The 54,400-nt window shown below is 44.9% G+C and overlaps 3 protein-coding genes across 3 annotated transcripts; 1 reads left to right on the forward strand and 2 right to left on the reverse strand.

Annotated features, from left to right (window-relative positions):
• Positions 1–3,853: 3,853 nt before the first annotated feature.
• On the reverse strand, positions 3,854–17,062 carry STYXL2 (serine/threonine/tyrosine interacting like 2). The gene is made up of 6 exons (XM_084279545.1): positions 16,924–17,062; positions 16,039–16,171; positions 13,748–13,842; positions 11,209–11,440; positions 10,240–10,457; positions 3,854–7,682 (listed from the first exon to the last, which is right to left on the reverse strand). The coding sequence occupies exons 2-6, from the start codon at positions 16,149–16,151 to the stop codon at positions 4,843–4,845; spliced, it is 3,498 nt and encodes a 1,165-aa protein (XP_084135671.1). The 5' UTR covers positions 16,152–16,171; positions 16,924–17,062; the 3' UTR covers positions 3,854–4,842.
• Positions 17,063–22,733: 5,671 nt separating this feature from the next.
• On the forward strand, positions 22,734–33,445 carry GPA33 (glycoprotein A33; the record flags this gene model as incomplete). The annotated part of the gene is made up of 7 exons (XM_084278748.1): positions 22,734–22,773; positions 27,134–27,285; positions 28,262–28,472; positions 29,019–29,177; positions 31,451–31,564; positions 32,094–32,217; positions 33,361–33,445. The coding sequence occupies 7 exons, from the start codon at positions 22,734–22,736 to the stop codon at positions 33,443–33,445; spliced, it is 885 nt and encodes a 294-aa protein (XP_084134874.1).
• A 9,448-nt stretch (positions 33,446–42,893) lies between these two features.
• Positions 42,894–54,367, reverse strand: MAEL (maelstrom spermatogenic transposon silencer; the record flags this gene model as incomplete). Its single annotated transcript, XM_084278869.1, has 12 exons — positions 42,894–43,009; positions 43,809–43,887; positions 44,127–44,259; positions 45,130–45,192; positions 46,354–46,495; positions 46,992–47,046; positions 47,905–48,032; positions 48,913–48,954; positions 49,473–49,628; positions 51,545–51,647; positions 53,444–53,524; positions 54,236–54,367. The coding sequence occupies 12 exons, from the start codon at positions 54,365–54,367 to the stop codon at positions 42,894–42,896; spliced, it is 1,230 nt and encodes a 409-aa protein (XP_084134995.1).
• Between the last annotated feature and the right edge of the window lie 33 nt (positions 54,368–54,400).

Below are 54,400 nucleotides of genomic sequence, written 5' to 3' on the forward strand. Positions count from 1 at the left end.
CATTACTGCTTCCTTCCAAACTTCCTTCTTCCACACAGAATTCAGAGTCTGGCACAGATGTCATTTTAACATCCATGTCCCACGGATGTCTCTCGCCCCTTCCATTTCTCACAGCCCTCTTCACACTTCTCATGAACCTGTGATTTCCGTAAATCCCACCATCTCCTCCCCTCCCACGGAGGTGGCCCCATCACCTTTCCCCAGAATTCTATACACTTATGCAAATTAATATTCTGCATTACCCTCTTCAGTTTACATAGGTATCTTACTGCCTCCACCCAGTCTAGGTCCCCTTCTTAATTTGTCTACTGTCCCCAGAGGTATTTTTGAACACTTCCTACCTCCTAGCTGTCCAGCTTTCATCACTTTCCTACTTCTTACTTGGGTCGGATCAACATGGGATGGGTTTCTCTCTCCTGTATCCCTCATTACCTTCTTTGCTTCCCACATACCCTGAGCTTCTGCATTGTTCAAAGGACATTAAGGAAACAGAGTAATAGAAAGGAGTGAAAAAATGCAGAACTTAATGAGACTAAGGTGGCAGATGAAACTCAAGGCTACTAAATGTCAGGCATTGCAGGCATTGTAAGAAAACAGTGTATAAAATGATGACCATTGCCACCCAGCAACAAGACTTTGTGGATGTAATAAACAGCTCTGTGAAAACGTCACCTTAGTGCTCAGCAACAGCCAAAAAAGCATGCGAAGTGTTCGGAGGAAGGACGTCAGAACAGAAAAAAAGAGGTTCCCGTGCCACAGGGTGAATCCCTGCCACACCTGCCCCCTGACTGTCCAGTGAGGATTTGGTCCTTCATCTCAAATGTGACAAAGTAGAACTGGGAAGGGTTTGGAGAAGAACTGCCAGAATAATCAGAGACATAGTGCAGCTCCTGTAGGGGTAATGAGTAACCTGGGATAAAACCAGAGAGCTAAGGATGGGGCATGACTACAGAGAGGGGGTAAAATCTTGTGGGGCATGTAGAAACTAACTAGAAATTAGCTTGATATTAAAGGAGGCTCCTGGGTAGGGGGTTCAGACCAGAATAAAAGGAGGTGGCTTAGCATTCAGTGCAGAGTAAGTTGTGGGACTTCTTGCCACAGGAGATGAGGGAGGCTAGCGGGTACAAGGCTGTAATGGCTATAACTCAAAAATGACTCGGCACCTCCATAGGAGGAAAATCTATCAAGGGCTATTAAATACAAAAATATCACATCTGGCTCAGGAAGTCCTTGAGTTGCAAATGATTAGAAGCTGGACGATCTTGCTGGGGAAATATCACTTATATCACTGCTCTTATATTCTTCCCTAGGTATTCACTGTTGTTCTCTGTCAGAGACAGGATATTGAGCCAGACGGACCTTTGGTCTGACCCCATAGAGCCTTTCTGATGTCCCTGTGTTTATATTCTTAACTGACTGTATGGATGCTCCTTGCACTTTCACCTTCCACTATATGATGCAAAAAAGTCCCTCCTGCCTACAGCAGCAAACCGAGGCTGAGCGAAAATATCAGTCCCAGCACATCTCTGCTGAAAAATCATTCCTAGATAAATTTGGGTACTTACCTACTCTTTTAATCTCGTGTCAGAGCAGTGTCATTGCTGAAAAACCATTCACTCTGCAGCTCTGGTCACCTGAAACAATCTGTGCAGACCTCTCCCCTTTCACCGACTCCCTATCTCCTTCTAAATTCTCATCTTAAAACCTGACTTTCTAGCCTGCCTTCAACCTCCCCATTTCTGTCTCTCCTGGTTATTGGTCTTATGACTGAATGCTTTAATATTTTCACCATGCAAGGTCTTTATGTCACTGTTTCATGTAATTTATACCTGTGAGCTGGAGCCTTTCCCATCTCGCTTGCAAGCACAGGGCATATGCTGAATGGAGTCCAAAATGATCCCCACCCCCTTATTGCTTTGGGGGTTTGGCTTTATTAACAAGGATATAGGCAATAAGAAAATAAAGTTCAGCTATTTCTAAGGCTTCTCCCTCATGACTGCTCAGCCAGCGCCTTAGATGGCCTCTCCCCAGCAAACCATTTTTATCTCCCTTTTACACAAGTGAACTAATAAGCCACCTACCTCAGTGAGTCAGCAGAACCCACTTAACCCTTTCCCAGAAGGGTCAAAACTCGCTATCAGGGCGGTTTGGCTGGGGCTTGTTTTAGAACCGTTTTCTGCCCCTCGGTCCTGAATAATTTATTTGCGCGGCAGCCCTAGATTACTGTTTAAATCACAGCGCTACCCAAACAAAGGCTGTGCGGCTGCACGGCGCAGAATGAAACCAATTACCACCACATCACATACTGCTCATCTTTTATAGCGTGAGATGCCCCCTACAGCACTGCAGAGGACAGGCGTTTCCGTGGAGAACGAACGGCACCCGGCCACGGGAAGCCAGAGAGAGATTTTTTTTCAAAGGGCACCAGCCTTTGGCTAAGAAACCCCTCTAAATTCAATGCCAGAGGGTACCGTGCGCTTCCGCTGTGACCCTCTGAAATTTAAGGCCCTTTCTAGACCGCAACAAAAGCAGGTTCTGTACCTGCACTTGTGGGGTTGTTTTCCACAGTGCACCTTTACCTGGGGTGAGGGAGAGAGGGAAGTGCCTACCCTCACAGAAACTCGATGTGAAACCTCAGAGCCTCAAAGCCCGTGAGATTCCCCTGCTCTGAAGACACACAGCTCAGGGCAGCGTGCAGAAACAAGGGACGCTCGGCATTACGTGTTACGCTGTAGCAGAAGCGCGCTATTGTAAGCCTTGCGGCAGCGCTGGATGCCTGGCACATTAACAAGGCCGCGTTCCTTATGTACTTCAAAAATCTAATCTGAGTTTACTCAAAAGAAAAAAAAAAAACACCACCCCAAAAGCCCACCCAAGTGAAATATGTCCTTTTTCTTATTTTTCTACCCCCGTTATTGCTCAATCACCTGATTCTGAGACTCTGTTCACCTGACAATAAGTAGCTATCATTTACCCTAGTCCTGGCTGTCAGGAAGAGTCGTCTTTATCTTCAGAGAAGCAGGGATAATGTCTAATCAGTGAGTAATAGTTGAGAGAAATGATTCTAAGTTTAGGAAAATTGGCAGCTGCATTTTGTTATCAGTAACCATTATTTAGGTAGCATGGCTGATGTGTGTGGTGTCATACAGGCAAGGACAAAGACCAGGCCCTCGCCCTGTGGAGTTACTGTCTACCTTACACAATTAGAACAGGGAGAGGTACTTGCCTAATAGCAATGGCGAGCTCTGAGCATCACAGGGAAGGGAGAAGAGACAACAAGAAAAAGACAAAACTTCCTGTGAGAGAGAAATACTGCGTCATCCCTCCATTGCTGTTTCACACGCAGCTCCGCAGGGGGTTGTGTTCTTTCAAAATACAGTCGGTACTGAAGAGGCAGTAGGTAATTCCCAAGTAGGAATCAGGAGAAGCCGGCCTAGCTGTTTGTAAGAGAGAGGTGGAGGACGTTCACTGGTGACAAAAAGCTGGGTGCTCTGTTGCGTCAAAGACACGGCATCATCGTATGAGTTACGCAAGCGATGCTGTGGCAGGCCTGGTGGGTCATGTCATGGAAGAAACTCATGAGGCGCCGCTGGGCCTGGAAAGACCGGTGGCTTTACCGTGGTGGCTTCTGCTGCGACCCACCAAAATTTAAGGCCCTTTCTAGACCGCAACAAAAGCAGATGAACATGGAGACTGTTCTCCCTCCGCTCACTCTGAGAAGTGGTCTGGCTCTCCAGCTCACCATACAAACAACACGTTAACCCCAACACGTCAACTAAACCTACCAGCTCCTAAAAATGAGCTTCTAAGAACCACGTTCAACAGACATACCACTTGTGCCTTATACCGACACTTAAGTTATACATCATTTTATTATGAGGTCAGTTTGTGCATCACTCTTTTTTTTTTTTGTTTGTTTTTTAAGGCAATCATGTTGAAAATTAATACATGACAATCTGGCTACAGACATAAAAGCACAGGCTTAGCCGAGCTGCATACATAAGCTGGAGTCAGTACTTCAGAAACCCAGCCTAAGCTAACACTAATCCTAACCCTAATTCCATCTCTTTAACTGCATCAGGACGTAATTTTTAGACAGCTGTTAATATTACTGCATTTTTCCTTTGTTGACCCAAAGTTATTGGCAGGAACCGACCATACTGGAGCAGCGACGACTCCATCTAATAGAAAACAACGGTACGACAGGAATACATTCATTACTGCATCGGACTTCTAAAAAGAAGGAAGCATCTTCTTTTTTCTAGTATTTCACTTTGCTTCTGCTACGTGGCCCAGTAAAACAGTACACATATTCCCCTGAACCGCCTTATTTCTGTAGACATTCGTAAGACTGGTGCAGAAAATAGAGCCTACCTGGTAACATCTTCTCAGCAGTACAAAGTCAAACTGATTAAGAGAGGAACATTCTTCAAGTTCCTAGAAAAGGCTGTTGGCTTCTTCCATTTATGATCAAAAAAGATCCTAGAAAAAATATGTCCAGTCTTTAACGAGAGTAGGAAATTGAAATAACCAAAACGGGATGTGATTGGTCTTTTGAATTGAGGTGCCACCATTACTTGCTTTTGCTGCTGAAACATCGCCTGGCTCCTAATGGCTTCTAACATTGTGTTCCTACCTACATTGATCATTTAATACTAGCATCTTCTTTCTGACAAACCACAAACACTTCCAAAACTTGACCTCTTCCCTTTATCGCTTTTGATTAAGAAGAGAAGTATCTGCAGGAAATGCCCTACAAACCACAAAGGATTATCAGAAATATAATGATGAGTGATTCGGGGACTCGGTGGCTCTGCTTGTGTTCCTGTAATCTGATCTTGGTCACTCTTCCCTTCTCCGTTGGAGCTTTGCTGTAGTTTCTTCCAGTCGGCTTCTCCAAGCAGCAATAATGGCATCATCATCCATCTCTTCTTCCTCCTCTTTACGCGTGCTTCGCCTGTATTGAGAGAACTGTCTAGATGCAAATCTTTCTTCACTTTGTTCCACCTTTGCCTCCTTCTTGCCATCCTCTTCAGACTTTGAAAAGCTCTGGGTGAACTTTCTCTTAGCTCCAAACTCCGACATGTCCGACCTGGCCTCCTCTTCACATGCCTCCACATGATGAGATCTAACTCGACTCTGTGTAGATGGTTCAGGGGATTCGGAGTCAAAGGACGGTTCAGGTGTTCGGCTGAAATCACGCAGCTCTGGGCTCTCTTCTCTGGTACTCGTCTCACTGACCCTTGACCTTGTGAACTTATACATCTTTTTGTCCTCTTTTGCAGAAGCAGAGGAAAATCTTGACGTGGTTCTCAAGGAATCTCCTTTTGACTCGTAGGAAGAACAGCTGTCTAGCTCTTCTCTTTGGGATCTGGCAAATCTGTAACTGGATGTTTCAGAATCCATCTCTCTAACTTTGGACGACCTGCTGTATCTCTCTCTAGCCTTCTCACTTTGACCACAATATGACGGTGGTTCTCTTTCTGCCTTCAGGCCACTGAGCCACTTGGTGATGTCCCTCTCTGTCTCTGAGTTTGATGCACCTGTGCTTGCAGGGTGACTGGATGGATCGAAGACTCCATCGGTTCTGTCAAGATCTGCTTGCAACAGGCGCCTGTGGCTGCTCGTTGTACTCTCTCTGTCATCTTCCATTTCATTTTCCTCTCCTTTGGTCACCTTTTTTTTAAATAAAGTGCTGCGCTTATTGTCCCTGATCACCTTTTCAATTTGATAATCTGACATTTTCTCTCTCATTTCCATTTGCATCTCCTTCTCCTTCCTTCTGAGTTTCTTTAGGTCAACATCATCAGCAAAGAGGCTGTACAGGGGCTTGCTCGTCCGTGTTGCCTTCATGTCTGAACTTGTCCCTTCTGTCCTTGTGCTCGCTGAGGTGTTGCAGGACAGGACAGACTGAGACTCAGCCCTGTGCACGTCCTGCTGGCGAAGCTGAGAGACACCAAGAGATGAGCCACTCTGAGCACTGAGAAGAGAAACTTTATCATCATCTACTCGCCTGCCAAGCTCTCCTGACATTACGCTGGAGGCCATTGCAGATGACGGACGGGAGAGCATCATGATCTCATTCTGCTTTTGAGCAATGGTTTCACTGACCACGTTAGCGATCCAGTTCTGGATGCTCGCCATGGATATTGTGTCACCTGGGCCGACTGGGAGGTTGGGAAGGGGTATACTTGGCATTTGAGGCTGCATTGCCCCCGTGCTGCTCCTGGCCTGTGAAACAGATGAATGATTTGTCTGCATGCTCAGCGCAGAAGCTGCATCCTCAGCTCCGCTTGTGGAAGGTGCCGAGGGCCAGAAAGCTGACAGCGGGATACTCCCACTCATCGTGCTGCCGGTCTCCCAGCTGCACATGGACTGGCTTTCCTCTAAAATTTTCTTTGAACGTTCAAGGAGCTCCACACGCCTCTGCTTCTTTTTAGCTGAAGCAGAATCCTCGCTTTTGGCAAACTCCACAAATTCCTCCTTGCTTTCACTGCCCACCTTCTTCTGCCGCTTCATTTTCCAAGCCTGGTAAGCAGTCAGATCGACGTCTGACAAACTCTTCCCTTCTGTCTCCTCCCCACCTGCCTGGCTGCCATCTTCTGCTGGAGATGGTGCAGAAGATGATGATGGTTCTAAATCCTTCTTGTGAAAGCCAAACTGGATCCTCTTGACCTTCCACCTTTCTAGAGGAGTCAGCTTGTCTTTGTTCTTTTGGCAGAAATTGTAAAAGGAGCTACTCTCTGAAAAAACACTCTCCTCATCCACATCCCTCTCCTTTCTTCCTGCTTCTGGAGATTGTCTCTCCCCATGATTTTTGTTCTTAGAACGATACCTCTGGGCAGCTTCCTTCTCAATCTCCAGAAGCCTCTGGTTCCACATGTCCCAAGTGCTCTCTGAAGACATAGAGCCTGTCCGGCTCCTTCTCATCTTGCTAAAGCTACTGACTTCCAGCTGCTCTTTTAGGGTTCGGATCTCAAAACTGCTCACACTCTCAGCATCACTGAATTCACCTGATGGGTAAGGTCTTCCTCCTGTGCTGAAATCTCCATCCTCCTCCCTGCGTGCACCCTCCATTTGGTATTTCTCATTTCTGCACTGCCAGTCGTGGATCCTCTGTTCCACATCCTCCTCATATTGTTCCCCTTCCTGATCCAGAAGGTTTGGAGATGTCCTTCTTCCATGGTTAACCCCATGTTCCTTTGCAGACAGACCTTGTTTCTTCCTCCATTCCTCATACAACTGCTCCTCTTCCGCCTCACTGATGAGGGTAGAGTGTTTGGAAACCCAGCTTGTTTTTCGCACTGATGAAGAGCTCGTATGATTACTCAGCAGGCTGCTGGTGTCCTCTTCTTCTACTGTGATGGAGTGAGCTTTGGCTCCCATGATGCTTTCTGAGTCCCCATCTCCAGACAGCTGGGAAGTCGTCCCTGCATGGACAACAGGACTTTGTCTAGGAGTGACTTCTTCATCTCCAGTATGCTCCAACTCTCGTTCCTCCAACAACTGCTCGTTGAGCTCCCTTAGCTGTTTCAGAAAGCCGTCGTTGGGGTAAATAGCACGCTTCTTTCTCAGAGTCATCAGAGCCTCCAGAATAGTCATATGGTGGTAGATCATCAGGTAAGCCGTCACCAGCACAGCTGAGCGACTGATTCCCATTTCACTGCTGACAAGGATTTTGCCTGCAGATATGGAATATAAAAGTAATTAGCTATCCCCAGTAACACAAGAGGTTGCTCTGATATGTGGCACAAAAGCACCTCCCGAGTAGTGTTAGAAATCAGGCAGATGATACACGTCAGTGACTGAAAGCAATGCTTAATATTCGTTAGCTTTATCTTAATAAAAATCTAGATGCATATGAATATAAAGCACATTAGTTTCCAAACCTCTGGGCAGGCCCATTTTCAAACAACCTAAATAGTGTTTGTATTTTCACCTATACACTTCACTTCCCCAGATCATCAAAAAGCTCATAGGAAGTATTAGAAAGACGCTGCACTCCTGACTCGCTGGCTGACTTAGGGTAAGGCATTGAGGCTTTCTGTGCTCCGGGTTCCCCACATGTAAAAAGGGAGATATTAGCATTAGCCTCCAGGAAGGTGTTGGGGGGATAAGCAAACAACTTATTTTTTTTTATAAGGCACACTATAGGGTTTCAGTACAATTTTATATTAATTTAATCCTGGAGGAGGCTCGGGGAGACCTCATCACTGCCTACAACTACCTGAAAGGAGGTTGTAGAGAGGTGGGTGATGGTCTCTTCAGCCAGGTGACAGGAGATAGAACAAGGGGCAATGGCACAAAGCTGTGCCAGGGCAGGTTCAGATTAGATGTTAGGGAAAAAATTTTACTGAAAGAGTTGTTGGGGCCTGGAACAGGCTGCCCAGGGAGGGGGTTGAGTCACCTTCCCTGAATGTGTTTAAAAAAGGGTAGATGAGGTACTTAGGGATATGGTTTAGCATAGGACAGGTACGGTTGGACTCGATGATTTTAAAGGTCTTTTCCAACCTTGTGATTCTGTGATCACACTTTTACCAGAACTCAGACCTACTGTTTCACAAGCTACACTCAAACAGCTACATGTAGGCTGGGCAGAGCCTGGAGCCACGGTGTGTCTTGGAACAGGAGAGCCAAGCAACTAGCAGGAGAGAGCTGACAAACTGATTACAAAGCGGTGGGACCCGCTGTCTGCAGACAGTGACTGCATGAGCTAGAGGAAAAGCTGAGGAGCTGCTTTGTTTCGTGGCATTCACAAGGAAACCACAGCTCGCAGAGGAACTAAGCTCTGGCATGGAGGAAGGCTCTTTTAAAGTTAATTTTATAGCAAATCACAGTTGCAGAAAAGCTCGTAAATACGAAGAGAGCGGAAATGAGGCTTTGCCAGCCTGCAAATAACTGAAATTGCTGTTTCTGAGTGTGTGATAAACTCTAGTTTGATCAAACTGTTTGCACTGAAGCTTAATGAAGCCAGTTTAAACACCACCTTTCTGACTGCCAACGTTGCTGCAAGTATTTACCTCCCACACCTATTCCTACAAGTCATAAAATCATAGAACATCCTGAGTTGAAAGGGACCCATAAGGGTCATCGAGTCCAACTCCTGGCTCTACACAGGGCCAGCCAAGTCAGAGCATGGGACTGAGCGTATTGTCCAGATGCTTTCTGAACTCACCCAAGCTGGGTGCTGTGACCCCTGCCCTGGGGAGCCTGTGCCAGTGCCCGACCACCGTCCCAGTAAAGCACCTCTTCCTAATATCCAGCATAAACCTCCCCTGTCGCAGCTTCATCATGTTCCCTCGGGTTCTATCGCTGGTCACCAAAGCGATGAGATCAGCACACCTTTCTTAGCATCACACGCCTTGGTTGCCTTCCCAGCGTGTTAGCAGCCAGTAAAGGCTATCTGACAGCTCACCAAAAGGGGGAGATCTCATTCCTCTGCTTTCTTTCACGGCTCCTCTGCCTCCCAGCTCCCGTGCCGGCTCCGGTACTCACCGGGCCCCGTACCGAGCCGGCTCAGCTCCCCAGCCCCATGGAAAACCACCTCGTCCCTGCTGTGCTATCGTTTTCCCCGGGTCGCTGGATGCCAGCAGCAGTAAGCATCTGCACCGTGCCAGGGGTAGCAGCAGGAGCTACGAGGAAGATCGCAGACGGGTAGAGTGTCCCTCCTTGTGGTGGCGGTGGGGTTGAGCTACAAACATCGGCTCAGCTTTTCTGGTGCACTAACAAAACGTCTCACTTTTCTTGCTGCCACTGCTATGAGCAGGTAGCCTGTTGTCTCTCTATAAAAACGTAACGCATTGCATACATATATGCAGAATATCAGTGACACCACTGAGGGTGGTGGTGGTTTTCATGCTGAATTCCACAAAGATGGTTCTAACTGTCCACTGAAGCTGCAAAACTGAAACTCAACAGTATACAGGAATATATATACATGGTGTTATATAATATCAATATAAAAAAAAATTCTTGGAGCAGGGCTTCACTTCTTTGTAATAGCAGAGTACTGCCAAAGCAGCTGAGGGAGATGGCTCACTGCCTCCTCTCACTAGTTTTTCCCTCCTGTTTTGAATGAGGCATGGCAGAAGCAGGCAAGAAGTGTTTGCCCTGACTAGCTGCAAAGAACAAAGTATTTGCCTTACCAATGTGGCAATAGCTGTTTATCAGAGTAACCCCTCACCCACTGATTCCCAACTATCCTCAAATCACTGGATTCCCCCCCCCCCCGCCCCTTACCCCTGTAAGTCAGAAGTGCTTCATCAAGGAACTCTGCAGCTGGGCGGAAGTACTTGGAGATATCCATGTCTGGGAAATCATCCACCTCGATGCCCAGGTACTGGATATTCAGACCGTTGTAGAAAGCTGGTCCGGTGTATACACCTGTGCCATGGGCTGCATTCAGGACGTGTGTGATCCCCAGCCGCTTCAAGCGGCTTTTGTTCACTGCAACACTTCTGCAGGAGAGAAAAGAAACATGTTAGGTTATCAGTGCTCCTTTTCTGGGGAGGAAAGAAACTGTCTGCTACAAGGTCTGCGGAGTTCTCCGTCTGTGTTACTCATCCAACACGTAGCTCCACTCAGACCTTAATGTCCTTTGAGAGTTCTACAGGTGTTTCTTTCCAACACTCACTGGAAAAAGAAAATGAGAAACCCGCATCACCAGTAGAGCTGCATGCTCCCTTTCCACTCCAGCTTGATTTTAAGCTCATCCTGCCATCCTAGGTTCAGGCTGCTTACTTATGTCTCAGTTTTTATCTCTGTAATTTAAACTATATCCACTTCTAATTCTGTCCTGGTCACCTGCACAGGTGTCTCAGGCAGCTGAGCTGTAGTACAGAAGACATAACCATTTCCACTCGGTATTTGCTATGGTGCATCTTTTAAAATTCTCTTTTATATAACAAAGGCTTCAGTCCCACTTTCACAGCCAAATTCCAATCAGACCAGTGTAATTTGGGCTCATTTGCCTTTTCCTCTACTAAATTGTTGAGGCATCAAAGTAGTACAGTAGAGCTGCTGATTCTATTCCAGAAGTATTTCGTTCTACAGACACAAATCTTTGTGAGCATATTCCAAAAAACACTTAGGGGCTCTCTAGGGATGAAAGGCATTAGGTGTTCATGTAATACATGTTATGCCTTCAACGGTTCCATCTGACCTTTCACTGCACCCTCGTGCAACTTGACGGCAAAAGCTGACACTTACTTTTCTGCTATGAAGACATTAGGCCAGACTTCATCCACAGCATCCCTGGGGGTCTCCAGCCTGTCCTTCACAAGTGCCCTCTGCAAGTCCATCACACAGGGTGTGTTAAACAAGCTGGTGTCATCAATCTTTTCCTTAACTCGGTTGTACAGGTCTTCCACCATCAGCTGCTCGGCAGACTCTAACATCCTGGGACACACCGGATCTACCTTGGTGTCCTTTGTCTTCAGTTCTGGAATAAAGTGACATTGTAACTGAAAGCATGTAAAAACAATGCAAGGTGTGACCTGGCATTCTTTGCTCCTGGGACAAGCCTTGTAGCTTGCTTTTATCCCCAGTAACATCACACCGCCCTGTCTGCAATGCATACCTGTGCATGCACATCTTTATCTAGTAGCCCTGAGGTAGCCACTAAGGGGAAAAGCTTATTGCACTGTCCCCAGTCCTAGGACCCACACTGGCCACAGGGCTGGAAGTACACGGCACGCTCCTTCTAGCCCCAGGATAATGCACTCACTGTCTGCACCTTCAATAATGCACGGCACCTTCTTGAGGAAGGGAAGCAGAGGGATGTGTTGAGCGAATCTTCTCCCTGGGATCCAGTGACAGAATGTGTGGGAATAGTTGAAAGCTGCATCAGGGGAGGTTTAGACCGGACATTGGGAAGCATTTCTTTACTGAGAGGGTGGTGAAACTCTGGAACAGGCTTCCTAGAGAGGTGGTCAATGCCCTGGGCCTGTCGACATTTGAGAGTCTTTTCTTCTTTTATTTTTTCTTTTTTCCTTTCCTCCTTTCCTTCTCTTTCCCTTACCTCTCCCCCTCTCCTCTCCTCTCCTCTCCTCTCCTCTCCTCTCCTCTCCTCTCCTCTCCTCTCCTCTCCTCTCCTCTCCTCTCCTCTCCTCTCCTCTCCTCTCCTCTCCTCTCCTCTCCTCTCCTCTCCTCTCCTCTCCTCTCCTCTCCTCTCCTCTCCTCTCCTCTCCTCTCCTCTCCTCTCCTCTCCTCTCCTCTCCTCTCCTCTCCTCTCCTCTCCTCTCCTCTCCTCTCCTCTCCTCTCCTCTCCTCTCCTCTCCTCTCCTCCTTTGCTCTTCTTACCTCTCCTTTCCCCTTTCCCTTCCTTTCTCCTTATTTATTTTATTTTATTCTGTTCTACTCTATTCAGCAACCAGCAAACTACACTCACCACTCCAGTGCAGGATTCTGCCACAGGTTCAGCGCACACCTTCAAACCCAGACACCAAACCTTTCTGTAAACTGTTCTTTCTTTATGGTTTTTCACCTCTATCTCACGTGGGGTTTCTCATGAAGACTTTTTTATCATTGTTGTGGTTTCGCACGGTGGGTTCTGGCGGAGAAGGGGGGAGCTGCAGGGGTGGCTTCTGCAAGAAGCAGCCAGAAGCTCTCTGCAGGCCCCAGAGAGTAAACACCAGCCAGCTCAAGGCCAGACCCGCCACTGACCAAGGCTGAGCCCATCAGTGATGGTCACAGCGCCTCTGGGAATCATATTTAGGAGAAAAAACCCACAAGCAGCTGCTTTTTGCCACTAGAGACGGGAGTGAGATGTAAGGAACTGTGCAGGCACCAAGGTCAGTGAAGGGGCGGGGAGGAGGCACTCCGGGTGCTGGAGAGAGAGATTCCCCTGCAGCTCAAGGAGAAACCCGTGGTGAAGCGGGTGTCCCCCTGCAGCCCATGGAAGATGGTGGGGAGCAGAGATCCCACCTGTGGCCCATGGAGAGGCCCCACACTGGAGCGGACGGAGACATATGGAAGATGCTGTGACCCATGTTTCAGTAAGGTCCTGGCAGGACCTGCAGCCCATGGAGAGAGCGGCCCACGCTGGAGCAGGTTTGCTGTGGGGACTTGTGATTCTGTGGGGGACCAGGCTGGAGCAGTCTGGGCCTGAGGGGCTGCATCCCATAGAAGGGACCCACGCTGGGGCAGTTGGTGAAGAGCTGAAGCCCTGTGGGAAAGGACTCGCATTGGAGAAGTTCATGGAGGACTGTCTCCCATGGGTGGGACCCCACTGTGCAGCAGGGGAAGGGTGTGAGGAATGCCCCCCATCCCTGTTAAGAGGGAAAACAACTCGTGAGGAACTGACTGAAAGCCCCATTACTTGTTTTCCCCTGTGACACCTGGCACAGGAGGGAAGAGAAATGAATGAGTCCACAAAGAAGGGAGGGCTAGGAGAAGGTGTTTAAGATTTGGCTGCACTTCTCATTACCCAACTCTGGTTTCACTGGCTCTGTGTGTGTAGTGTCATCAATTAGATTTTTTTAAATTCCATGTTGAGTCTGTTGTGCCCGTGACGCTGATTGGGGAATGATCTCTCCCTGCCCTTATCTCGACTCCTGAGCCTCTCAATGTATATTTTCTCCTCTGTCCAGCTGAAAAGGGGAGTGATAGAGCAGCTTTATTGGGCATCTGACCTCCAGCCAGGGTCAAACAATCACAATCACTTTACGATCTCTGGATGAGAAAGGCAAAATAAGTGCAACTCCAGTCTCTGTTACTTACATAGTTCTTTTACACTTCCTCCTCTTACCTTCATTAATGATTTGTTTCGCAGCCACAGCAGATGACAGATGGATTGGATCCATGAAGATGCTCTCTGTATCAGTGTCCGATACCACTGAAAACCTGCCAACCAACCACACTGCCTATTAGGCAAATGACTTCCTCCATGGGGATCCCATCTCCAGGACTTCAGCCCTTTTCACCCACCCCGGAAGAGAATGGCAGGGAACTGGGGCAGCAAGGATCTGCTGATGGTGGAAGGGAAGCCTCAGCTCTTTTCCCACCCCTCTCTCCCACCCTGCCCTCCAGCATGGCACTACAGGCTTCAAATATGCCTTCTATCCAGTGTTGTCAGGATGCAGACAAGTCCCATGGGGAGGAGTTGCAGTGGGCTGAGGGTGCAAGAGAAGGGACCGGTGGAGGAGTTTTTAGGTAGAGAAGATCAGTGTCTGGTTTGAGACTGGGAGGGAGGTGGTCACAAGGGACGGTCTCACAGGTAGCTCTCACACAGACAGATAAACATTGTCCTAAATAAAACTTCTTGAACAATTCGAACCAGAGGATGCTAGGAAACTCTTGTGATTTCTTTCTGTTAGCTAATTGCCTACAAGTGTCCCTTGAGCCACTGTGAGCTGCAATGCAAGCATTAAGACTGAAGCTGGTGAATCTCTTCCTTGGTACACTAGTCACTTCACAGCATAAATCTGTGGTCAGTGCCCCCACTCACATGCTGCTGTCCAACTGCAGGTCAGAAACAACTCTGAAACCCACACATGCCTCTGAAGGGAGTTCTCTGACACACAGCACCAAGAACTTAAGTTCTTGTTAAGCAAAAATGGGACACCATCTTGAAAGCAAATCCATTTCCGTCAGAGCCCACCTGTGCAGTGCAAGCACATCTCTTCTTCCTACTTAGACCATCTTAACACAGTATTTTAGGGAGCTTTTCCCCCAATGCACACCCTCTATGTTGCCTTCCAAACAGAGGGTAAGGACCATGAGGACGAGTTAGCTGCCACCACAGAAGCTGCCTGCCAATGCAGGCTTGCAGAACCTGCAACATACTGTTTATTTTTGTTTAATTAAAGCAAGAGAGGGAGGGTGATGAATGTGCAGTCAGGGTGCAGCAAAGTGTCCGAAGGATTAAGCTGCTTTCCTCTTCCAGAAGCAAAATGGAAGCCACAGCCATCAGAAACCACTTAATGGGCTCATCTAGGTCATTTAGTTGGGTTCCAGCAGTTGTCAAGCGTGACTGAAAAGTAATCCTTTTCTAGCTCTTCAAAGGAGTTTCTGGGATGAGCAAGGGGAGTCTCTGTCTCATTTACAGGAGCTGACACAAATTTGTGGCTATGCCCTGCCTTCAATTCCTGTTGCTGTAAAGGTCACCTCCAAGCTCACTAAAAGCTAACAGCCAGTGATGATCTGCCACCACAGCCTTAACACGCTTTACCTGTAGCTGCCCCGAGCACCCATGAAACACACAGGTGCGGAGCTGCCAAAGCCTGGATGCTTCAAGGGCCTCCTCATTCTGGTTGTAAAGGACCTTGCCGTCATCATGACTGCTTTTGGCATTGACAGCAAGGAAAAAAAGAGAAGGAAAACAACATGGAAGGGAAGGGAAAGGAAGGGAATAAGCTGGAGAAGTGCTTTGGTTCATTTTGAGTGGCTGATAAGCAGTAGGAGAGTGATTTACCAAGTTCAACACAGAATTTTGCTTTGTGTGAGCTCAGTGAACTTCCTAAACAATGTTTAAATAAATGCAGCTAAGTGAAACAAGCACCCTGCCTTCATTCTTCTGCAGTGCCTCACAGTTACTGGGGACCGTTTCAGAACCTCCTACTTGTTGAGGGCCACTGGGGCAGGTTCTTTGCAAACTCAATCCCTACTCCCTGGCTTTGGATAAAACATCTGCAGAAAGCTTTGCATTACAGAAAGAGTACAAAGGGACGTGCTTTTCCTTCTGTTAGGGGAAAACACATCCAATCATGCCTCTTTCACTTGAGGTAACTCAACTTTTCACTCGCACTGAGACAGCCTCCTGTTCGGTGCCTGAATCCTGTAGCTAAAGATGGCTGTGAACCAAGCCCAAATCCAAAGACTCTTGGTCTTTCTGGGGCTGGGAAGGACTAACATCAGCATTAAAAAAATCCACAGGTCCTTATAATAGACAGAAAGACAGGGCTGAATTTGGGAAGAGCTGAAATCCGGATCAGAAGTTTCAGCAGCGGGGTGAACGTGAGAGGATGAGGCAGGGAAGACAAGCTGATCTACCACGTGCTACAGGGAGGCCATGGCAGTGCCTGTGGCAAGCATACTCACCGGCTGGGTGAGGGGCTGCGCAGATAGTGGGCCTGCACGGCCTTCACGTCCGGTCCCTCATCCTCCTCACCAGGCACCACCTGCTCGCTGTCCGAATCTCTGCCACTGGCCATGGCGGCTGCAATAGAGTCCACTACAAGGGCAGCACAGCAGGAGAGAGGGTTATTACAGAGGTGTGTGTGGGAGAACATCCCTGGCCGTGAGGCGGTGGTGGTGGCAGGGGGTTTGCAGCAGAAGGGGCTGCTGCTTCTAGTTCCCACAACCCCACAAGCAGCCCTTGCTGAGCCAGCCACGCTGGCTCCGCAGCCAGGGCGCCTGCTATTCCAAGGCCTTGTGCAGGCCCCTGGCTGCTGCCCAGTGAGCACTGATGCCCTTCTTGCCTGTGAGTAAGCACGCAGGAAGGCCAGGAAGGAAGGGGTGGCGGGGCAGAAACTCTATCCTCCCCCCGGCCAGCTCAGCTCATGCAGGGTGGCTGGAAGAAGCTGTACACAGCCAGAGCCCCACTGGAAGGAGCACTGGGGGAAAGAAACATGAGATCTTGCCTCCCCAAAATGAAACGCTCCTAAAGCTCAAGGCCAAAAGCGCTTTAAGCCTTGGGACTTTGTCCTTGTAATCCTTTGTGGGGAGCCTGCCATGGGAGAGCGAGGGGGCCATAGCTCGGTTCAGAGTATGAAAACACAGCAGCCAACGCTTCGGCAGATCCAGCCAGAGTGAGTCCGGCCTCACTGCGCCATGACAGGCAGCAGCAGCTCTGGAGGGCTCCGGCAGTTGGCCACAGGCAGGAGGGCCACAGCCTCATGTCACTAACTGGGCTAAGGAGCCTTTGTCCCTCACCGGGCAGTGAGCAGAGCAGGGAGGCAGGGGGGCAAGGAAAAGGGTACTTACACCCCGTGCTTGGACGACTCCACCGAGGGGTCCCTGCCGGAGGCACAGCAAAGGAGTCCGGTGAAGAGGGCAGGAAAGCTGGCAGGGAACGGTACCGGGGGGAGAAAAATAAGCTGCCCCCTCTCGCTCCCTCTGTGGTTTCTTCCTCAAGAGGCAGGACAACTGTTGGCACTAAACCTTTATCAGCTTTCTAAATATAGTGTTGTCCTGATGCTGGCTGCTAGATTGCACGGGAAAGAATTCAGTGCCTCATAGACAGCAGCTGGTCAAGCACTTAACTCCTTCCTCACTGTGAGCTGGATCCTCTGACACTTCCCAGTGGCAGAAGGAGTCCAGGGAAAAGCCCAGAGACAGTGAGGCTAGACATCTGCCTGCAGGGAGGTTTAAAGGGTGGTGGGATCCCACCAGGCACAACTTGAAAAGCTGGTATGACCTCTGATGTCCTTGGGTAACTGCAGATTGAGCCACTCCAAGCGTACTAGAAGTAGACTACATGTCAAGTGCCTGGTCTTTGATATGGCTGCCCACAACATTCTCCAGTTCCTATCTCTTGACTCCCCAGCAAAGCCTATGAGCCAGGCTGGTCCAGGACAGACCAGATGAAAGCCTAAGTGCTATTTACCTACGCTGGGGCACCAGTTCTGAGTCATGCAGTGACATTCCACTGCAAACAAACAAGCAAACAAGAAAAGAAGTGGAAAAGAGAACTGACTTATCTCATACCACAGATACCTTTGCTGCTGCATCAAGCTCAGCAGAACCTGCATACCCTCCTTCCTTCTAATACAAGTGACTGCTGCACCCCCACATGGGGATGGGGCCTCTTCTGCTGCATCATGGCAGTGAAGAGCCATGAAACAGGCACTCGAGTCTCTGCGTGCTCACAGCCCAGACTTGTGTTAATACAGTCACTGCAGCGAGCAAGTAGGAACAAGAGGAGGTGGTGTATGGAATCTCGGGTGTCACATCAGGGGTGGAAATGGATTAACTGATTGCTGTTTTGAAGACATCCTAACAGTTTCATGTACCAAATGAGGATGAATTGTGTCGATCCTACAGCTGTCTCCCTTGGGCAATGCAATTTTCAGCCACTTCCGTGATGCAGTGCCACATGTGTTCTTGTTAATTACTGCTAATTGAGTCGTGATCTAAAGACATTTTCCTATGGACTCTTTTATTATTGGTGAACAGTTTTCAAAGGACCTAAATGTTGTGGAAGCCACTGACCTCCAGTAACAAACTATGCTTTTAAGTCACTGAGCTGCTTCTGAAAATGCTTTTTGTGAATCTTTAGGGTACAACTGCAGAGGGGGATGATGGCTAGACCTGAAAGCCCTGCCCACTGCAACCGTTCTCATGTAGCGATGAGGGTGGGATTCGCTATGCTGCAGACTTGTAGAGAACACACAGGCAGGAGGCAGCCTGGCAGCTCCTCCTCGCTGCTTGTTACAGGTGGTTGCTTTATGGGATGCAGGTGACCATGTAGAAGAGAGGAAGGATGCTAGCACACGCAGGCACAGCACAGAGCAACAAGCTGCAAGGGGCTGGGGATCCACTGGTGGCGATTCATATATCCACTCCTAGAGGAACCCAGACCGAACAAGGCCAGGTGCTGCCCAATTAGATGGAAAAGATGGGATCTCAATGGAAGGTTCCTCTTTCTCTGTCTTACCAGGAGTTAGAATCATTTACAGTGTTAGCACTATGCTACCTATGGATTAATCCGCATTGGCTTTTATAGGGGAGCCTGATCAGAGTATGTATTTTTGGCAAGATAATGAAGTCACCCTAGTTTTCTCTTAAAGCTTTTCATGTCAATGGCAGTTTTATTTAACAAAGCTAAAAATCCTATATATCAGCAAAAAAGATATGCAGAGTTGCAGCTATAAGGAAAAATAAGACTTTAAGGGTTGGCATTGCCCATGGGTGAGTGATGAAGAAGTCGATGTGTGTCAGCCTACGCTATGGCACAGCCCTGCGTAGGGCCACAGCCAAGCTTTGGCAGTGTTGCCAGTACCTATGGCAGTTCCCTGAGCTGTGGTGCTGATGCCTGCTGAGTTTTGGCAGCCCACACTCGACAGGGAAAGTAAGTCAACCCAGAAATGAAAGGAAAATCACCAGCTGTCCCAGTCTTTCTGTTTGGGCAGCTCTACTGACTTCTTGCAGGTAAACTGTACATTTGCTCCTTGCATTTATCAGCAGTTCCTGAGGGCCCCAACCAGGACTGTCAGGGAAAAGTGACAGGATTGAAGTGCCTGAGCTACTCTTTCCAATCTAGGCCTAAATAAGGATAAATAAAGTGCATCTAAACAAGTGTCTTATAAATATAAGATTTACACGAGTGTCAGGTATTCTCAGCCTACGTTCTCACACCGAGAAAATCCGTCTTATTTAGCGAAGTCTCTGTTGCGGTTCAGCCCCAGGCAGCAGCTTGCTCCTCGTTGCCCCCAGTGGGATGTGGAAGAGAATCAAAAGAAAAAGGTAAAACTCGTTGGGATGAGGACAGTTTACTGGGAGAGCAAAGGAAGAGGAAAATAACAACAACAGTACTTAGAGTATACAAAGCAGGTGATAGACAATGCGATTTGTTCACCGCCTGGAGCTGGATGCTCAGTCTGTCCCAAGCAGCACTCCCTCCTCCCTGGCCAGCTCCCCTCTTATACACCGAGCATGACTCTATCAGTCATCCCTGTGGCTCATTCAGGCTTCCTCCTATCCCAGCTTCTGGTGAAAATTAACTTTATCCCAGAAAAAAAAACAGGGCAGTCTCCAAAACAACAGAACATTATCAATCTTGGCACCAACTTATTTATGTGTAAAGCAACTGATAGAGGCTGACAGAGGCAGGGTAAAACTCTTCCCACAGTGACTCTGTATTTCCACACGGACACCAGGTAAGGCAGCCTGTCCAAGTTACGGACCGTGAGGTGAGATCCAGTGTCTGTCCCTCCTCCCCAGCGCAGCCATCAGCTCTTGCCAACCGTGACTGCTCGCTATACCATACTTCCCCATCTGCCTGGTTGTGCAAGAGATGACACAGAGCATGGTTAGGGTCATTGATAGTGCAGCCACAGCTTCCTGGGATGGAGGATAATGGTTAATGCCTAAGAGGCATCATTAATTTAGATTTATCCCTTATCCCAACCAATTGGGAAAGCTGATTTTTATGAGATTGAAAGAAACTTCCCATCTTTAAGATCACTGTCTGTCTGACAAATTTAGTTGAAATCTGCCAAGTGGGTTTTGACATCACTGGGGAGAAGAAAGGCTGTATAAATGACAGTGAAAGCCTTATTTCTGTGAAGATGATAATGGCAAGCTCACCAGGTTAGTACTGTGTCTGTCAGGGATCATAACCAAGTTCGTTTACTGACTACTGAAAGCTGTGATTTAGAGAACTGCAAATTAATCGAGGAAGTATGGACAGGTGTTGTACAGTGACTGCATTTCTGTCATTTCCCTGTTCATCAAATTCAGTTAAAATATTAAATGGGAGTAAAATCAAAATCGTGGAAGCTAGAGTAAAGATCCTACATAAATATCTTCTCCCTGGAAGCTATGGGATAGTCACAAAGATCTTCAAGTCTTTAAAGGAGGTAACAATCTAAGAAACTCATCCTTGTGAGGGACCTCATCCTTGTGGACACAAAAGAGGAGAAAAGAGACTATTGACCTTGCTCCAGTTTTGTTTACATCTTAAGTCATTTGTTGTTAGCAAATTTAGAGGGTAGCAAGCTTTTTTTTTGAAAAAAGCTCTCATTTCTTTGCAGGGTCTTGCTACCTCCTAATGCCTGCAGCATATTGAAGATGAGATGCATACGGCGGGATGGATTTTTCTCCTGGCTGTCCCCATTTAGAAGATTGCCAAAGAACACAGTTTCAGGCTTGAATTTGCTTTGTGCCAACAGTTTTTCTGAAGAGAACTGAGGTGCCATATCAAGCACAGAAGTACAGACTGTCATTTCTATCAGAGGGATTGGATTTGCTGTGTCTCATAAGCTTCATTGTCTTGGAGGTGTTTCGAACAACTGCCGTGTAGACAAAAATGCAATTTTTAGCATGTTTCTTGGAGGGTTTACCATGCAAGTATGGGGCCAGCACAAGATCCACTTTACTGGACCAAAGAGAGCCCGCAGTACACTGTAGTGTAGACTACACTCCAGTGTGGACATTCACTTTTGAGGTAGCCTCCTTCAACAATCAAAACAAAGATCATCAATATTATTGCTGCTTCGAGAGTATGATTAATTTCATTTGAAAATAATGTCTAAATACACAAAGTCCCCATTTCGGATGCCTAAAGATCTATCAAACACTGTGACTTTGTCTCTCAAATGCTAGAAATAGAGCATAGATGACTATCTGTCGTGGTTTTACCCCGGCTGAGAGCTGAGATCCACGCAGCTGCCTGCTCTGTAAAGGAAAATAGGAGGGGGAGAAGGGGAGTGGGGGTGGGGTGTGAGGCAAGGGAAGGGAAAAGGAAGGGGCAAATAACAACCCCAAAACCAAGAAACCAAGAGCCTATGGGTTGGGATAAGGATAGTTTACTAAAATAGCAGAAAGATACAATATAACAATGCTGACAGGACTTTAGAGCAAAAAACATATGAAGCTGTTGATACACAAGGCAGTTTCTCACCAAACCCACAACTCAGGCCGTGCCACCCAGAGCCGTCCCGGAACCCGACCGTCCCCCAAGAACCGCGCGTCCCGGAGCCGCCCCTGTTCTTCCTCCCGTCAGCCCCCGATATACTGGGCAGGACGTAACTGGCGTGGAATACTCTCCTTGGCCAGCTTGGGTCACCTGTCCTGGCTTCGCCCCTCCTTTCTCATGAATAGAGAAATATGAAGAGCTGAGAAAGTCCTTGACTGCTTGACTCAACTAAAAACATCAGGGTGTTATCAGCACTGCTTTCATTTAACTCTCAAACACAGCATTCCATCCGCTGCTACAAAAGAAGTTAACTCCATCCTGACCGAAACCAGGACACTATCCCAGATGGAGACACCCCCTGCTACTTGGATGAGCAGTGGCTGGACTTTCAGAGCGCATGCCTCCATGGATACGTAGCTAGCATGCTACGAGCCACTGACTGGTTTATCTAACAGCCTTCGTCAGCAGAAAGGACCTTTGGTTCTTACAGCTGTTCTGCAAGCCACACACTGGGAGCTGATTGGACAAAGAGTGCAAGAACCCGACTACAATGTATTGCACTTGTATTTAGATAATCCATAGTCATCAGATTCTCATAAATTAGATAGATACTCTTGCAGGTATTGAAAGCAAGCGGACTTAGGCACCTCAGGTCCTGGATGTGGGCAGCTGCCCACATTGTGAAACACTTCAATACCTTTCTAACTCTGGCCTAAGGCTCCTTTAATAAATATTTAAGATGAATCAGGCTTATCCTCCCCTAGTTACATGTTGTCACATGGATGACTTCGATTGTCACTCCCAGGGACGCTCCCAGTCACCACACCCTCGGGTTCGCCTCTTCTCTTGCTCTATGCACCTGCACCCTGGGAGAAACGGGGAAAGGCAGTTTAACTGGGGAAGAAAGTTCACAGCCACTCTCTGCCCCTCTGCGGAGAGCAGGAAGTGATGTGAAAGCCTACTGGTGATCTGGCTTGTCATTCTGCCAGAGAAGGGAGGGGCAGACTGGAGAAAAAAGCACGTTTAAAGGGACTGAAGAAGTTTATCTACAATGTTGTGGTGAGGTGGCCCTTCAGCTGAAGCCAATTACTTACCCAGCTGCCTAGAGATTACAAGGAAGAGCACTTTGAGGTGAAACAACGGAGAGCTGGAGAGGATGGCAAGGAAAAGTCTTTGGCTGCTCATTTTCAGTGCAAGTGAGTACTAATTTGGTTATATCCACAAGGGTTGGGTGGAAGGCAGCAGCACTACAAGTCTGAGTATTCCACTGGGCTTTGGGTGCTTCGTCTCGGTTTAGTAACTGCCCTTCATGTTTGTGATCAGGCAGGTGTGTTTAATTGTCCAGACTCATGGGCATCTCCTGCTCACAAGAGAGTGTTAAATACAGGAAAATAATGCTGTTCTTCACAAGACCAGAAAATATTTTAAAGGCAGTTTTAATGGCTTCTGTTAAATACAATGTTTTTCTCTGAAGGAGGAATGTCTCAGCTGGAAGGGGCAAAGTCCTTGTGTTTTATTCTTTTATACATAAATGTGCACTTATGTCTCTGTAAGTCTAAATCCTACTGTTTACCTGTACTGTGGTACAACTTGTGACCTCTCTATAGTATTCGCGTTAAGGGGATGCCCAAGGGTCCCTACTACCTCATACAAACCAGCCAGCTCGCCCTTGGCTTTCACAGATCTGCCCTTTCTCACCCTGTCTCACAGAGCCCAGGGTCTCATTCCATTCCTTTCTGACCCGTCTCGTCTTCTCCTACCAATGCCCCTACACTTTCTTCCAAGCTTCAAAGCAAGCTGTGCATGAGGAAATCGCTTGAGTTTTCTTTTTTTAGTCAAAAATCCTGAAAACCTCACTCCACCAATAAGACCCACAAGAAGGAAATGCACAGTTTAACATAACTAGGAGAAGTGGACGTGCTCCATATTCAACAAATGTGACTTGGGTCACGATTTGACCATCGTTGTGTTAACTGTGTAATGCCATTGGTGTTCATTCTCTGTTTCCATTTTTCTCACCCTTCATGCTGTCCAAATTACAGACCATAAACTGTTCAGAGCAGAAATATATATGTTGGGTGAAGCTCTTCTTGCAAGGCTCAAATGGCAACAATTCAGTGTTAAAATAAGGAAATATTTTTGGAGACAGTATAGTACATTTCTGCACTGCCCTGGAGCAGAGAAACTGCATAGCAGGCGGCAGTTGGCAGTGCAGTTCTGGGGTGCCAGGGCTGCTCTCAACCAGCTGCATCGGGATCTCGGCTGTTGGAGCGTTTCTCTGAAAAAGTGAAGTGAAACATTTTCACTGTTCCTACTTTTCTCACTAGCCAAATCTACCAAGACCAATCAGCAATAACAATTTTGCTTGATCACAATCTCAATTTTTTTTCTGAGTCCCTCTTATTCAGTAACGAATGTGAAACCAGATGCGTTGCTTTGATTTTCTTCTTCCTCTCTACAAATGCAGATGTTAGAGCAGAGGGAGACAAAACTTTTCTCAATTTCTTAAAACATTATAAATGTGTTCATTGATAAGGTGCAAAAACATGATTCTAATGCTTAAATCTAGGTGATGCTATCCCTCCAGTGCTACATAGGCTACCTGTCCTCCTTCTCTGAAGTTCTTCCAGATTCTGTTTTCTCTCAGAAAATAACCAAACCAAACATAAAAACCAACCAACCAAAAAGAAAACCAAAATAAAAACCAAACCAAACAAAACAAAACCCCACACTGAAGAATAACCCCCAGTTTTTAGACACGCTGACTGTGACTAGTTGGCTCTTGGTTACTGTGGGGAAGTAGAATGTGGTGAGAAGGGGGAAGGAAGAAACTGGGAGTAAATGGCATCCCAGAATGAAACCATACAGCTTCTGTGAGAGCCAGAAGGAACCCTAAACAAGGGAGGAGTGGGAGCCAGAAAGAGATGTCATGGGTGAAAAAGGAGGAGAGCAACAGAAGAATTTGAGCGTTAGGGTGACAGCAATGGATGAATAAGTAGCATTGCTCTTTATGGGGTGTGTCTCTTGTACAAGGTGTTTGGTTCAGCTGTTCTTCCCTCACTCTGTACTGAAGACATTTTTGGAAAAAAAAAAAAATGTTCTTTATTGCAAGGTTTGAGTCATTCAGTTGAAAGAAGGAAAAGTACATGTGAGAGAAAGGCTTAGGGTTGGGCTGCCTCCGACTCAGGGCTAAGTTCAGAACCTGTCAGTGAACCCTGGCCCAGTGGAACCAGATTGAGTGAGAAAAGGAAGTGGGTTTTGCTTCATTTTCTAATACAGACCGTGGTGCTTTTCATCTCAGTGCAGGACTGTGTGGTTATCCATTCACAATGAGAAAGCTTTCACAGGCGCCCCTCTCATAGAGGGCATGATGTAGAAGCCCTGGGGCTAGGCAAACAGCACCCTTGCACTGAGTGCTCCAGAGCAGGGAAAGCCTTGGGAGTGTCTGCAATAAAACTGTTACAAGCATATTCCTTCTCATAGTTGTCAACAGCTTTAAATTAATTAAACCCTGAGAGAACAGAAACCACTACCACACAGTGTCACAGATGAAGAAACTAAAATTCATACTTGGTTCTACCACCATGTCACAGAAGAAGAGAGTAAAATGCACACTTAACTAATTAACTGTGCAAGGTCAGAGAACCACTCAGTTGTATAGGGAATTGATAGGGAATGCAGAAAGATCAGAACCCCAGGTAGAAGCCTCCTGCTCTGGTCACTCAGCCACCTTTTCTTAATGGGACACTAACAGCGCTGAAGGCAGTCCTTGCGCTCCTGCTGAAAACGTCTGAAGCTGCTTCTGAAGACAGCTGTGGAAAAGAGGGCATCCCTGCCCAAGCAGCAAGGAAGGAGGGGTGCAGGGGAGGGAAAGTTTTGGCCCCTGTGAAAATTCCCATCAAATTCCTCACAGGAAAGGGAAGGAAGATGCAGTGGTTCTGGAAGTACAAGCCATTTCTAAGAGGAGACTTCAAGGACTGCTTGGTGTGGGGAAGAGAGTAGAACCAGGAAGCTGTTACAGAAGCTTTTGCTTCTCATGAGGGGAGCAGATTCCCATGCCAACTGTCCCATCTTACCCTGAGCTAGTGCCTGAATTGCAACCAGCAGATGTGGTGACAACAAATCCTCCTGAGTCCCTACGGTGCTACTTTCGAAGGGAGACCATTGTTCACTGCTGCTAAAGTCAGGGGTCTGGGTAGTGCTCAACTCGCCAGTGCCTTACTCTTACTGACCTAATGCAACTGTTTGCATGTTTTTCCTGTCTAACAAAGCACCTGGTCACAAGCTTTTTACAATGCAAGGAGGGATCCAGACGTCCTTTTCTCCCTCCATTTTACGTTACACTTCCTTATGGATCTGACCTGCGCAGAGATTCGGCAGAATGAAGACCCAGACCTTGCTAGAGAGCAGCTTTTCAGTCAAATCCTCTCTGGGGAACACTGACTCAGCCTGGTTCTTCCAAAAGCAAACCTTCACTACCACACACAGCGTGCCCCGCTCAGGGTTAGCACACATCTCTGCCCTCCCCTACTCTTCTCCTTACTGGACCATGTTCCTCTTTGCCACAGGAGCGCCTCTGAGCAGTATTCCCCCTCCCACCTCCCTGCACTCTCTCTAACCAGTTTCAGACTTAGACATTGTGCAGTTTGGGGCCATAAAAAAAAAAAAAAAGCCCCACACAAGCTGTAAGAAGAAAGCAGGTGGTTTTAAACAGGTTCCCCCAGGCATGAAGGTCATCTATGGCAGGGCAGAGGTAAACCTCCAGCCCGATTCTGGGAATAACTAAGACCTGCCAATAGCTAATACTCGGGTATGATGAATTAAGCATCAAGTCAAATGGAATACAGTGTACAAGAAACACTGACCTTGCACTCTGCATGCTTCCCCAGGGCACAGAGGAATTTCTGTTTTATTCAACCCTCAGCTATTCCTATGTTTCACAGGCTGGAGCTACAGTTCCTGGAGAAAGGTGGATACCACCCTACTCGATTTTAAAAATGAACAGATGTGCTTGTTTCTTTCAATTTCTCTTTGCTTTTCTAGGTTTTTCCTCTTTTTGGGGCATTACATGAACAGGTCTTGATTCCCTTGCATGAAATTTCACTTCTGTATGGACTTGGGTTGATGCAAGCTATTTGACTGTTTTCCTGATATTTCCAACAATATCAATCTGTTATTTTAGCCTGGATCCTTGAGACTGCCAATGCTGTTTATCTGTCTCCCTCTGTACACTTAGAACTGTCAAAGGATGGCAGTCACGCTGAAAGAGGGCTCAGAAAATAAATACCTCTTTATAAATGCTATGGTATATCCAGGTAAAGAAGAGGGAAAGCAAGGAAAGGAAAGCAGAGTTTAGCTCTTAGCCACCCTGTAATGCAGCTTCCCACAGTCGATCAGCCCCAGCATGCAATCATCCCCTCTTGTCTCAGTGGGGAATGTCATGGACGACAGAGGGAGTGTCGGGTTGTTGTGACACGTGAGAAAGCCTAAGGGACAGAACGTGGAATCCAGCTGTCGTTAATTTTGCTGACGGCAGCTATTTTTTTCTTCTGCTAGTTCTGGTGACTGCTCACACCCTCACCGTGGAAGCACCTGACAAGGAAATACAGGTGGCACGAGGGAGAAACGTGACTCTCCGCTGCCTTTTTAGAACGGGCGTTTCTACCGACGCGGGAGACTTCGTCGTCTGGAAGAAAATCCTTAGTCCGGTAAATCAAGTCGCATAAGGAAACATATGACAGGGCACCCAGGAGGGGGGGTGGCAGGAGATATGGAAGCAGGACTGTGGGTGGGAACATGTGCTGAAAGGAAAAGAGGTTCCTTCAAGACTTCCTGTAATCTCAGAACTATGTAAAGAGAAACTCCAATTCTAGATGCAGCTTGTCCCTTCTCTATTGCGTGATACTAGGGCGGCCCCCACCCTTCCCCTTCCTCTCTCTTGGTCTTGCAACTGTGTATTGAGAATACATCTCTCTATGTACTGTGGGTTTACATCTATTAAAAGATGTGAAATTGATACCTTACAGAAAGATATGTATATTTTTAAGTATACATGTTATACATATATATACACACATATCCTTGATACTATATGAGAAGTTTTAAGTTGATGCTAACAGTACATTGAGAGATTCTTGAGGTCTCTCCTACATTCTTATGGAGTATTTGAAGGCAAAGAGACCTCTAAAAGTTCTCCTCGCCTTCTTGGGAATTAGTGTGAGGAGAAGCAGCCTTTGGAAATCTCCTTGCAGTAACTGCTGTCGGTTTCTTCTCTGAAGATCCTTGCTGAAAGAAAGCAAGGGAGAGTTTGTGGAATCATAGGGAAATTTGATTGACACATGGATCTCAGTCAAGTCTGATGGTGTTCTGTCATGGAAAGGAAAGGTGAATAAGCCCCAGCAAAACAGATCAGTCATTTTAGATTTCAGATAAGATGGGAAAGAGAATTCCAGACAGAAACCTACACCCTTTTGTATTTCTATGTTTTCCTTGGCTCTTAGGCGAACTGGGGCAGTTTAAAGTCCTTTTTTTTTCAAGCTGTTCTCTTAAGAGTGGGCTAATCCATTGAGTTAGGTTGTAGACTCACACAGAAGAAACTAAGATTGATCCTAGATGATCTTTAAGGTCCCTTCCAACCCAAACCATTCTATGATTCTATAATAATTGTCCCTCCCTCTCTCTTAGGTTGATGCTGTCACTAGGTATTTTGATGGACTTGTACAGTATGGCAAGGGCTATGAGAACCGTATACAGTTCACTGGTGATGTGAACAAAGGGGACATCAGTATCACCATCAGTGAGGTGACCATGGATGACAACGGGACATACGCATGCAGCGTTCGTCTAAGGAATGACCCCCCCAGGCAGGCTGCAATGGTTTCTCTTTTCGTCCTTGGTAAGCACCATGGTGGCAACACCAGCTCCATTAAACACCGTCCTTCCTCCTCCAGTACCCACATTATTTTAGGCGGTGGATTTTCTAACAGAAAAAAAATAAGTTCCCAGGAAGTCATCAAATGCAATTCCATCTTTGGTCTTTTCCTACTGCTGCAGAAGCAGGTTGGAAGGCTTAGAGCACCCAACTCCACTAGATACCTGACTGCAGAAAGTAGTCTTTAGAGTTGTATGGTTCACTTTCCTAATAACCCTGGCCCCATTACAGGGTATTACACATTCCTCCTGTGTCCTGTCATACTCCAGTTAACAAAGAATGAGTTAACCAATAGTATTAGACACATCCCAAGAAGCATCTTACAATTCTTTCTTGACTGACCAGTGCCAAGAAAGAAGAAACAAATTAGAGACAAGTTCATTCCAGTTCCTTTGAGAAGGAGATGCAAGACACGCCTCTGTTCAGCAAGAATAAAAGGTGCAGGAGATGGGTTAAAAAACCCCAAACTACTCCTGATTAATAAAATCCCTTCTTTTTTTCTTTCTTCAGTTGCACCATCCAAGCCAGAATGCAATATTCTGGGGACAGCAGAGTATGGACAGACAATCAATCTGACCTGTGTTTCTCACGAGGGCTCCCCAAAGCCCAAATACACCTGGCAAAGCTTCAATGTACAGAATGAGCCCCGTGCACTACAAACAACAGAAGGTATGGGAAATTCATAGACATCAAGACTTTGAGCTCTCTCTAGATCAGCATTGGAAAGATTTTGAAATGCAAATACAAAAACCACACTGTAAGGCTTTTACTAGAAAGTTCTCTGACAGGTATTTAGAAAAGTTGCCCTTTTGATACAAAGTACACTCACAAGTCATTCAGCAGGGGGTAAAGGGCTGTTACCTGAAATAACAACAGTCAGTAAGATTTTTCACTTCAGCTCTCACCTGGTGAGAGAGCTGCCTCACCCTAGAAGCAGTCAGAAAAAACCCAGCTTCTCGATTGCTGGGTGTAGTGGGGTGGGGGGGTGGGGGGCATAACGTGAAGAAAAGCATCCAGTTTTCTAACTGGTGCACCAGCTTGCTCCACAATGTCCAGGTCACTTTCTGGGGTGAAAGCAAACACAAGTTGGCTCTGGACGCTACTTCCCTTCCGGCAATGACTCCTCAGATAGGGGAAATTGCTAGGAGAATGGTTACACCATTCCTGCTCTGAGCACAGAAGAGGATTCTGGTTCTTCAGGACTGTCACGCAGACCTCTCTTATTTGCTTTCATTTTAAGTCAGAATCTGGAAAGGAAAAGGAACTGAATTTCCACAACAGAACCTTTGGTAGAACTATTCACACAGAAATGAGGTTTTAATACTCTCTGAAGTGTAGTAGTGACAGAGGATTCAGATTTACTCCTTTGAACAACTTTGTTTCTCTTCCTGGTACGTTCAGCACCAGAAAGACCGAGTATCTGAACCTGCCCCTCCTGGTTTCGCTTACCGTAGCGCTGCTGGGGGGGCAAACTAAATACCGTCAGACTCAACAGAATATTCAACACTCCCTAGCCGATCCTTGCATGGATTATACAAAACACGCAACACGCTCAGGGACACAAAACCTTATTCGTTTGACTGGCCACTAAGCGGTGCAATGGCATCGCACACGGCCCTGCGCATAGCGGCGTCTGTGCTCCGACAGCAGCCGCTCCCCGGCTGCTTCTGCCATCGCCCTGCCACGGGACAGGAGTCTCTTCTGCTCCGCTCCCTCCTCGTTTCTGTTTTCACCCATGTCCCACGTCGGGTGCTTCTGCCCCAAGCTGGCTGGGCACCCTACTGTCGCTGTAAGCGATTTCCTTCCGTGCTAAGCAAGCCCCAGCGCAGCAGAGGGTGCAAGAATTCCCTGAGGAGCCAGGCCAAACCTGACAGCGTCTGACCCGCGTTCCCCCCGCGCTGACTCTCGAATCAGTTCCTTGTGATATAACACAGGAGGATTTACAGTCTGGTTACAGGCCACAACTCAGAGCTACAAATGTCACACACCACAGGGGAAATGTAAGAAGCCCCAACCCAAAACGTAAGCACGGGCAGCCTGCAGACACTAAACAAACCCCAGATCAACGCGCAGTCCGCGTATGGGGGTGTGCGTGATGTTCTGCCGTGAGGCGCTAGGCGCCAGCAGAGGCTGGCCAGAATCCCAGCCCCACAGGCGGGCTGGAAAGAAGGGAGACCACGGAGAAGAAAATCAAACAAGAAAGCCACTGAAAAGCATTCAGGGCATTTTGCTTCTAGAGCAGGAAACTGGACCTTGATCAGCAGATTACAGGAAAGAGCTGTGGACTACATGTAGAAATGTCAGCTTGAGACGTAACAAACACCAACCTCTTGTGTGAGCAGGCAGTGCAAAGCTTTAGCATAGAGTTTGGAGCTTTGCTGGCCAGAAAACACGAGCATCACAGCAATCTCATGTCACTGCCTTTCTTTTCCGACATTTATTTTCACACCACCATGTGTGACCTCTCCCAGGCTAGAAAACTATTTCCCCCCACTGCTAAGTCACTCTGAGCTGAAGGACTGAAGAGCTTCTTGTTGTTTTATAAATTAACCCATCAGATGGACAGTTCTCAAAGTCAGGGGCAGGTTTGGGCCACCTGGTATTTCTCAGCAACACCCAATGTAAAAAAAGCTTTTGCTAAGCACATGTACTTCACCTTCCACCTACAATTTTCTTTCTGAAAGGAATGTTCAAATGCCACACGTTCCCTGCAATCAAAACAGCACACTTCCGTTTGTGGGAGGACAAACCACACTAAAATCTCAGGACTAACACGACAGCTCCTGAGGAAGACAGAGTGATTCCTCAGCTTTAATGACCTCTCATCACTCCCACAGCCCTAAGCTGGAATTGCAGGGCTGCTATCCTCACTTCCTTCCCTGCTTTAATTCTTTTCTTTTTTTGGGCTGGATTTGGGTTTTTGTCTCTTTTTTTTGCAACAGGGGAACAAATAACTCTGAAGAACGTCTCGGCGGACACTTCTGGCTTTTACATCTGCACTTCAACAAACAGTGTGGGAAAGGAGTTCTGCAACATGACTGTCAGCGTTGTGCCACGTAAGAGACGGGGTTCTTACCACGAAAAGTAGTTCCAGAGAGAGCATCCCAGCTAAGCATGAAAGGATTAATGGAAGTGATACAGGCAGAAATACAAAATTTGGCTTTCCCTCAAAAAAAGTAGCACTCTTTTTTCACCTTTCAGACAGATTTGTCTGCATTGGTTTACATGCTAATAGAACACTCACTAACTCATAGGGTTAGTTTACCTGTGTTTTTTGTCATCTGTTGAGTGAGACAGACCCGAGCCCCTAAGTCTGAGGCTGAGCTGTATCGACAAGGCACAGGAGTTGTTCAGATCCCAGGGCTCCTCCCTATCGCTATCTAACCACTTGCTCCTGCTGACTTACCAGTTTTCCAGTACAGAGTTAATTCCAGTTGCTGTACTCAAACGTGGCATCTGCTCAATCTGAATCTTCTAGAGAGATCTGAGATGTTAGGGTGGGGTGTGAAGTCCAGTGATTGTGCTGGATGCATGTGATACTATTAACTCTCACTGGAAAGGGTTAATTCTTTTCTTCCTTCACAGCATCCATGAACATAGCTCTTTATGCTGGCATCATTGGTGGAGTTGTTGCTGCAATTATAGTTATCGGTATTATAGCCTATTGCTGCTGCTGCCGGGGAGACAAGACTGAGGACTATGAGAACGCGTAAGTCACTTACTTTAAAAAAAGCCAGAGGAACACATTTGGGATCCCTGCTACAAAAAAGACAGAGATGTCCTGGAGAGAGTCCAGTGGAGGGCTACGAAGATGATTAAAGGACCTGGTGCATCTCCTCTGCGAGGAAAGGCTGAAAGAACTGGGACTGTTCAGCCTTGAGAAAAGAAGGCTAAAAGGGGATCTTATTAATGTTTATAAATATCTCAAGTGTGGGACACAGGGGGAAATGGCCAGCCTCTTCTCAGTGGTCTGTGGGGACAGGACAAGGGGCAGTGGCCTCAAGCTGGAGCACAGGAAGATCCACACCAACGTGGGGAAGAACTTTTTCATGGTGAGGGTGACAGAGCCCTGGGACAGGCTGCCCAGGGGGGTGGTGCAGTCTCCTTCTCTGGAGATATTCAAGACCCGTCTGGGCACCTATCTGTGCGACCTGTCCTAGGGAACCTGCTTTGGCAGGGGAGTTGGACCCAATGATCTCTAGAGGTCCCTTCCAACCCCTACAATTCTGTGATTCTGTATGAAGGGTTTGCATTCCCCCTCTGACATCAACATACAGTGGGGAGAATGCACAGGAGGAAAAAAAAGAAGCAAATAAAGTGTGCACTGCTTTCTCCTCTCAGTTTCTACCCCGGTAGGTCCCATCTCTTCTCAGAGAACATACCCAGTATTACCAGACAACTTTGTGATCTCTGGGGTAGAATCCAAATCTTGGAACTGAATTAGTAAGCCCAAGTGAGCCAAGCATGCACAGCTACTTGACAAGCAAAGCCCCGATCATTTCTCATTCCTCGAGTCCCTAGAGCTGTGGCTGTCCTTGTTAGCCTAAACTACCACCACACTCTGTATAAAGAGTTATCACTCCAGGACAGAAACCTTTTGTTTACCCTCATGATGGAAACACACCATCAGAAGATACACCAGTCACTCTTTCTCTACATACATGGTATGGAGAAAAGAAAAAAAATAATTCTCACAGACCTCTTCCATCACCAGCTAGACAAATTAAGCAGTTCAGTTTGGTACACTTTCAGGTCAGCTTAAAACACTCTAAACCCATTCTAACAGAAAACTGCTACAGTAGAATTTGTACCTGGGTTTAATTAACATCTCTACTGTTAAACAATGTTTTAGGGAGCAAGAAGAGAAAAATGGACCCTCCACGGAGATGACTGCAAGGACCCATTTAAGAGACGAGGATTATATTGAAGATGAATGAAGAAAGAAGTAGGAGGCCAATGGCATCTTCAGGATTTACTGAGGCACAGACACTACTAGAAATAACTTGCTTGTTCTTACTGCAAGAAGTTTGTTTGGGTTTTAATGATGAAAGCTAATGGCTCTGCCTTCAAGTCCTGGGAAAAGAATATCCTTGACTCCTTTGGAAAAAAAAAAAAAGTGCTTAATGTACAATGAGTTCTCATACACAACCTCACAGCAGAAAGATGCACGTGAAGCACAGTTTCAACCAGTCATTCCCAAATAACCAGTCTTCTAGACTTCCCACTTTCTGACAAAAGAAGCCAGCCAGGACTACAAAGGAAGGGTGGCCCTGGTTATGGTGTTAAGCGAATGTCACAGCTTCCAGCTTAGTCTGGTATGATAATTACTTTATGCAGACCAAAGCAAGTTGGTTTATAAGAACATTTAATAAAATGTTCTTTGTACATTATACATGCACATATAAATATGGAAAAAAAGTCACAGCTGACCTGTGGATGTCTCCTGTCTAGAACAATGCCGATTTATGGATTGGGTAAGGTAAGAAGTTAGGTTTGTAATTGGCAGCCAGTAAGATCTAGAACCAGTCTAGCAGCCTATATACTGTCAGATTCCTGAACTTACAAGTTCCAGCTCAGAGAGTTCCTCAATCCTGGTGGCTTTTGTTCTCTTTTTAAAGAAAACCATATTCAATAAATGACTTGCACTACAATATTCACCCTTTCAAAGCTTTCTATTGCATCTTTGACTTCAGGGTTTTCAGAAGCTTACTGCAATGCCTTCATCCCCAGATAATTGCATTTTAGATTTTTGATAGAGATTTAAAAGTAACTTTAAAGAAGAACCAGCAATCCTCCTACACATGGCATGGGAAGCAGCATTTTCTAGATTTTGAACTATATTGCAAATCAGACTACCAGAATGGTTATTCTGGCTTGCTTTCTGCCTACCTTTGTTTAGCACAGTACTTAATATATCATTTTTCATTCAGACTAGTAATGGCAAAGACTAACAGTCGGGGTTCTTTACAAAGTCCATGCATGCCCAAACCTCTCTGGCAAAGAGCAACCTGAAATGCAGCTGAGCAAGGTGCTCTGAGGATCTGTTCCCATGAGGAGTTCAGATGAGTGACCAAACAGTGCAAAAATGGATGCAGCATTCTGCACACAGCCGCTGAAGGCAGATAAAAACGAAGGTGCATGGCTCCAGTGGAGCTGCTGTGTATTTTATTCTCTTCTGTAACAAGCAAGCATAACATGGATTATTTAATCAGCATTGGAGCAAGGTTTTTTTTACCATGAAACAAAAGCTACTTCTTTTATAAACGTTACAGACATTAATCAGCACTCCCCATTCCCTCACACTCACAACCCCCTTGGGGATGAAGGGGGCTTCTGCTCAGGGGTAACAGCATGGACCCTCAGAGATCTTACCCAGAAGACTCCCAAAAGGAGTTGACAATTATCAGAAATATTTATGGCCAGAAGCAGGCTCTGGCCTCTAAACCATTTTAACACTGACTAACCTAGCCCATACTTTTCAATTTTTTGGATAGCTGAGGCTTAATTGCTGCTTGTCAGCTGAAATCTTCAAGTAGCATCTGCACATTGGTCATTTTAAGCATAATGAAAATGATGAAAACACAGATTAGCAAATATGCATTAAGTTATATGAAGAAACCAACCACAGAATGCAGAAAAGATTATATAACGACTCCCAAACACATGAATTTAGTTCTCTGTAAATAGGTTCCATAAGAACTAGCAGGGAAAAGGCAAGAGTGTCAAACTTGACAACCATTAAAGCAGAACTACTTTATGTTCTGCAACACAAAGCTCAGTTCAACACTGGGAAATGAACTAAGTAGATGGCTGAGATATTTCAGTGCTGCTTATTAAAGAAAAAAAAAAGAAAAACCTGTAAAACTAAGGTTTTGGAAGTTGTGTATTTATCAGAATGCTACATACCTATTTCCTCAACCAATTTGTTAAAGTGAGTCGGCCAGATACACACATATTCAAAGTCCTAGTGTAGTCCAAGGTTTTCCTGTGACTGAATTAATTACTTATGTGTCTTCTATGTCTTTTGAAGAAGAAATAACTCCAGGAGCCTACAGCATACCCACAACATTAAACAAAACTAAACCAGCACTAAGGTATTTGGGGGGCAGATAGGGAAAGCTAGGAATACTTAACTAATTCCAAAGAATTATTGTATGCCTACTCAACTTCAATACTCACTTCTCTCAACAGGCAAGAAGCAGGCATAAAATGAATGACCAGGCAGAAAAGCAAACTCCTACTTTACCCCTGACATGGACTACAGTAAATTACTGTTTACTTATATTCAACTTCCAGAACATGTGCACACATGAGCTTTCCTGTGCACCAACAGGCAGAACCAGAGCACAAAGGTTTAAGCTGTTACCCTAAGTGGAACAGCCACCACAGTAAGGTTTTGCTACCTCATTACTTAGCAAGACTTGCTTTGGCAAGCCTACTCAGAGGGTAAAAAAGTACACATCTTTCCCCCCGACCCTACCTCAGCAAGCTGCAACAGGCCACTTACTCTACAGCGAAGCACATGGAGGTCCAGCAACCCCATGAAAAGCAGGGAGGACAGAAACCTTGCATGCCATTAGACAAACTGGCTCACCTTGTACTGCTCAAAGCATTTCCATTACCCAGGACTATACCACATTTCTCTCTTGTGTTCTAAGGGAAAGAACATCACCCCAGCATGCTGCTCCTTCACTTCCCAGCTTTAATTGTTTGCAGTAGCATTTTTACTTGCTTATAACATTCAAAAGGCAATATATTATACAGATTATGGGAAAAAAAAATGTTATTTGTCCCTAGCTCAGCTTTTAAGAGTTATTCCTATCTGGTCACTTTTCATTTAAGGAACTCAGATAAGCAAACCACTGTTATTTATGAGTGACAGAGGGGGGAGACAAAACTTTAATGACCTGACTGGATCACCACAAGGTGGGAGAACCATAAAGAGGAGTTGGGATTTCCAAGTCCTCTGATACACGTTGCAAGGCAAGTATTCTCATCAACACCATTCTTCCTATTTCATCTTCCAAATTATCTTTTTGTTCCCTTGTTAGTCTGGGGCTTTCTCCTCAGCAGAGCTGCCCTCCTGCCAGTCCCGGCCATACTGTCACAAGGGGGCTCTCCCTCCCTAGGCGTGGGACTTTGTTGTGTGTCACAAGGTTCCTATAAGCCCATCCCTCTGGCCCGTTTAGGTCCCTCTGTGCCCCAGTCCTGTCCTTGGGCATATCAGCTGGTGCCTCCAGTTTGGTGTTTTCTGCAGGCAGGAGCAAACTCCATCACCTCTTCCAGGTCACTACTAAAGACACTAAATAGGCCACTGAATAGAGTCCGCCTTCAGTACCCCCACTTATTAATGGCCTTCATTTAGAATATGATCAGAGTTTTACCCATCTGCTCGTCCATCGACCTAGACTGCAACTTCCCAACCTGGGCACAAGCATACTGTGAGAGCACACTTGAAAGCCTTACTGAAGTCAAGGTCAATGACCACTGCCACTCTCCCTTTATTCACAAACCTACCATGGAAAGCATTCGGGCTGGTCAGGCATGATTTAGCACTGGCAAACCCATTCTGACTGTTCCCAGTTTCCTCTCTTCTCCCTCACTTACCAAAAACATTTCCCAAGAGGACTCATTCTACTTTTTCTTTTTCCAAGGAGCTCAGTGGAAAGGAGCAATCTTTTGGCATATGGGTGCAGTATTTGCCTTCCATTGTGGTGGACTTTCCATGCTCTCTGTGACCTTTCAAAGGTAAGGAACAGCCTCGCAAAGACATCAGGCAGCTTTCTCAGCATCCTCAGATGGAGCCCATCTGGCCCTACAGATTTGCATGAGTCAAGATCTCCCAACTAATTCCTGACTTGAGCTTCATCCACTGCTGACATTCTCCTTCCTGAGCATAGAGGTCTGAGACCTTGTAAGACAAGACTGAAAGAAAGAAGGTACTGAACACCTCAGTCTTATCTGTTACTCCAGCCACGTTATTACATCATTACTCAACACCATTCAGCAACAACAGGACCACTCCTTCCTTGTTCAGCCTCTTACTGCTAACAAAGTCATAAAAGCTCTTCTAGTTGACTTTTATCCCTTGCAAGCATCGATTCCAGGTGAGCTCTGGATTTTCAGAAACTATTCCTACATGCATGGCCGGTGTTTGTGTGTTCTTCCTTTCTACCTCACACCTGCTTCTCCTTCCTACACTAGGACTAGGGTGCAGCCATGAGTTCCCTGTGAAGTCCCCTGATCAATATACCTGCATTCCCAGGCTGTTCTGGCACTTGAAAAATGCCTGTTCTTAATGAACCATCAGCCTGAATGAATTTCCTTATTCTTCAAAGCTGCTCCCCAGGGACTCCACTCCTACCCATTTTCTGCATAACCCCAGGGTCTGCTCTGCCTGCTTTCCTCACTCTTCTCAGGATTCTGAGAAGTACTTCCAGTACTACATGGACATGAAAGCCAGTGCTGCCACTGCTTATTACATGATTCAGTAGCGTGCACAATTCAGAACTGATCAGGCACACAGGAGTTAATCATCTCACATTTCTTGTTGCTAGAGTAACAGCTCCACTTCTCTATTCATTTGTATCATCTGTTCCAGGAAAGGCACCAACTCAGTCTTCAATCTGAAGAACTTCACAGTACAATGACCAACCAAGCAGGATTAACTCTGGATGCATCAGATCTAGTAATAAATTTACTACAGCCCAGCATAAGGGAATTTGGAACTTCCCTCTCCTGCACCTTCACCTGTTCACTAGGGAGCAAGGGACTTATTTGAAGATTGTGATTAGAGAAGCTTGTGGGAACTTCCATGACAGAACCAAGAAAAAGTGAGGGAACAGAGATAATACAGCATTAGACTAATGTAAGAGTTTGCCAGTTTCTTCATTTTACTAAATCATTGCAATAAAAATTAACTGGGAGCTCATTCTAGGGTGGAAGCAAGGGATGATAATCCTGCAGAAAACATCAAGGGAGCAGAAACCAGATAACCTTATCATTCCCCTGCCCCACTACAGTACTTTTACTCTGCCAAGTTCAAAGATATTGAAGAGCCTCTGCAGTGAGCTGCACATACATCTACCTATCAATGAGAAATTAAAAGCTCAGTTTCACACACGTAATTGAATCACTTAACTTTTGTGGAAAGTTTAAAATTCTTGCTAGAGGAAAGGATTAGCACTAATTGAACTAACAAGTTGAAAAGCACAGTCCTGCTGTACTAATTATGCTGGGTTTTAAGAAGGTGTCAGGAACAGAAAATGAAAGCTATTTTGCAAGGAAATCCAGACGAGGTTTCCTTCAGTACAGGTTTTCATTCACTCAGCACAGATTTTTACTCAGAGGGATCTGACCTTCAGGAGAATGCTGCCTGACAGTGACAGCTACAGACCCAGGTTCCCTGAAACAGAAGCAAGTTTTCTATTTGGGCAGGACTGAGCATGGACCTCACTCTAGGCAGCTGGCAAAGAACACACCCAGTGCAATGAGTATCAGCTGTGCCTTTTGATCAAGGATCACAGCACTGCTTCCTCCAGTTTGACATGCAAAAAGACCACATGGGCTATCTGACAGACCCTCCATGCAGTAAATCCCCACCAAACTGCTCTCTTTCTATCTTTTAAGACTTTGATGACTGACAATATTGCTAAAGATGTAATAAAGCTTAACTTAGACAGAACAAACACCCTGATAGCTTAGCTAGTTACAATGCAGATCTGAGAGCAGCACAAGCACTGAGCCTACAGGCCTCAGGAGTAAAGAGATTCCAAGGCTTCCCTTCCCTCACATCACTCACTGTCCAGCTTGTTCTCTCACAGCTGGTAGGTGAGAAGGGAGAGTTGCTCTGTGAGAGAGCAGCTGGAATGCACAGAACCTCCCCTGGGGATCAACAGTGCAGGAGCTCACACCTTAGACGTGGGGGGCTGACCAGTGTAGGGTGAGTTCTAGTGGGTGGCTGCTCAAGTTTGGAAACCTAAGATGACAGGGAAGAAGGAAAAAAAAAAGATCACATTTCTGGACTTTAGGAGAGAAGTATTTGGCCTACAGAACAATCTGCTTGGAAGAATCCCATGGCATGATGTCCTGAAAATACAAGAGGTCCAGGCAAGCTTGTTGATTTTGCAAGGATCACCTCCTCCAGGGTAAACAGGAAGACAAGCAGAAGTTGACCAAAGAACTCCTGACAAAGCTCAGACATAAAAAAGGAAACACACAGGAGGTAACAGCAGGGACAAGTGATCTGAGAGAAATACAGAGATGCTGTGTGAGTCTGCAGGTATGGGATCTGGAAAGCCAAAGCCCACCCAAAGCTAAATCTGGTGAAGCACATGAAGGGCAACAAAAAGGACTTCTGAGGGTGCATCTGAATAGGAATGGGGACCTGGTCATAAATGACAAGGTCAAGGGACCTTGAATGCCCTCTTCATCTTCATCTTTACTGGCAAGATCAGCCATCCAAAGCAAATTTCAAATTAAAGATGTAAAAACCCAGGTTACTACTGTATCTACAGTATGTGTATCTATGCATTTAAGAGAACATTTCTGCTAAATCAGAATACAAGGTACTGATAAAATTATTAGCTGGAGCAGACAGTGTGGTCAACTGAAATTTGTTCTGTGGATCTAGTTTCTATAGCTTATTGAAAGGAAAACATGCACAGCAATGCACAAGTGAAATTCAGTTTCTACTACACAGAAGCATTAACTGCCACTTACTCTACATGAACATGCTTTATTTTTCAGTATTAGTTATCTATTCTATAAGTAGGATGTAAAAGAATGTGATTACAAGTTAATACACTGATGTCCTAGACTAGAATAGCAAAATCACCGCTGGAGTCTGTTGTGTCTTTCTGCCCCTCAGACTACTGTTCTCTTAGCCAAAACCTAAAGAGCAGCAATGCACAATTCAACAGCTCATCTGCTTACTCCTGTAACAGCAGTGAGAGCACCAACTCTGTAATGTGCATGCAAAACCAGTACCCATCTTGTACCCATCAGTGACACAGGACTGAGCAAGCCATCTTAGCAGGAGGACAGAAGCTGGGTCCCATGTAACCTCAGACGGCTTCTTTGCAAGAACAGCTCTTTAGACAGGTCAGTTCCTGTGGTACCTACACACCCACACAGTTACTGTTACTTCTTACCACATGGAAAGTACACATGTACAATTTCTGTGCTGCATCACTAAAACTCTGCTCAAGGGCCATTCTGCCTTTGCTTGCTTGTATTTCCCCTTGAGTCATGGAAGCAGGAAGAGCTCTGTTCTGATTCTGACCCACGGTTTGTGCCTCACCAGTACTATTCCTTGCACTCAAGAAGTATGCTACGGTTCTAAGTCAACATCTTTCCCTCATCTTCATTTTTTCCACTAAAAGAAAGAAGCATTACTGTATCATGCTCATTAAGCAGATTTTATTTTTCAAGAAATCCAACAGAGTTTCAAATTGTAAAAAATCCAGGTAAGCACAGAAAAGGCTTTCATTTTGGAGCTTCAACAGCTGCTAGGGATTCCCCTCAGTATATGCAGAGCAACAAGGATACACCAAAGATGGGCTACATCAAGCCAGTGTACTCATTCTCACTATGCAGATCTCACAGATTTCATTACAACACACCACAGGTTTGGTTGTTACAGCAAAACAGTTACTGCCCTCGTTAACAGCTCACTGACTACAGCACATAATTAGGTCTTCTGCAGCTTATGTACTATTTTAAGTTACAGGTGATAAGGTATAGACATGCCATGGTACTCTCACTCTGTTTCTCTTCTTCCTAAGAGCTGAAACATGGAACTTCTATTGCAACACCAACGTCTGAAAAACACTCAAAGTTTACAATTCTGTATGTTTCAAAATGTCAATGCAGCAATGCCTATCAGTTAATCAACCCAAAACTCAAACAACTCTATTCCAGTGCAGAGAAGCCTTTACCATTACTAACCAGGCACCCTCTTACAGCAATCCCAGATGTTTCATTGGCGAATCTGTCTTAGATGGGTCATTGTGCCCTTTTCTGGTGACATTTAGCAGGTAGAACAGCTGCCTCAAAGGAAGATGATGTAGACTCTTTCAAGAAAACTCAGTACTGTAAGCAAACTGTTAGGTAAGAAGCATCTAAAAGGTTCAGTGACCCTGCAATACCAGAGGAAGGACCTCAGCTGGCTGTACAGCAACTGTAAGAGGTTTCCAATTAAACCAGCAACTGGCCTTTTCTGACATAGTGATCAGCATGCTTGAGCTCATTCTTAAATGTGTTGAAACCTTACTTTGTCAACTTTCGAGTTTTGTTTTGGTTGGCTTCCTCCCCACCCCTTTATCCAAAAGAATGAACTACCTAATTTTGAGTTTCAGTTCCTACAAGGAATGAAGTTATCTTCTCAAGTTGGTTGCTACGGAAACAGCATTTCACAACTGGACCTCTGTTGGAGCAAAAAGTAGAACCATCACCAAAAAAGCAAGCTCTTGTTTCTGAGAATCAGTTGCTTAAAGACACATGGACTAAAGAGGAGGCTCAGATAATGGACACCTTTTGGGGGCCTAGTCCATTTTATGGAGCTACAGATCAGACTGACTCCCAGTTTTTATGTGCCCTCAAATAATTATGTGTGGTATCTACTCAGTCTGATCAAACTCAGGAAATTTTATTTGCAGATTAATACATCAGTTTGAATTTTATATTCCTTTCAAAAAAAAAGATCCCATAACACCTACACTTTTTTCAGCCTGCAAGTTTGAGGGATGTGTATTTTTTGAAGAGAAAACATATTTTTCCCCCTTTGCATCAACCTTGTTCCTGAGGTCTATAGCCTGTAAAAGAACATTAACAGATGGATAAATTTGTCACCAATTTCTTCCATGACACTTCATAGAAAGTCTCCCTTTTTGCCTTGAATGGCCATTCAAATTCTTCATGGCTAAATGTGACAGATTACGGAAAACCTTCAATGTTCCCCTCCATCATTTTGGAGGGAGATACTGTTAATTTTCAGAGACAGGAAAGGGGAAGTATGTTAAAAGACTAAATAAAGCACTTTTCTGAAGTCACATTTGGCTACTAGAGAATTCTTCTAATCCACTGATACTGACTAAACAATCAAAATTGGCACTCCATCCATGAAGAAACAGAACTAGCGTGGCACATACTTTTAAAGAGTGGATGCAAGTGCCAGGTCACTTTAAAATAAATCTTCCTATAGATACAAGCAAAATTTTCTTCTTCTTTAAGTCCAGTCCATAGTTTTCTCATTCTAACGAGAACTGGAACGGTCAAAGGTTGCACATAAGGTGAAAAACTGCAGTCTGCAGAAACTGCTGGTTGTCTTAGGGAAGCAAGGAAAGTCAGAATGCACAGCCATCCTGGACATACACAAGAAGATTTTCAACTAGTGAAAGCTTTGGATAGATCAGACTGGCTTTTCAGCAATCGAGTAACTCCTCTTCCTCGCATGGTACTTGTTCCATAAAGGGAAGTCTTCACACCACAGGGAGAAGAACCTATTAAATTAAATACAATTTGCAAATCAAATCAGCCCTTAAAGCTTTAACAGAATTGTTCTTCACATGCTGTAGAGTTGAACCTACTCAATAGCTCTAACAGATAAAGGCAAAAATAGGGGTTCTGTCCTCTATAAACACCTGAACCATGTACAATTTCATGGTATATAGTTGGAAGAGTTTAATTCAGCATGTATTTTATATACAAACAGAATCAGCTACAAACTCAGAACTCTCATTTACTTGTCTTGCAAACTTAATGCTGTTCCTCTGAAGACGCCATGAACTGCCCGTATGAACTGAGCTCACGTTCTACCAAAAGAGAAAGTTGTCTCCAAAAAGAAGGCATTAAACAGTCTTTAAAAACTGAGTTGGAACAGAATACTTGCAACAAGTACCAGCTGAGTCCGCACATACAGTGATATAAAAGGGCAGTATTTTAAAGACAGCCCTGTCCCAAAGCTCCTATGTATATGAGAATGGACTTCATGTAGTAGATGTATAAGCAGGTAAAAAAAATTATTTTAAATTAGAGAGCAACAGTTATAAGAAAAATTAAATGCTGAGAGACCTTTTTGACCATAAGATTGTGTCCAATCAGGAAAGGACAACTCTTCATGTTCAAGTCTTCAGCAATTTAGAGAAATCCATACGTAGGAATACGCACAGCTCATGCAGAGCTGTTTAAGCTTTGTGCCACTGACTGGCAACATCTAAACCCAGAAACTCAGAAAGGCATCAACTGCATGAAGTCTAGAAACCTCTTTCCCCTTACAAAACGTGGAAGTTTCAAACTCACAGTTAGTGAGGGCAAACTCTTGATCCTGACTTGAAGAGGTGAGGTGTCTGTCGCACCAAGAACCCTCAGCCTTTGTTTTCTGTATGAAGAAATAAACACTCAATACGTGCCTTCTAAAAATGCAACTATCCAAAAAACCTATGAATTATGGTCTAAAAACCCACAAGAAATTACTCAGCTAGTGATTATTTTTCTTCCACCAGTCTGCTCAATATGTACCACAAAAGAGAGTATCTGAAGAGAAAACAGCTAACCCGAAATTGTCAAGTTTGAACACAAACTAGAAATGAAACAGGATACAAGCTTAAAGAATCAGACCTGAAAACGTCCAGCATCCACTATCACCATCTTGGCCTTTGTGCTTTCCCCGTCATCAGAGTCTTGAAGAGGCAGGTGAGCTGCAGTCAGTGAAACTCCATACACACTACCTAAACATTTACTGATGCAGTAACTTGAGTGAGGAAGGAAATAAAACAAGAAAAGTTTGGCTAAGAGGGTTGTAACGTTCATGTACATGAGCACAGCGTTCTTACTTCCACTGCCAAACAAAAGCAACTGCAGGCTGAGATGCACAGAGCAGGTGACAAAAGGCAGAAGGGCAGCTAAATACTTTTAGGTATTTCTAAGAGCACCAGCCTGTTCTACAACTATACATGAAGTCAAAGCTGCTTTTTCACACGATCAAGCACAATCACTTTGAAGCGTGAAAAGCAACTTGGGTTTTTTTGCAAGGCACAGCACTACCTAACAAGAGGGTTTTTTGAATGAAATACTGTTCATTGTTGCACCTCTCAAAGTCCTGGTACTACTGACTGCAACCTTAAATGCATTTCCTTTTTGCTCAACTGCTGGCTTTCCCTCCCCCACCCCAAAAGCATTACAGAACCTTCTGTATCTACATTATACATAAGGCAGTATAGAAGTTTCCAAATATATAATAGACTTAGTTATAGTGAGGATTTCTCACTAAATACAGGTATACTAAACCACTGAAGAAAAACAGTGAGTTCTAATGTAATTAATATTTGCTCAACTCTTCAATAGTAAACAGAGGTAGTGAAGGGATGACTACAGAGCAAGGGACATCGCTATCACAGAAATTATGCTGCACCTAAGTGCTAAGACCATTCTGCTAAGCCACACAAAAGCCACAATAAAAGCTACAAATAGAAGAAAACCTTGGGGGTGAAAGGAATAAATACAACTCAAGATCCAGAGGTACAGCGCTCCAGGCAGTCAGAAAAGCCAGAGCCAAAAGCATCCATCTCTAACACAACACAAAAGCCCCCAGTACTGGAGGCAGCTCCTTAGCAATACTCACGCAATCTTCTTACAAGATGCCAAGGCACAGAAGGGGATATCGTTCTCCTCATGCCACTTGCACCTGCACGACATTAAGCAATTTGGGTTTACTCCAGAAGCATCTACATCGTTAACTGATGTGGACAGTTGGTCTGGTCAGAAGGAACAGGAACTAGTATTAAAGATGCTGGCTTTCTGTCTCAGTGACCATATAGAACCTTTGTAATTTCACAGAAGACCAGTGTTCAAAAACTAAGCTCTAAGAGTTAAAGCATGCTTCAGAAGCAACCTGCTTCATGCCGAGGTGGGTGGGGGCAGGTGGGGGAAGAGAGAAAAAGAGAATCTTAGGAGACAAACAGAATTTCAAAACAACAATTTGAGGTTTCCCATTAATGTGAAATAGCTCTTCTTAGTATAAGCATCCCCACTTTCCTCTTCAAATGTGCATTTTAAAGTAGATTTTTCCATTCTTATTACAGGCTCCCTCCAGTGTGAAGATACTAATGGAAACGGGAAGCTGCCTAACTATAAAAAGATAGAGACTTATTATACCAACAGATTTTAAAATCCATACTGTAAGCAGACTTACAAGAATTATTTTTTCTCTCAAATATCTGCTAAAATTTAAGATTAAATTATTGGTTCTTCATTAAAATAGCAGCAGAAGAAAAAAGTGAAAAATACATTTCAACAGAAAAATCTGAAAGCAGGAAAAGCTTTACCATTCAAGATAGATTAAAAAAAAACCCCTAAAATCCCCCAAAACAAAATAAGTAGGATTTCAGACATGTAATAAAGAAGATTCACTCTAGGGGGGTGGGGGCGGAAAAAAAAAAAAGTACCTTAACACTTATGCTTGAGTACTTGATTTATACCACTGGAAAACATACCTTGTCCCTCATCGCTGCCACAGTACATGGCATCTGATGCACAGAAACAGCCCAGGTCCATCTAAATTACACTTCCAAGAGTCTGATTTTTCTCACTTCTATGATTTCTCACAATGTATTTTATTCCCATTTTTCACCCCATCCTTTCTATTAGGCCTCAGACTCAGAATTAAAAAGCCATCTATCTTTACACTTGTGGAAAAGTATTTCCAGTTCTACTCATGACATGACAAGAAGCATTTCCAACTAGAAAGCTCACAGAACACTCTAGCCTAGCAGCGTACAAGCTGTATACAGGGCACCAAGACACGTCAAGCTAACATACATATGCACAAAGAAAGAACCCCACATACCTGGTATTGCTGCAGAAATCCCACAGGAAGACATCTAGTTCTTTACACACCCAAGTCTTGGAGAGCTCCTTTTGGTATTTTTTCTGGTAAAGTTCTATGATCAGGTCTTCTACAGCAAGAAGCTCTGGATGGCTCTTAATACCTATAGTTCAGAGAAAAGCCAGGTGAGGAGAACAAGAAGAGTCAGCAACTATTCCCTCAGCTCTCTTTTCAGTCAGTCCTTGTTCATTACCCAGCATCAAAGCTCTTGTAAACCTTAATAAATTATTTTACCAGTGGCTTTAATAAAACTCAGCATCCTAGCAAAGTGGGCTGTCCTACATTCCCCTAATTTTCTGCACCTCAGTAATTATGTATCCCACTTGCAGGCCACCTCTCCTTGGAAGCTGTTAGTTTCCAGGTGTTACCACACACTCACCTTCACAGTAACCTCACCCCTGCCTTTAACTGCCTGAGCAAGAAACAGCACAGGTTATTCCACAAGAAGCATACAAAATAGTTGCAGCTATCAGTACCAGCTTTTAGGAACTCTGAGACCTAGGGATTTTCAGACAAATATGGGAGTCCATGATTACATAACCTTTCTTTCTAGGGGACAGGGGTTAAGGGAGGAAGACAAAAAATAGTCCATTTCCCACCTGTTACGCTCGCCATTCGACTGAGACACCAGCTAATTCGGAATCTGTCAGCGGACTAGAGGAAAGGAAATTCCAGTTACACTGAACGAGTCCAGTATGTAATTCTGACATCTGCAAGGCTTCTGACTACATCTGGTAAGTCACCTCCAAAATGAAGTTCAATGTTCGTGGGACTGAACATACACTGAATGTACAATGTTCCTGCAAGTTTTCTTGATGAGGAACCGAATGCCACAGAGACTTTCCAACCAAACCCCAGGATAAATTTTAGATTAACTTCTGGGGACAGGTTACAGTCTGACCCATACTACAGATGGTGACCCTTAAGCACTCCAAGGTATATTTATTCAGAGTCCTACATTTATGCATGGAGCCCAAAATCTTGACCTTCACCACCTTTAAGGACTAACACTAGGCTCAAACAGAATCAAAACATAACATAGCTGTCATGAAGCTCAAATGCCTCTGAATTGTTTGGGGGTTTTTTTTGCACACTGACAAATGAAAAGGACAAAAATTAAGATGTACAATATTCCCATGGGGCAAGAGTCAAAAAAAAACCCTGAGAAAAGCAGAACTGTGTGACTGTTATTGAGTACAATCAATTTAAGTCAATCTTAAAACCACTTAACGTAAGTCTAAACAATGTCAAGAGACCAAGAGAAACACTAGTAGACCACAGCCAGGCTGAACCAAGAGCAGGCTGAAAATGAGGGAGAAAAAGCAAATCTCTGCTTTATAAAAAGGTTAGCTTCCAAGGGCCATTCCTTCCCACGTGGAACCAGGAAATTTGGAAAACTCCTACTCACTCACACGCCAGTTCGGTTTCAAACTAAATTATCTCCTTACTCATCCAACAGAAGTGAAATTAGAGGTTTTGATTTAGACCACCTTACTCTGGCCTTGACCATACCCTGCAATAGAAGTGACACTGAACACCTTTGGTTGGCTGGGCAAACTCAAGAAGTTCCTGTAAGACGACGGCATAACGAGCACGTGGGAGATGAAATCCAGAGACAGGGATCTTGTGCGTAGCATCACCTAATCAAGGTGGGAGAGGGGAGAGCAGATAAAACCCCCACAAAGCAAGATAGGAGAAGTCCTGCTTCCATAAATGCTACAATTTCCCCCCTCCTCTGTATCTTTTTATATGCATACAATCACACACACCTCCTCTTCTCTACAGGCAGTGTACTGCAATGAAGCTATCAAAACTTTGCTCCAGCAGAAGACCAGCCCATCTGGGCTGTGAGCAAACACCCACGCACAGCTATCTCTTTTTAAAAGGCATTATCTAAGTATTTGACATAGGGAAACACTGGCCAGGTTTGTTCCCTCTGTAGACAAGGGGAGGAAGTGTCCTAACAGTAACAAACTGGTCTCTACAAACATTTATACCTAAGAGTCACAAAGGAAACAAGCCAGGCCAAGCCAGACACAACAATGGTATAAATACTTCAACTTTGTTTACATATGTAAAGCTGTAAAACACAACTCTTAAAAACAAACTAGTTATCTTTGATTAACCATATTAGGAATTAGCACTTCATGCTCAAGATAAACACAAGGACTAGCAAGGGAAGGACACTGCTTAAGACAGGCTTGAAAGCATTTCAAGCTGTACTAAGTTGTTCCATTTGAGAATAACTTCAGTTATCACTGAATTAAAAAGGAAGGCAGAATACAAATAACTGCCTTTAAAATAAAAAGGGCGAAGTGCTCTGTCATTTTTGGGTACAAGAAACACACACAAGGTGCCCATGACAAGCTGCTCTGTCACTCCTCAAACTTCAAAACTTGACAGGTGCCCAAAGGGCAAGATCGTAGACTTATGAAACATGTGGATACAGATCAGACAGGCTGAGTCTGAACTGTACACACCTCAGAATGCCATCGTTTTTCCCTACTGACTGATACTCACTCGCAGTCTGGCACTGGTACTGAAAACCACGTGGTGGTACCTCTGCAGAAGAGCAGGAAGACAAGAGAAATGGAACAATCATCATCCAATATCAAGAATGACAGATCCTTAACTCTCAACTACACACCACTTCCATGTACGGAAAGGATCAGCTTCATCTTCCCTTGTGGCCTTGTACAAGTGCCACAAATAATTTGGAGAAGTTACTTCCAGTTATACGTGTTTCAATAAACAAAGCAGACTGTATAATGTGTGCATGCTTGCACCCCATCAAGCCAAACATTGATTGGCATGGATTATAGAGAGCAAACATCTGAAGGTCCATCTGGATTTATTCTACCTTCTCTGAAGCTTCACGCAGCTCCGGCACAAGTCCATCTCTCCAGAAACAATCAACACTGCTTCGATATTTTAAGAAGTCCAACCACTTATAGTCAAAGAAATAAACCTATCTTAATACTAGAAATCCAAGCTAGGCAGCATTAACTGACACTAGCAAGCCTCTCTCTCTCTCTTCAAAGCAAGATGAACTACTACCTGTCTCCCTTCTTGGAGCTCACCTGGACATATGAAGTGATGGAAATCAGCCATGATGCCATGCTGGATGGAGTACTTGACACAGCCTATCTCACAAGGAAGGAAACGCTGCTCACACTTGGGTGGCAGCTCGCCGTGGCTGTAAATGTCCAGGAAGTACAAGATGCTTGCAACCACAGCTGGAAGAATACAATAAAATCAGAAGAGCCACCAGAAGAAGCCACCCTGGTCTCAGCTCATCCAGTAACAGGTTTGGTACACTTTATCATATGAGTGAGTGAAGTAGGGTAACAAAGTAAACAACACAGATCTTCCTCTGTAGCCAAGATGACAAGGTAACCAATACTTATGCAAGAGTCAAGCATATTGGTTAACCCAGTACACCTTCCATAGTTGTGCAGACACTGAGGTGGGAGGGGGGAGGGTGGGGATGACAGACACAATTTAAAAAAACCCAATAGTCTCAAACAAGCAGTTTGGAAAACAACAGAGACTATTACTCTTTTTCATGATAATTCTCTTCACCCTTCATGGAACTAAGGTTAGAAGCAAAATCAGTAACTGCAAAGCAGCCTCACAAGCTCAATTCACTGACACAAGAAAATGAATGGGCCAGTAATAATCTTCTGAGGTAGGGGAAGATGAAGTCTGCTAATTAAAAGGATTGCTTCTCCTCTGCTAAATGAGCTCCCAAAGAAGGTGGGAAGAATACCCGAGGCAAATATTAAGAAATAAATTTATTGTTTACCAATTAAAAAACTAACCGACTATGAAGAACAGTTCGTGATGCACCTTAATCCTTCTCTTCACGAATATCACATAGCATTCTCATTGAAGTTTAAGGTGGGTATTTAATCCTTCCTGTTAAATTTCTACCCCTTCATCAAAAAATCCTACTGGTTCTAATAAATAATAGAGATGTAAAACTGTTTTTACACAGAAACAATGCTGCATACCAGACTTCATAGCATTTAACACCAGTTGCCCTAAGCATTAATGCCAGTGCTCTTACACAGGTCTTAATCTTCCTCCCTTACCTCATTCTGAAACACTTTCCTAATGAGAAAAGTATACAGCTACAGGGAACCAGACAGGACTTAAAGAGAGAAACACTAAGGAGCCGCACCACAAAATCTCAGTTATCCCTTATCATTCAGGTTAAAGATCAGTTGAGACAGCTCAACCCCCATGATCAACCTGACCAAATCTGCATCACAATGACAGGGGAGCATGACCTCTGACAGGGAGGAGGCTAAGAAGTGTAATACCTGTTGCGAAGCTACTCTTCCCTGCCCCTCCATAACCACAACATGAAAACAGTTCAAGAGACTTACTAGGTAAAAGGCTTGAGCTGAAACTTAACCACACAGCACACGCAGCTTGTATTAACTGGCTGCTTCACTTATCTTGCAAGCACTACCATTTACCATTTTTCAGAATAATGTAGTATTCATTTGAAAATATTACAGATGTGCTCATTATTCAATTCTAATCAAAACATTCATTTGAAGAGGGAGTACAGATAAGAAAGGTTTAGTTTTCAAGAGTTCTTTCAATAAGGAAGCAAGCCAAGATGTTTGAAAAGCACTGACAAATTACATATCCCCTCTTTTACTCTCCCAAAGAGACCAGGTCATCATTTTATTTAACACCTTTACCACACAAATTTTGAACTTTGGTATTTAACAAATCATCACCCTTTACAATTGGTACAAGAATTATTTCATGCTGAATTTGGATTAGGCCTTGTAAATCATAAGCCTATGAGTTGAAGAATTACTTTGAAAAAAAAAAACCAAACCAACCCTGAAATAATAAGAAAGTATCAGTGACTACACTCTCATGAAGTTAAAAAAAGCAGAGGATAGAATTGTTTGGGGCGGGGGTAGGGAGGGGGTGGGGCGAGGAACATTTGTACTGGCTTCCCTTTGTAATACAGAAGGCCTTTTAAGGGCAGTAGGCCATTAGCTTAAAACAAAGCAGCACAGATGGCTATTAGCAAAATGTAAACAACCTTTGCATAGGTACTACTGAAAAGTATCTTAAAAAGCCAAGCTTTTATCTACAAGGATCAACTACTTTAAGATTACTATACCTTGATCATTCTTCCAAGACATAGCAGGGGCATCTGGAGAAGGAGCCTCACTGGGCTTGTCTGTGGTCAGACAAGCAGGAACAGGAGGAGACAGATTATGGGTCTGGAAAAGATGAGAAAATTTAAAAAAATATATAAAAAGTCAGAAGACTCTACTTACCCCTCAATAAAGTCCATCACCTCCTTTAATTAGAGGAACATACGACATAAACAAACAGTTACAGTTAAACAGAGTAAGTCTGCAGTTGATGTACAAGTGTGTACTTGCAGATGGGGAAAGCAAGGTTTCTCTTCTAATAGATACATATCTTGGTCAACTCACTACAACTGAAGAGAACCACAGCTTGTTTTACAAAATGTAATTAATGAAAAATTAAAAAATAGTATTTTGTTCAGTTTAACCCCTTGAAGCTGGTGAGGAGCTTCTCAAAATGGAATTTCAAACCTTTTTTTCATAAAGTTTGGCACATGAGTTAGTTGCCTTTGACTAGAAATGGAAATGATGAAGAGCAGATAGAGCCTCGAGGAATTAGACTGCTCTCACACAGAGCAAGTAAGAGGGGCACATGTGCCCAATTAAGTACTGCAAAGCTTTTGAGAGGATGGGAAGAGAAACCTGTTAGGCTTACAGAATTCAATCATTCAAGACCCAAATAATACCCACATCTAGGTACACTAATTCCACATGATCACCTTAGCCAAGATTTGTTGATTATCAGGTTGAACTATTTAAAATAGAACAAGGAATTAGTCCCATCTAAGTAAGCCTAGGTTATCTCCACAAGATGACCAAGATCTTTCAATACACAAAATAACCATAGCTGTCTGTGTAGAGTGACAGGATTAATAATTGAGATCATACATAGTCTCATACATACCTGCTTCCCTATTTCTACTGACATGCAATATGGAACATGTTCTTTATTTGGATAAAGCAATTACTCTTTTCCCTGATTACAGCTTTCAAAAATGCTAAGGCTTCTGGAAAAAATTGCAGAAGCCTCCATTTATGATTCAGTTGTCATTTCATGTAGTTCTCTATTATATATTAAAATGGAGCTTCATTAAATACATACCCTTAGCCTGCTAAGATAACACAATGATCACATTTTAAACTGCTTTTCTCCATACAGGCAGTCCTCCAAAGTCAGAAAACACTGCCTAACCACTCCCTACTAGTCTCAATTGACTAAATTAACTAATCCAGATGTGCTAGTTACTCCAAACTACAATCATGTAATTGTTTCAAAGTGCTAAAATTTACCCTCATCAGTAATTCATAGTTCATAACCAGTATGTAGTGACATGCGACCAAACAGTAAAGGCAGTATCACACACCTACTCAATCAGGCTCTTCGCTCCGACACGTGAGTTTTTACACTCCCAGCCAATACTAGAGCAAAGTAAACTTTCTGACCCTTCATGTAATTCAAACTCTGAAGCAAATAATGCTTCAGGGAACTGCTGGGAGAAGAGAAACAGAAGGAAAAGACACAAAACAAAAACTGCCAAATCAAGAGGTGATTTCAAGCCATAAGACAAGAATCACCTAAATTAAGGCCATCCATGAAGCAAAAGCAACGCAAATCTGTCACCAGAAATCATACCAATTTACACCATTAGAAATAAAACACTGTACATTAATCACTGCAAAATACTGTTAAACATAAAACTAAGTTGTTAAAGGACCACGTTTTATTTGGTAAAAGAGTTTAAAATGGAATAGTCTGACCTTCAATTTGAACCAGTATTCTGCTTAACCTTGATAATGGTACGGACTGGCACAGCAGTCGTAACTGCCAAAGGCTGGAGGCTACAGAGAGCAGCTGACCAAACCTCAACATGGCTTACTCTCCCTCATTTTGCTACATTGAGGAGTGTTCCTTTCTCAACATTTACCTCTTCCACTGTCTCCTGCGAGCGTTCCTTTTTCTTACGAGCCTTCTCTGTGTATATCATCCTTTCTTCCTTAGTCAATGACTTGAAATGAATTGTAAAAAAAAATAAATTAAAAACCAATAAAAAATTACTACTTCCTTCTAGCAGCCCCACAAACCAACAAACTCCATGTGTGAAATTAGTTGTGCATTCACAAAGGACATTATCAGTGCTCGGCAAGCACTGCCAACCCACAACATTGACTCAAACATTTCCAGTAGCTTTCTCCCCGAAAAAGCCAAAAGCTTTGATTCAAAACACCTAGCAAGCACCCTGAGGGAAAACTACCACTGCCCCACCACAAACAAGGAAGTCTTCTGAAGCTACTCTTGCCAGCCAGGTTTACCACCTCCATTGCACGGAATCCAGAGCTGCCCCCCCTGCACCTGAGCAGAGGGCAGCACAGCTTGGCCTTCTTAGCTAGAGCCAAATGAAGCCACACAAAATGCCTGGCTGAATCACTATACAGTGGCTGAACCACCAGCTAGTTTACCTGCCCCTCCAGGAAAGGGCACACTGACATTTTGTCCCCTGCACAGGGGTACCATGCAAGCCCACCTGATGGATGCTAATGCCCCACCTGCAAGAAGCAGGTGAGCTGCTGCCTAGGCCACAGCCCGAGCACGCTGCAGGTGGAGCAGGACAGCACCACAGGCCCTCCCCCTGCCCTCCCCGCCGTTAAGCTACGTTAACCCGAGGCTATTCCGTGTGTGTGTCCCCAACAGGAGGCCCGGGAAGGCCCTTTCCCCTCACCGCCCACGCCTGGTAGCAGTAGGGGAAAGCATCGACCACGCGGACCACGGGCAGCCCGCGCCGCCGCAGCTCGGGCAGCTGATCGCTCGCGTATAAGTAGAAGGCTGTCGGGGAGGCCCTGCGCTGCGCCATAGCGGCCGCCGATCTCCCGGCTTCGGGTCCTTC

This window comes from Gallinula chloropus (assembly GCF_964237585.1).
Source record: "Gallinula chloropus genome assembly, chromosome: 1".
NCBI classification, from domain to species: Eukaryota; Metazoa; Chordata; class Aves; order Gruiformes; family Rallidae; genus Gallinula; species Gallinula chloropus.

Excerpts from the sequence above, each read along its gene's own strand:
- STYXL2 (XM_084279545.1), bottom strand. The coding sequence starts at position 16,151 with ATGGCCAGTGGCAGAGATTCGGACAGCGAGCAGGTGGTGCCTGGTGAG. Across the intron at positions 13,843-16,038 it reads CGCAGCCCCTCACCCAGCCG|GTTTTCAGTGGTATCGGACA; the intron begins GTGAGTATGCTT and ends GTTGGTTGGCAG. Across the intron at positions 10,458-11,208 it reads AATGTCTTCATAGCAGAAAA|AAGTGTTGCAGTGAACAAAA; the intron begins GTAAGTGTCAGC and ends TCTCTCCTGCAG.